We start from the raw sequence: 58,688 nt of genomic DNA, 5'->3' as shown, positions 1-58,688 counted from the left end.
AGAATGGAGGCCATGGGAGCACGAGAGAAAGAAGAAGGAAGGCTCAGAGAGGAAGAGATGAAGAAGAGGAGGAGGGCCCGCCGACTAACCTTCGAACTGACCTGCGGTCCAACCACGATAGCGGAAGAAGAGGAGGAAGATACGGACGGGGCAGACAGCCAGGCTGACTCAGGAGAGGACTATGAGTCAGTGGAAGACGAGGAGGTAGGACTGGGAGTCATGGAACAGCTCCTCGAAGAGCAAATTAAGAGAGAACTGCCACAGGGTCCGAAGGGAGCGGGCCCCTCAGTGTGTCTCGGCTGCGAAAGAACGTTCAAGGGAGAAAGGGGTGTGAAGGCCCACCAGCGACAGACAGAGGAATGTAGAGAGCGGGCCGGAATACTCCCAGTGATGATTCCACCCAGTGTGCTCGCCACAGGACTGTTTGGAATCAGCAGGGTAAAGAAAGGAGTGGAGAAAGGCCTGGACGAGATCAGAAAAGGAGTGCGAAAGGGGCTCAACGAGATTGAAGGGGGAGTCAAGAAAGGCCTAAAGGAAAACAAGAAGGAGCTGGAAAAACTGGAAAAGGAGGGAAAGAAAGAAAGAGAGAGGGCACGGAAAGGAAGAGAAAGAATGGAAGCCATCCCAGAGGAATCGGACGAGGAAGAAACGGTTGTGATGGCACCATTAATAACAAAAAACCGAACGGCCCACTACCAGCCATGGACCCACTCAGATGTGAATGGCCTCATTTCACGGCTCCCTGTCCTGCATGAGGGAGCGGGCAGATGGATAAGTCGGCTAGAGTCAGAGACTCAAGGCCGAAACCTGGCCGTGGGAGATATAAAATATCTGCTCGGCCTGATATTGGGAAAAGCGGACACAGAGGCTGTACTGGAGAGAGAAAACCTAGGGCGGTTGATGGATGCCAGCAGAGACGCCCTGTGTTTCGATAGCGTCCGGAACGACGTGTGGAAGGCCCTAAGGGCAGCTTACCCCAACCACTACAGCCCCTCAGCCGTCTGGATAGAGAAACTCAAAGACAGCGATAACCCCGCAGCCTTCGTGGAAAGGGCAGCGCAGGAATGGACGATAAGGATGGAACAAAGACCAGAAGACTCAGGTCCCCTCACCATGCAGTTCAGAAGAGCGGTTATGGACGCACTGCCAAAAGAAGTCAGGACGCAGCTGGAAAGCGACTGGCGCCTGGCAGCCATGCCAAAAGAAGAATTTAGACTGGCAGTGGTACACCACGTAACTCTGTACAGACAAGGGAAAGACAAGGAGGAGCAGCAGGAGAAGGAAGCGATAAGGAAGCTGACCCATGTGCAGCTCCAGGAGGCAAAGGGGGCAAAGAGGGCAGTTACCCAAGCTCCGGTAATGCCTGCTACAGCCCCTACCACACAGCCACCACCACCGATAGTACAGCAACCAGTAATGCAGCAACCTATGGTGCAACAACCAGTAATGATGCAGCCGCAACCCATGCAGCCCATGATGCAAACATGGCAACAAGCGCCATATGGACCCCCACAACAACAGCAACAGAGGCAACAATGGCACCAGCCAAGAGGCAGAGGAGGATTCCGCCAGGGAAGAGGTGGACAAGGCAGAGGAGGCTATGGAAGAGGACAATACCAAGGCCAGCAGAGCCAAGGAAACAGCATTCAATGTTGGGTGTGTGGAGGAACGGGACACATCTCCAGGGATTGCCCGACAAAGACCGGAGGCCAGAACAACCAAGGAGGACAGGCAAATCAAGGACAAATGCAAGGAGGGAACTATGCTCCCCAACAAGGGAGAGCCCCACAGCAAATGCAGGCACCCTCTGGCCCAGTCTCCCCTTACGGGGGAAACTGGAATTGACGAGGCCCAGAAAACCCAGGGGAGGGTCAGTTCCCCGCCCTGACAAGGGGAGCTGACGCAGAACCAATGCTGCAGGTTCTAATCGAGGGCATGGAAGTCAAATGTTTAGTGGATACAGGGGCAACGTATACTTGTCTTCACCCAAAAGATGCCCAACACCTCCCCAGATCTTCAGGAAAGTTTATGAAGACAGTGGGTTTCTCGGGAAAAACGCAGCTAATTCCAATGACGGCTCCAGTATCGATCCAAATAGAAGACAAGGAAATCAGGATACCAGTCTTAATAGCAGAGCACACGCCCGTCAACCTATTGGGACGGGACGCACTGTGCAACCTAAGACTCCAAATTGAGTGTTCCCCAACAGGAGTACAAATAACAGGGCTGGCAACCCAAATGGCCCTAAGGATAAGTGCCCCAACTCAAACTGAAACTCACCAGGTCTACTGGATTGGACAATTGGAGCCAAGCGTAGAGCGAGTAGTCTACAACGAATATGCTTTCCAAATAAACAGCCTTCATGCTCGGCTAAGGACGCCAAGATGCCCTTTTCATTGTACGATAAAATTCGACCAAACGCCAAGCAGGGAAAGAGAGGAAAGATGGAATAGGGACGTGAGCAAGTGGGGACGCGTCCCACTCGACATACACGCACTGGTGGTGGCCAAGGAAGGAGTGGCCGCTGAGGTGAAATTTGCGAAAGGATGGGATCTAGGCTTGATCTTCGACATGCCCGGAACAAGGCCGCACATTACTCTAAGAGTGGCCAGAGGTCACAGAGCAAGAGAGATGGGCCCAGTGATGCTCAAGGCCCTGTGCGTCAAGTGGAAGGACACAGGAAATGATCGACTCCAAACGGCTATCAGTAAAGGAGGAGAGCCAATGTTCAGGATAAAATTGGACAACCCGGTCACCGTGTGGGGAGTCCCACAGATAATCGAAATCATGGACACAGAACCGCAGGAGAGAGAGGAGATACCCTATGTTGAAGGATGTCCATATGGGAATCGATTTTGCCTCTACCGCCTGTTCCCAGGAGCGGGGCGCCGCTGCTGGGACAAAACAAGACATGTACCGTTCAGCAAAGAAGACGCGGAATGGAGCATGTACATGCGACATCTGTCATGGTGCCCAAAGAAAAGGGGAGCACAACCAGCAGTATATCTCCCGGAGGAAGTTTATGACATACCCTACGTCAAGGGATGCCCCTACGGCAACCCATACTGCATGTATGGCCTGCTGGGAGGAGCAGGATATCGATGCTGGGATAAGGAGAACCATGTGCCCATCAACAAGTCCGACCTAGAATGGGAGGAATATAAGAAGTACTACCTAGACGGCGAGGCGGACAAAAAGACAGGAAGGCCGGGACCGACCCCCTGGAAAATGATGATGCTGCAGGAGGTGACAGAAACAGACGCCGAACGGACGGAGAGAATATTGAGAAAAGTGCCGCCGGTGGTATGGTCGCAAGGAGATGGTGACATAGGGCTGGTCAGGTCAGCAAGCCCTGTGGAGTTCAGGCTGAAACCAGGAGCGACGCTGCCTTTCCAGCCGCAGTACCCCATTTCAGCAGAAGCAGCTGAAGGGATAAGAGGGACAATTGAAGACCTCCTGGGAGCAGGAGTCTTAGAGGAAGTCCCAAGTGCAAGGTGCAACACACCCATATTTCCCGTGCTGAAGGCAGATGGAGTGCGATGGAGAATGGTCCAGGACCTCAGACCCGTCAATGAACGCATTGAGGACTATCCGGCGGACGTCCCGCATGCTAACGTACTAATGACCAACATCCCGGCAAATGCAACAACGTTCTCCGCCATTGATCTGGTTCAAGCATTTTTCACAATACGGGTGGCCCCTGCAAGTAGGGAATTTTTTGCATTTAAGTATCAGGGCAAGACGTTCCAGTACACAAGGCTCCCACAAGGGTTTAAGCACTCACCGCACATCTTCAACCAAGCCCTCAAGGAGGACTTAAAGCACATCACGTGCCAAAGCACGATTCTGCAGTATGTTGACGACGTCTTGGTATGCTCACCGGACCAGGAAACGTGTGAAAGGGATACGGCCCACGTGCTGACCGTTCTGGCCGAAGGGGGGTACAAAGCATCAAGGAAAAAGCTACAATTTGCACAGCCCCAGGTGATCTACTTAGGCCGCCGGATCTCACATGGGCACAAGGGCATCGCCCCGGAACACATTGAGGCAATTGCCAAGGCACCGAAGCCAAACACGGTGAAGCAAATGATGTCGTTCATTGGACTCATAGGTTTCAGCAGCGACTGGGTGGACTGCTATGAACAAAAAATAGCCCCACTACGAGCCATGATCGTGCAGGCTGGAACCAGCCACCTGAGGAATCGCCTCACATGGACAGTGGATGGAAACGAGGCGTTTGAACGCATCAAAGGAGAGCTACAGCAAGCACCAGCACTTGCACTGCCGGATTACGGAAGACCCTTCTATCTGTACGTGTCGGTCAGGAAGGAAGCAGGAAAAGACGCATACATGACCGCAATCATGGCACAAACACAGTGCCATGGACGTGGCAAACAAGCAATTGCCTACTACAGCTCAAAGCTGGATGCGGTGGCCCAGGGCTACCCACCATGCTTCCAGGGTCTTGAAGCCGTATATTCGGCTTACGTCAAAGCCTCTAACATCACCATGGGATGGCCAGTGGTGATACACACCAGCCACGCAATAGCACAGTTGGTGGAACAAGGAAAATTCTGTGTGACGCCTCAGAGGCAGTTGAGGTACTACAATCTGTCACTCTGCCCAGATGTCACTATAAAGGCATGTGACACGGCAGGAAACCCGGCGGATCTCATCCCACTTGAATATGAGGGCGAGCCACATGACTGCGTGGCTGATTCAATCGCCTTCTCAAAACTGAGGGAAGACCTGCAGAGCGCGCCATTAGGACAGGGAATCACCTACTTTGTGGACGGCTCTAGCCATAACTATGACAACAAGACGCATGCAGGGTTTAGCGTAGTACAGATGACAGGTCCCGAGACGTTTGCGACAATTATGAGTGAGCCATGCACACAACCATGTTCAGCGCAACTAGCTGAATTAAAGGCGCTGACAGCAGCGTGCTCTCTAGCGGAGGGACAGGATGCAACCGTACACACGGACAGCGCCTATGCCCACAACGTCTGCCATGTGCATGGCGCTCAGTGGAAACAGAGGGTTCAAGAAATCGGATGGGAGCCCCATCCAGCATCTGGAGCAGATTCAGTTGTTGTTAGCAGCGATGATGCGTCCAAAGGCACTGGCAATATGCAAATGCAAGGCACATTGTAAGGGACAGGACTACATTACTCTAGGGAATGCACAGGCAGATGAGGCAGCAAAGGAAGCGGCGTTGGAGGCTAGAAGGTCAAATGCCGCCCCTAAATCTCCACAGGATAACGAACCACATAAAATACTGCTCAACAGGACGGGGCACAGCGTGCCCTGCCCTACAAAATGCCCCTACCCTTACAACACATGTATGTGGTGCTCCCAATGGTGCGATGACGACCACAAGCACCAGGTAGATCCCGTCTGTTGCGCGCTATGCCAGAGGGCCAGTTGCCCCGAGTGCGGGGACAAGCCCTGTGAGGCCAGGTACTCGCCAGGCGTAATTGATCGCTTTCTTACGGCAACCGACACAGTAATACAAGCCCCAGTGGTTCGAACCTTGCCTGACGGACGAACGCTTAGAATTGTGGATCCCATGCTCACGCTTAGCGCTATCAAAGACGCGCAGAGTGCGGCACCGCATGCCGAAACACTGCTGTGGGAGGAAAGGGGTGCGTCGAAAGGCAGAAATGGGGTGTGGAGGAGTCATGATGGGAGGGTGGTGGCCCCAAGTAGACTCCTTGATCTCCTCATTCATGATGCGCATGATGTGGATCATTGCGCAAGGGGGGAGGTCAAGCGGCAGATACTTGACAAGGGGTTCTGGGCCCCATACCTTCAAGATCGCATCAATTACGTGCTAAGAAATTGCCACACCTGTGCCACGCACAATTACAGAAACAACATAACAATAGGCATAGGACCACGGCCCCTGGGACACGTGCCACTCCCAGAGGGACCGTTCAAACACCTGGTAATGGACTACATCGACATGGGTCGAACGGTAAACGCGTACAAACACGTGCTGGTGATAATATGCCGCTACTCACGATGGGTAGAAGCCTGTCCAAGCCGAGGGCAGGACGAGAAAACGGTGATTCGATTCCTAGCAAGGGAAGTGATACCCAGGTTTGGGATCCCAGAAATAATCAGTAGCGACAATGGCCGAGCGTTTACGGCCAACACGTGGAAAAAGATTGCGCAGGCGCTGTGCATCAAGACTCGGTTTGGTTGTGTTTACCACCCGCAGTCTCAGGGGATGGTTGAAAGGGCGAACGGAACGCTGAAAAATAAGATAGCGAAGATCGTCCAAAGCGCACATGACGATCCAAATCTGCCAAACTTAAATTGGGTTGACGCGCTGCCAATCGCGCTGATGAAAATGCGTTGCGAAAAAAATCGAACCACGCATCTGACCCCGCATGAGATGGTGACGGGGCGGGCAATGCCCACACCACGGTTCAGAGGGGATCAGAGGCCTCCGCTGGAAATTCTAGAACAGGAAGTAAGCAGTTACATTAAACAGCTCTCTCAAGTTCACAGGGCAGTTTTCAACGAGCAGAAGAGAAGAGAAAGAGCTCGGGAGCGGAGGACTGAGCCCGGACCGATCCAAGTGGGAGACTGGGTATACCTGAGGGTGTTTAAGAGATCGTGTCTCGACCCCAGGGCAGAAGGGCCCTACCGAGTGACCCAGGCTACCCCCCGGGCGGTAAGAGTGCAAGGATCAGATTTGTGGTATCACCTTAACTCTTGTTACAGGGCGGTGCCACCAGAAGGAGCAAGAGGGCCAGAGGAAGTGGAAGACGATGACGGGGGCCAGGGCCCGCCAGGACCCCCACCAGACTCCCCCGGGGAGGATGATGGTGGTGGGGAACAAGGGGGAGGACCAGGTGCGCGTAGGAGTACGAGGCGGAGGATACTGCCGGCTCCTGCTGATGACCCTGGGCGGAATGTACCTAGGGTGCCTGTTGTTTTCCCTCCCCTATCTGTGCCTACAGGTGCTGGCAATGCTGGAGCCGAGCCAGGCTCGAGGATGGGAAGGCGACATCCACCTGAAGTGGGAGCCACTCCCGAATCCCAAGTATCCAGACCTGCCACCGCCTCGACCAGCGGTGATCCACCAGCTGACCCCACAGCCCACTCTCGGGCCGCGACCACACCCGACCTCACGGGGAGTGACGCCGAAGAAACGCCGAGGTCGGAAGAAGAAGCGCCGCCACCGCCACCACCACACCAGCAAGGGAACGACACCATCGACTTTGGGGACTTCTACGCCGACTGGGATTACCCGTACCCAGCCGACGCCCCCGCTGACGACCAGACTGGAGCACAGCCATCCGCCGCAGAGATTGCCGAGGCCCTCGACGCGCTCAGGCTACCCGCTGTCCTTACGCCTCCCCCCCGGACACCTCCTCGACAGGGCTCGCAACTTCCTGCGGAGCCTGTGGAAAGGCCGACGGACTCAGGGCACACCACGGGCGGTCCCCACTTCGGGGACAGCCACCCAGGGACCAGCCAAGAGACAAGACGAGTACTCCAAGGGATCGGCCTGGACGACTCCCTCGATGCCCACTGGACGGGGGGCTTCGAGGAGGCCATTGATTGGCCTCTCCGGAGATTCCCAGAGGACGACGAAAGTGACGAAGGGGGTACGGACTGCCGCCCCCAATAACGATCTGCGAAGGGACGAAGAGGAGCTGCTCGACGACAGTGCCCTAGACACGAACAACATTCTGTACATAGGGGGATCAGGAGATGAGATGCCCACCCCAGAGTCAGAAGCATCGGGAAGTAACGAGTACATCCCGGTGCTGGACAATGCAACGACTCAAAGCAAGAATGAGAGCAAAGATGTAAATAGTACAGGCACGCTTCTAGAAAACCTGTCAAAGAACCAGACTGATGGGACTCAGGCCAAAGGGAGAAGAAAAAGATCAACAAGCGCTCTGGAGGCGTGGGAGGACAATTCATGGATGCAATGGGCCAAGTACACAGCAAAGACAGTAAAGCCAGAAGGAGGGTGCTATGTGTGCTCAGCAGTGAGACCAAAGCTGGCCATACTACCAGCACCAGGAACTGGAGAAGAGGATGCGGTATATCGAGCGTCGGGAAGGCAGTACAAAGAAGACAAGCTGTCTCCCTTTGCATGTCTTGAGCAATTAGGAAATGAGAAGTTACGTAAGTGGTGGACTGGTATAGGCCCCTTATATGCAGAGCGAATAAAAGGAAAGGAAGCACACAAGAGCCAAGAAAATGAGGCAAGATGTAGAAAAGACTACCCAGGCATGGGAGCCAGGGTAGCAAGGAAAACCCACCGCGTTTATGACATACCGGAAGACGTAGAGTTTGAATGCTTTGAAGTACCCCCCACGGAAAAAACAGTCAAGGGAGGCACGACGGATGTAGGAGCGTTTGAAGGACGCTGCGCAGCAAAGTGGGTCCACGAATCCAACAGCCTCTCGTTTCGCCTGGAAGAGAGAAGCGAAAACGGGAAAAGGATTGGAGTCGAAGCAAACAGCACGATGCTAAGGGTAAACTGGATGAACGAACGGGATGTTCCGCTGGCAGACTTATGGTGGGCCTGTGGAAGACGATGGGGGCTGCGAAACACCCTTCCGAAATACTGGAAGGGAAAGTGTGCAAGGGTCACCCTGGCCCAGCAAACCTACATAGTCCCCTGGTCAGAATGCAACTCAACATTGAACTCGACCGGCCCAGGGCGCAACCAGCAGACACCCGTAGAAGGGAACCTGAGGAGAAGTCGGAGGGACGCCGACGATGGAGTATATATGGACGTATTCGGACAGCCCCACAACGTCCCGAGACAGTTCAAAGCACGGGACGAGGTGCTCGCCGGATTTGAAGCCGCCATCCCCGTCTACGGAGCATCCATAGGCGTCGCCAAGAATGTTCAATGGATCAACTACATCCACTACAACGCCCTACGGTTCATGAACGCCACTATGGATGCGTTCAACGCATTTGATAGGAGGCTGAACGCCACCACAAAAATGGCAATGGAAACCAGGATAGCAGTGGACTGGATACTGGCAAAGGAAGGTGGAGTGTGCGCAATCGTCGGAACAGACTCGTGCTGTACGTACGTCCCAGGTGAAGACGAGAACATGGATGACTTCACAAACGCGATGAACAGGCTTAAGGCCGTCAATAAGGAGGCCCACGAGAACTCTGGATTGGCACCGACATTTGCTGGAATCCCGGATATCTTTGCCCCCGTAACCCAGTGGCTAACGGACACCTTTGGGTCATGGGGGGGTAAGATTGTAGCATTTCTGGGAAAGTTATTGTTTGGAGCAGCCTTAGTGGTAGGAATGTTTTGCTGTATTACTCAATGTTGCGGTAAGGTTTGCTCCAAAGTGGTCGCTAGACAACTAGTGGTCCAAAATGTAAGGATGCCCTGGGACGAGGAGGATGCGAGTGAAAGGATCCTTTTAGTACAAACTAGTGTGGGACGAATAATGGAAAGCGAATTCAACGAGGGTTATGTAATGGAGAGCGACTTCGTCGCCCGGATGCAGGAGCAGGAGCGGAAGCAGGGGCAGGAGTTTCCTCCCCCGGAGTTTCCTCTCCCGGATATATACGAGTAGGGGGGGGGTCCTGCGAGTCACCCACCTCTACACACACACTGACGCACACTCACATACACAACACTGACAGGTAATTCACAAGGCACGTGACTGCACGCCCAGGTGACAGAGTCAAGGGATACTAGAGTCAAGGGGTATTATGGGCTGTGACCTGATACGAATAGGTCGCCTTAAGTGATCTTGATTCAATTTCATCTTAGTGCTTCGCTATACATAGACGGTAACTTAAGTTTTATGGAGGTGTAGCCCTCCACTGCAAGGCCATCCAAACCTGGATAGATGTAACCAAAGCTTGCTACTAGAAGTAATCACCTCACCCCAAGTTACCGCACGCCGGACCTGGCCCGCCTAGTGGTGTGGCAGGTGTGTGGCGCGGTCAGCGCTCGAGGACGGGTACGACCCCATTGGCCAGCAGGGGCAACCTAAGGCAGAGCATGGCGGCCCGTCCCCTCGGTGTAGCGCGCCTGCGGCCGGCGTGCTCACCCATTCTCGCGCTAGTGTGAATGCCCGGAGGACTCCGGAGGAGAAAGGGGATGACGATGCGAGTAACAAAGGGGGGTGTAGAGTGACGCCTAAAGGCCAGAAAAGGGCCATATATATCACTTACTACTAGAGGAGCCATTAGGGGATGGGCAAGTGACGAATAGGATCATGAAGTTGTTATGTAACTCCGATTTGGCACCAATGGCCGTTGCATGAAATTTCTTTATGCTCAAAGCGACTAGCACATTAGCCGCTTTGGGGACAAATCCGTCTCGGGTCCTAGCCATATGTTCGTAACAAGGAATTGGTCGTTCACTTGCTCCAGACGCCCGGGGCTCTTGATTATTTACTCGCATACATAAGGTCTGCAGGACCCATGCGCCCGAGAAGGGTATAGATGAGTGACGGATCAGGCCGCACCAATGCCCTGCATTGAGTGCCATGAAGCACGGGGTTTTACCTGACCTCGTGTACTTAAGGTGACTGGTTGACATATATGAGGTTTCAGGCCACTTTTGGGACATATCCGTTTCGGGTTCCAGCCATTTGTGTTATTCCATAAATGGGGAGATTTCACAGCGCGTTCTTGAAAAAACGAGCAATTGGTCTTTCTGTCACTTGATCTGGGCGTTCAGGGCTTGCTTACCGATGTTATTTACTCTCATAAAGGCAATGATGCCAACACATTTACTAGTTATAAGGTTTAAGATTTTACGTCCGCATTAAGGTTTGTAGTGGTAGACACCATCCCCCTGTGACTCGCTCGTGTGCACATAGCCTGAGGTGTCATGACAATATACAGGGTTATGACACACTCCTCTGTTTAAATGATGCTTATGCTGCATAGTGAGGCTAATTTAGCCTCAAAGGGGGGAATATGTGGTGATATTATCTAGACATAATAATAATAATGCTTGTGTGTGTGTACTGGTCTATTAAGGAGACCTTCCATTTACTATGAGAACATTGTTTGTGCAACCGTCATGCAACATTTACTGGACGTCATGAGACTGGACGGTCAAAGGCTAAGAGTGGAAGTAAACAAGACAGGGCCTGGGAGAGAAAGGTGCTTACCAGAAGGGCATAAATAGAAGGGGCTAGCAGAAGAGGAGAAGCAGGGACTTCCAAGAGAGGGGAAGTGAAACCAAAGTTGAAGTGACACATAGAACCAAATCAAAACGTACCCTGCCTGGCAACAGATTACACATAGAACCTGGACACATGTATTCTGCCTAGCAACACACATTTTTTAATGTTTATATGAGGAGGAGTTTCCACCAATATCTCGAGTCCCAAAACGCTCTGATTGGCTAAAAGGGGCCTGGTGACGTTCCTGGGGATAGGAACGCCTCTCAGGCCCCCGAGAGTATAAAGGAGAGAGCTCAGGCACATTCAGATCAGATCTCATCGGGGTAGCAGCTGCCACTCACCACTCTATTGCCTGACGGTCCAGTCCTGACGCTGTTTGGATTGTATTATCACTGCAATACGGTGAATAAAGGATCAACAGTCTCCAGCTTCTCTCGTCTTGGTGTTCTCCTTCGGGTCTTTGACATCAGAGTGCTAGTTGGATTGGAGGTTTTTGGAAGTGGATGATTTCCACGACAGTAACACTGTAGGTCCTACACCTCTCTTCCTAAAATAAATGTTAGGCTCTGTTTTAAGCTACTGCACCAGGATTGTGTAGGCTAACCGGCTACAACACTAGTTTTACAAGCGCACACACTAAATGGATAGCTAGGGTTAAAATGCGGACTGCGCCTTAAAATTGGCGACTTTTTATCTATCAGCACAATGATACAGTAGGCTATTTCCACTAAATATTCAGCTCAATATTATGTGCAAGACATTTACTAAGTATGCCAAAGCTTTGATATCTTAGCACCGTCACCATAACGTTACATTTTCTCATGGTGAGATGGCTTCCTGAAATATGTTTGAGACAAGGGGCGCAAGGTTGCGACTCCAATTGCGACCGTCTCGGGTCCTAGCCATATGTTCGTAACAAGGAATTGGTCGTTCACTTGCTCCAGACGCCCGGGGCTCTTGATTATTTACTCGCATACATAAGGTCTGCAGGACCCATGCGCCCGAGAAGGGTATAGATGAGTGACGGATCAGGCCGCACCAATGCCCTGCATTGAGTGCCATGAAGCACGGGGTTTTACCTGACCTCGTGTACTTAAGGTGACTGGTTGACATATATGAGGTTTCAGGCCACTTTTGGGACATATCCGTTTCGGGTTCCAGCCATTTGTGTTATTCCATAAATGGGGAGATTTCACAGCGCGTTCTTGAAAAAACGAGCAATTGGTCTTTCTGTCACTTGATCTGGGCGTTCAGGGCTTGCTTACCGATGTTATTTACTCTCATAAAGGCAATGATGCCAACACATTTACTAGTTATAAGGTTTAAGATTTTACGTCCGCATTAAGGTTTGTAGTGGTAGACACCATCCCCCTGTGACTCGCTCGTGTGCACATAGCCTGAGGTGTCATGACAATATACAGGGTTATGACACACTCCTCTGTTTAAATGATGCTTATGCTGCATAGTGAGGCTAATTTAGCCTCAAAGGGGGGAATATGTGGTGATATTATCTAGACATAATAATAATAATGCTTGTGTGTGTGTACTGGTCTATTAAGGAGACCTTCCATTTACTATGAGAACATTGTTTGTGCAACCGTCATGCAACATTTACTGGACGTCATGAGACTGGACGGTCAAAGGCTAAGAGTGGAAGTAAACAAGACAGGGCCTGGGAGAGAAAGGTGCTTACCAGAAGGGCATAAATAGAAGGGGCTAGCAGAAGAGGAGAAGCAGGGACTTCCAAGAGAGGGGAAGTGAAACCAAAGTTGAAGTGACACATAGAACCAAATCAAAACGTACCCTGCCTGGCAACAGATTACACATAGAACCTGGACACATGTATTCTGCCTAGCAACACACATTTTTTAATGTTTATATGAGGAGGAGTTTCCACCAATATCTCGAGTCCCAAAACGCTCTGATTGGCTAAAAGGGGCCTGGTGACGTTCCTGGGGATAGGAACGCCTCTCAGGCCCCCGAGAGTATAAAGGAGAGAGCTCAGGCACATTCAGATCAGATCTCATCGGGGTAGCAGCTGCCACTCACCACTCTATTGCCTGACGGTCCAGTCCTGACGCTGTTTGGATTGTATTATCACTGCAATACGGTGAATAAAGGATCAACAGTCTCCAGCTTCTCTCGTCTTGGTGTTCTCCTTCGGGTCTTTGACATCAGAGTGCTAGTTGGATTGGAGGTTTTTGGAAGTGGATGATTTCCACGACAGTAACACTGTAGGTCCTACACCTCTCTTCCTAAAATAAATGTTAGGCTCTGTTTTAAGCTACTGCACCAGGATTGTGTAGGCTAACCGGCTACAACACTAGTTTTACAAGCGCACACACTAAATGGATAGCTAGGGTTAAAATGCGGACTGCGCCTTAAAATTGGCGACTTTTTATCTATCAGCACAATGATACAGTAGGCTATTTCCACTAAATATTCAGCTCAATATTATGTGCAAGACATTTACTAAGTATGCCAAAGCTTTGATATCTTAGCACCGTCACCATAACGTTACATTTTCTCATGGTGAGATGGCTTCCTGAAATATGTTTGAGACAAGGGGCGCAAGGTTCACGGAGGTGAACAGCTGGACAAACGCGAAATGACAAGGTGTTAACTAAACAATGTAGTAGGCCTAAGGTAGACAGGCTTTGTGGTTAAAATTATGAAAACCTGTAAGATTAGGCTAGTCTGTCACAGCTAACTTCAAGCACAGCTTACACGTGCTGAAATTAAAATTCAATATCAGCATCACACAATTCATTATCGGAAAATCCTGACAGCGAACCCAATGCAAAGCTAAAACACCATCCTTCAGTAAAGAAAAAAAAAAGAAGAAAAAAAACTTCATACATGATATCTTTTTAAATCAATTTGTTGACCTTTACCGTTTCATGGCTTCTGCTGAGAAACTAGTTTGCCACACACACTGAACTTGAATCAAGCATTCTTCAGAACGCAGCTGATCAACCCGTCCCGTCTCCTTTCACTTTCAATTAAATCCACTAGTAAATGGAATACACTACTTGCGGCGTGATATTTGGAAAGATGTGAAGCACAGAACCCGTCGTTATTGTCAGCGGCCTGTTATAACAATGGCTTGTGTTATACAGAAATATAGCCTACCTCTGACCGACAGACCCCCCCCCAAAAAAAAAAACTCATCGGATCTATCAATTGTGCGAAGTCAAAAAAAAAAAACGGAATTCCTTTTAAAAACAGAAGAATCACACCCCTGATAACGGCACATTTTTATGTTTTGTCGAAGACTGATTTTTGCAAGGCCAAACTCGCTAGCTAGCTAGCTGCTGAACTTTTTTGTTAGTAACAGTAGCTAACGTTGTTGTTTCCTTAGTTGACCCGGCAGGGCTGGACCGTAACGGACGCGAGAAGGGGACCTGTGAACGGTCAATTACGACATGGTAAGGATTTATTTATTTTGCTTAAGAGAACAGTCGGACAGCTTGCACCACTGTCTGTCTTACGTGAGAGGCTGTTATAACGTAAATGGCGGAAACAGTCGCCTTAGTTGCTAAACCTAACTTTTCCCTAGCTAACAAGCAGTAACGTTAGTGTTGTTTGAAACTGTTCTTTTCTGTCACGTTTGGTCATGTGTTGTGATGTTATCTGTCACTGTATGAAACTGAGTCTTTCTGGATGTGAGTGAACGTGTTAGATAGAGTTTGACTGTCTGTCAAACATTTTCATTGAAAAGACATGACTATGACCACTGAATATTATGCTAAACATGCTATAGATTGAATATCACTGACTCTTTTGTAAGAGTGACAGTCCACATGTTGCATTTATCTATCTATAAAGCAAGAAGCATCTGTCTGTCTGTCTGTCTGTGGCACGCATATCTCGCCGACCGTTTGTCAGACTGATTTCAAACTTGGCAGGTGTCTTGCTATCGGCATGAGTAAGTGCAGTGCCAAATATGACGTTGTTTGAATAAGAAATGCAAAAGATATTGTTAAATATATTGGTAAAAGAAGCACATTGGCTTTCGCCGCTAGCCACTCCCCCTCCCACACCACTGTACTGTAAGCTACCAGTGAGGATAGAAGCAGGGCTTTGAAAGAACTGGATCAGTGTAGGTTACACGGGTAAAAACATGTCTGACCTCAACAATAAAGTGAACTCCGCGGATTTTGCAACAACACGCCAAGACACACAGGTATGCAGTGGCTCTTCAAAATGACGTAAAAAATTATGTGCTATAAACGAATGATGTGCAATAAATCGAATAGCCCAGGCTACTTTGGACTGTCTTTAAACTTTGAATAAGCAAACAACAATTCCAACGGCAAGGTCCTAAATTGAAACGAGCGATAATGATCCCGAATTAAAGAACGTCTTAGAATGCCACACATGCAACGTATAACCAGCGACAAGCAACGAGTGGCAGACAGAGTGTGATGCTATATGAATAGCCCAGGGCCCACTTCCCCGATAACGACGGAGACACGCTCTTAAGAGGGTTTTCTACGATTCATCTTACGATCGTTCGTTTGGTTTTTCCGACTGTTTCCCGAATATGCTCGTAGCGTGAACGCGCGTGCACTGCTCTTAAGATGCTCTTAAGGGGAGCTGTCCACGTTAATAGTTCTGAAATATCCTCTGATTTGACGGTGATGTCAGGTGACTGCACGTCACAGCTATAGGCCTACCATTTAAACTTCGGATCTACACATTAATTCACATCAATACGAAAATAGAAACACTTTGACATCTGCATGTAAGCATCCCAAGTAGGTTATATACCACACAGCGACATAAATAATTGTAATTATTTTAAGATTAGATTGTTGCACCATGCAATAATTTTTCGCGGTGTCAAGAACACGTTTGAAGATAAGAAAGAAGTCGAGTAAGAAAGAGAGGAAATGTGTAGGCTTAGATTTTGATGCAGTAGGCCACATGTTGCTTTCTCTGCTTTTTACCTCATAGGCCTAATAAAATATAGCCTTCACTTAGCAAAGATAATGTCAAACTATTCTGGCAACGTCTCGTTTAATAACTTGATTGCATTTTTGTCCGCTTTTCATCACATTATTATGACCATTAAATGTAGGCTATTTTGCACGCTAAAATCTGATTCATCACAGGTAAACACAATAAAGAATGGGAACGTAAATTGGATTATGTATTCTAAGTTGTAATTCCTCTGTATGTGCTGTTGGTGACCTCAGTGAGAAGTACTGTTAAGACGCTCTTAGCCGGTAACGAGTACTCTGGAGCACTCGTAGATTTACGAGTGTTTTCACGACGCTCTTAAGCTACGATGGTTTCGGGAAACAGTCGGCAAATCTTAAGACGTTCGTAAGAGGGACTTTACAACGCTCTTAGGCTTAAGATGCTTTCGGGGAACTGGGCCCAGGCTACTTTGGACTGTCTTTAGACTTTGAATATGCAAACGACAGTTCCAACCGCAAGGTCCTAAATTGAAACAAGCGATGATGGTCCCGAATTAAAGAACGTCTCAGAATGCCACACTTTGCATGTGCATAAAAAAAAATGTTTGCATAACCAGCAACAAGCAATGAGTGGCAGACAGAGTGTGATGCCACTTAAAGGCCACCAGAAACTGTCTTTGAGTCACACCGTTGCAAATTCCATATGATGCATCATTCCACAAAATGGTTTGTTTTCTCTATCATCAAGTTATTCAATAGGCTAAGCATATAGCCTTGATTCAAAACAGCTGTTAGGATTATGTTATTTTGATTTGTAAAAAATGTCACATGTAGCCATGCTTAAATTCTGCTTACTTCACATGTATTATATTATTATATTGTAGGCCTATTCATTATTGAATGCTTACCTGGAATTATGTTTTTCCCTATTCTATTTTCAAACCAGGCCTACCTGCAGGCATGTAATTGGGCTACAGGAATACCGTGTTTGAACGGGCACTGCACTAGTTACTTGTAAAATTATTCTTTTTCCCTCCAGTGGTCAAGATGTTGAAGGAACATGGAAGGACAAATTCTCAGATTCAGACTTTATCAATGCAGGTAGGTGATGTACCTGTGTGCTGTCTGATGTCATTAAAGGTGATGTACCTGTGTGCTGTCTGATGTCATTAAAGGGCAAATAATAATTGAATAACGTGTTGAATGTTGTGCTTCAGTGATGCAGAAGTTTCTCATACCAGAAGATAAAGTGCTAATAGTAGAGCGGCTACAGGAAAAATCGTGCAAATTATGATACAAGCGTGGAATTCGGCAGGTATGTGCTCAAGACCAATAAAATCAAATCTACCTGATTGGCCATTTTTAATGGCGGCCATTTTCCAAAATGGCCACCATGAAAAACTCTAAAAATTGATTTGTTGTACAGAATTGACGAAGGAAATTATGATACAGCCATGAAATTTGGCAGGTATGTGCTTAAGACCAACACACTGTAACAAGATTCTGTGATTTTCACAGCATCACTGCTGTTTTTGAGAAAAATGTGTACTGTATTTGTGAATACAGTATGTTGCTGTGGTTTCGCTATGAATTATGGTCAAAAATGGTCAAACTACAGTAATAAAAATTTGCTGCAAATCATAGCACAGTAATAAATCTGACTCCTCCCTCACTTGTCAGCTTTTTGAAAATTTTGAAAAAACATGGCAGAAAATCAGTTGGGGTTTTCTGTTATCTTTTTGCACATAAATACAAAGTTAAGCTCCCAGATAGCAAGGTGACATTGATATTATGTTGATTTTCCATCCAAATCATCATTTTGAAAAGATATTGAAAAGTCATGGATTTATGGTTTACTAAGAAATGTTGACGTGGTGATTGAAACGTGACGTTTGAACTGTACGGCGGGAGATCATTTTTGAGCAACAGTTCAGTCAGAGTCTGACCAACGGTGTTCAGCAGCTCCACCTTAATGGTAAGCAAGCATTTATTTATGTACCGTTAATGTTTCATTGTGAAATTGTACTACATTAAATTCGGGCATGTGTACAGTCTAACTTACAAACTCATCCATGCTTGTTGGATCAACTAAGTAAGTAACGTTAGGCTAGCTATCATAGTTGCTGTGACGGTGGCATTAACGTTAGCTAATGTTTTATGTTACGTTAACGTTATGGCAGTCTCATTTATATTAGGCCTACCTTGGTTCTCAGTAAGTTACAGTTTATTATATTCATATCATTTATATAAAACATTCGCTAGTAGTGCTAGGCCTAGTATGTTACTGTCACAATGTTAGGCTGAAGATGATGTGCTGCTGGTTAACGTTAACGTGGAGGTTTAGCTGCTACCAGCTAACTTATGTAACGTTAACTCCTCATAAGTTAACTTTAAGTCACATCTGACTATCATTAACCGTTGTTCGGACGAACAGCGCGTATGGCTGTTGCTGCAAGCAAACATCATCAATGAGCTCACCCAGCTGGCTAATGTTAAATATACCTTGCGAAACTGAGTTATGCTAACACCATCTTCAGCCTGGCATTTTGACAGTAAACTCAAAAAACATACAGTATATATATAAATGATTATTCTAAAGTTTCACTTGTAAGTAGCCTTCAGTTTCAGTTGAAAATTGTTATCTAACACTGTTTAGCTTTTTTTCTTCTATTTCTGCTAGGTGCTGCTTCACTCTGCTACTGGTGGTGGATCAGGCTGACGGCAACCATTGGTCTAACGTTAGGATGCAGCACATGAGAATTTCTAAACGGAAAAAAGTGAATAAATGTACTTGCTTTTCAAACTAATAACAAGTTGTCAATGGTTATTTATGCAAGTTTGTGTAGCCTAAACCATACCTAGGCCTAGCCAAATTTATCCTGGCTGTAGATAAAGCAGGATATGAATTTCCCAAATTACTGTATATAATATTACAGCACTGGTAGTACTACTGTACTGTACATTTACAGTATCAGGCATAGGTACTGTGATTTCATATACAGTAGGTGTACTGTAGAGTGAAATACAGCAACTTGCTGGCAGCAAATAACCAAAATAACCAGTAAATTTTTTACAGTGCACAATACATTCTAACTGATTTTCCAGTTTAAATGATGGCCATTTTCCAAGATGGCCGCCAAAAAATACCATAGAAATGGATTTGTTGCACAGAATTGATCAAGCAAGTTATTATACAAGTGTAGGATGAGGCTTTAGCATGCTTGCTGCTCTTAGACGTGGATGACAGAGGGAACTACGATGCACTGGTAGGGGCTCTCCAACGACGGTTCGGGAACTTTACAGGAGCAGAGCTCCTCCGCAATGAACTAAATAACAAATACAGAAGACATGGCGAACCGCTATGACAACTAGCCAACGACATTGAGAGCCTTACCCGCAGAGCATATAGCAGCATTCCCCCGGCGGTACAGAGCGAGTTAGCCCGCGACCGGTTCATGCAAGCCCTCTCACCACCTGAACTGCGTGTGGAGGTGCAGCTGACACACCCACGGTCCCTGCACGAGGCGTTGGAGAGGGCGTCAGAGAGAGAGACGGCCCGCGCCTACATCACAAGGCCCACACAGGAACACGACGGCCCCCAGGTCAGAGCAACAGCAGAGGTTCCGCAAACACCAACATGGGCAGCGGAGCTGACGGAGCTAGTGCGGGCAGCCTCCCTGGGCACTCAACGGCGCCCGGACCGCACTACTAGACTGTGCTGGGGCTGTGGGAAACCCGGTCACCTGGTACGCTCATGCCCAAAAGCACCCAGGCACCAGGGAAACGACCCCGGGTCCGCATAGAGGGTGTAATGTGGACTACGAACCACAAGCCCCCACATACACCCTCAGGCGCAGCTGGCCCGAGGGCGGTTGCGGTAGTGGGCCGGACTTCATTTGGGGACCTCTGCCACATTCCAGTCACTGTGGAGGGAGTAACGTGTGTGGCGCTGGTTGACACCGGCTCTACAGTGACATTAGTGCGGCCCGATGTGCTCCCCAGGCGAACTGTGTTGGAGCCAACAGCAGTCCACCTGCAGACGGTGACGGGGGAATTGTCACCCATGAAAGGCAAAGGGACACGGTGTGGGTGGCGTCAGTCCAGGACCCCTGCATTCTCGGACTGGACTTTTTGAAGAACACGGGCTGTCGGCTGGATCTTGCAGAGGCCACCCTGTGCTTTCCGGGGGAACGGCCTGTCAACATGGCTCCACCCTCCCTGGGCTTCAACCCTACAACACCCCAGGTAACCAGCAAACACCACTGAAGCCAACAATGACCCTGTTGTAGGGACCGGTAGGCCCACTCGTCGAGACCCCTGTAGCCCCCCACCCCCCCACTTACAGCTGAGCAGAGACATGTTACATCCACCGCTGCTCGGAACACACCAGCCGCCTCCCCCACTACCCCCCTCACCTCACCTAGCCGCCTCACCTGCGCCACAGCCTGCACACACTATACAGACCCATAAGAGCCGGGCACCTGAACCATTGGCAGCCCAGCTCCCCCAAACGGAGGAGGGAAGTGTCGTGTCGGCAGTACGGGGTGTATGGCGACGGAACTGTTCTCATCTAAACCCCCAACAGGGTGAAGAACTGTGGCAACTATTGTCTCATTTCAAGGACATTTTTGCATTCAAAGAAGGTGACGTGGGGCGCACACACCTAATACAGCACGACATAGATACGGGTGACAGCCCGCCTATCAAGTTACGCCCACGTCGCCTCCCACTCGCACGCCAGGAAGCAGCAGACAAGGTGTTATGGGAGATGCAGCAGACGGGCATTGTGGAGCCGTCTGACAGCCCGTGGGCCGCCCCTGTCGTCATGGTCCCAAAGAAGAACGGTCAGTGGAGGTTCTGTGTGGACTACAGATGGCTCAATGGGGTGACAAAGAAGGACTCCTACCCCCTGCCACGGGTGGACGAGGCTCTGGACCAGGTAGTGGGTTCGGCCTGGTTCACGTCACTGGACCTGGGATCTGAATACTGGCAGGTGCCCCTCTCCCCCTCTGCCAAACCAAAGACTGCTTTCTGCACAAGACTTAGCCTCTTATTACAGGAGGTTCGTGAGGGGGTTCTCCTGTGTGGCTGCACCGCTGTTCAGGCTACTGCGCAAAGACCAAAGCTTTGTGTGGACCGGCGAGTGTCAAACAGCATTCACCTCGCTACAGAAGGCGCTGGGGGAGGCTCCCGTGTTGGCTCCGGCTGACCCCTCCCTCCCGTTCATCCTGGACTGTGACGCGAGTGGCCAGGGAGTGGGCGGGGTGTGGCCAGGGAGTGGGCGGGGTGTGGCCAGGGAGTGGGCGGGGTGTGGCCAGGGAGAGGCCAGGGAGTGGGCGGGGTGCTGGCACAGCTAAGCCCAGAGGGAGAGAGAGTGCTGCAAAGCGCAGGAAACTGGAATCCATGCATTTCCACTGAATTATTTTTGGAATCTGATCCCTTATCATACCTGTTCATTCTTACTCGTTGCTCGACTTATCGTGACTAAATTCAAGATGGCTGCAAACGCTAAACTTCGTGAAGATACTGTCTGTATAAATCGTCTTGTAAGTAAACTACCAGTGCTTTTTCAAAGTTCTCAATGTCTCGTTTTAAATGTCAGGGCCCTCGGAAGTCTACCAATGAAGTGTGGAGATACATTGAGCCTCGTAAATGGGTGTAAAACAGTGATTTATTTGCATGGCTAGCCCGATGCCGAAGCACCACTATTGAAAAAGCTGTTGGTAGCATCGGCTAACTAGCGCCAGATTTTGGAGTGCAGGGGACAAGCCGAGATGGGCTATGAGACATACGTTCACACTCGGTATCATGTTTCAATACACTTTAGGTCAATATCACACCGGAATTCTCCTTTAACATTCACTACATTTCTGTTTCCTTCTATGATGAAGTCATTGGAAATTCAATCAAGCAAAAAGGCCCATAACTGAGATTCAGTGTTTCACAAATTAACTATGTACAAAGACTACAAACCCTGGAAGGGCTAAATTAATCTTAGAAATCTCACTGAGGGACAATAGAAGAGAGCGTAGTTGGTAACTGTAACAAGGCAAAGAACTCGGATGCCAAGAAGAACAATATGGCAGTAAGTATCTCAGCATGGAAAAATAACAGTCCATTTCACAGCAAATGTGAGCAATTTTTCAATTGTGTTTCTAAGAAAACACCATCAACATTTCACCCTTTGGAATGAATTGAGTCACTGTAACTGTGCTCTACATCTACTATTCACATGTGCAACCACATAGTGCTGTGCACAAAAGCCCCAAACGGAAGCACTTGCATCTACTGTATGGGTGCAACCTTTGCTCACGTCCGGTTGCTGGAGCCCAGAAAGCCTCTGCACACTCAGGGGACCAGTCCTGAGGGCAGAGCTGCACACTCAGGGGACCAGTCCTGAGGGCAGAGCTGCACGCTCAGGGGACCAGTCCTGAGGGCAGAGCTTCCTCCTCTGCACGCTCAGGGGACCAGTCCTGAGGGCAGAGCTTCCTCCTCTGCACGCTCAGGGGACCAGTCCTGAGGGCAGAGCTTCCTCCTCTGCACGCTCAGGGGACCAGTCCTGAGGGCAGAGCTTCCTCCTCTGCACACTCAGGGGACCAGTCCTGAGGGCAGAGCTTCCTCCTCTCTGCACACTCTGGGGACCAGTCCTGAGGGCAGAGCTTCCTCCTCTGCACAGGTCAACTCACACCTTTACCCCTGCGTGGTCGCTTAGACCCACCTGTAAGTGCAAAAAGTGGCCTCGCAATCACAGAACAGTTTTCAATGAAATGCTGGTAGTGAACCACCATGCCTAAAAAGGAGCGGATCTTGCTTGCAGATGGCGTGACGCCATCAGCCTCCATCAAATCTGACTGTGAAACATTCACAATAGCCTCAACCTTATCTAGATTACTAGCCACGGCATCCTGAGAAATTATATGCCCTAAAAACTTAACAGATCTCCTAAGAAAATTGCACTTAGCAGGCGACAGCTTCAAGTTGTGCAATTTCAGCCGTTCAAACACCATGCGTAAGTATGCCAGACAGACAGAGAGCATCATCCTCATAAATGTAGCTGGGCTATTGCAAAGGCCCTGAGGGAGCCGGTTATATTCATGCAACCCTAATGCTGATGAAAAGGCTGTATATTTCTTGTCATCTTCATGTAACGGCACATTGTAATAACCGGACGTGAGATCCATGGTGGAGAAAAACACATTGCCACCTAAAGCTGCAAGGACATCAGCCTGGTGGGGGAGTGGGTGGGCGTCTTTCACAGTGCGTGCATTAAGCCACCTAAAGTCAGTGCATATCCGCAGGTCTCCGTTCTTCTTCCACACCAGCACCAGTGGAGAAGCGTACTCACTACTAGACTTTCTACTAATTTCCTTCTCCTCCATCTCATCCAAAGTCTCTTTCAACCTCTGGGAGTGGGCCGGGGACAATCTGCGATTTGGCAATCTGAATGGACGGTCATTAGTCAACCTAAACATGTGGCAGAACCCATGCGCCTCACCACAGTCAAGATGGTGACGAGAAAAGACAGACTCATTTTATTAGGTCAACTAACTTATCCTTCCAATAAGAGGAGACCTGACAACTGTCAATGGGTATAGCACCCAGTCCAAGACCCTGCAGAGAAGAGTCACCATTAGCAACACTGCTGCCAAGATCAATCTTGACAGATAAGCTGCCATGAGAACCACCTGCACTCACTTTAGCTGCATGCTGCGAAACAAGTCCTGATCAAAATCCTCCAGTGCAACGCATGGATATACATCAGCTACCTTTGCATTTTTGCGTAAGGTTACTGCAGCTGACGTGGGATTAAAAACCTTGACTGGAAGCCACCCATCTCCCCACATAGGAGAGACAACACGCCCTACTAGCATCTGCCTATTAATACAGCGCAAAGTGCTGGGCTCCACAGCAACCGTCACGTCCAGAGCAAAAAAAGCGAATTCATGACAAAGCTTCTTCAATGACCTTGGCTACTTGGTAGCTGAGGTTGTTTCTGGTGTACACGCATCTTTTGTTTAACAGCAACATCGAGAAAACCATGAATTGCCGTTATTAGCATATTAGTGTCATTGTATTATTAGCATGTCATAACCATTTTATTTGTTTGGGGGGGGTGGGGGGTGGCATCACGCAACGCCCTCCAAGAACTGGCATTATTAGCATGTTATCACCATGCTATTTGTGTGTCATAAGTGGCTTATTTGTCATTGTGGAACATTTTTAATATCTGTATCACTTCATCATCTATGGAAACATATTTAAGGAGTGAACAATTATTTACACCACATTTGCAATTTGCACATTTGAAATTTGCAAATTTCTTGCGTCTTTTTGAACGCCATCTTGGAAAATGGCCAGCATTTTAAATGGCAAATCAAGTGGATTTGATTGTATTGGTCTTGATCACATCCATGCCAAATTTCATGCGTCCATCATAATTTGCTTTGACAATTCTGTGCAATAAATCAATTTCTAGGGTCTTTTTTTGGCAGCCATCTTGGAAAATGGCAACCATTTCAAGTGGCCAATCAGGTAGATTTCATTGTATTGCTCTTGAGCACATACATGTTGAGTTTCGTGCTTGTAACATAATTTGCTAGGTCAATTCTATGCTATAAAACAATTTCTGAAGTCTTTTTTGGCGGCCATCTTGGAAAATGGCCACCATTTCAAGTGGCCAATCAGGTAGATTTGATTGTATTGGTCATAAGAACATACCTACCAAGTTTCATGCTTGTATCACAATTTGCACGATTCTTGCCAAATTGGCCTTGTAGCCGCTCTACTATAAAAGTCGCAGATGAACAGGGCGGATGAGGATGTCTTTCCAGAACTTGCAACCGAAGCAATGTGTTTTGCCATCTCTACTGATGATGGTAAGGGGATTGAACATTTCCTAGTTTGTTTTTTGCAGAAACGGTTTTAAAGATTTGTTAATGTTTGTCAGAAAAAAATGTCAGCTGCTTGCAGATGACATCCTGAGCAATCAAAAAATGTATGTTAACTCTCCTCTATCATGTGCATTTCAGTCATCCTACTTGCAGAATCATCCAAGAACATAGCTGACTGCTCACACCCAACAGAATTTGCAGACTACTCCAACCTGATAGAATTTGTGACACTCGCACCTTGTGGTAGGCAGGCTTATAGTGAATGTTTATTATGAAATACAAAATGGCTCTCTCATCTAATAGGTCAAGTTGTGATTTAAGTAAACTAAACCTTGGTGTTCTTTGGTGTCAAGAGATCTTTTGGAATGAAAACGTGCTAGTTCTTGATCTTTCTTGGCACCCGACTGTATATGGCAGTTTTGTGTTTGTTAATTTATGATTGTGTGTGCCCTGTAACCTAATGTTGTTATTTGTGGTCCTCAGATTTTACACTACTGCAGCTACAGTAGATGGTGAAGGGTCTTCCTGCCCAAGTCTTACAGATACGTTGTCCCTCTCAAGCAGTCTAAGCAGTCCTCAAAGTGATGCTGGATCTCAAATGACTTGGACATGGACATCACCCGCGCAAAAAAATTAATCTTATAACTTCCATACTTTGTTGTGTTGGCCTTTCTTTGTTCTTGTTAGCCTTTCTTCAAAATTAATGTCTTAATTTTGTCGTTAATTGTTGTTTTGTATTTTAAGTGAAAACATCCCTAGAAAGATACTGGTTCTAGAAATGGATAGATTAAGACATTTCAAATCTTTTAATGCTCAAATGTCCTATGGGTGTGATTGTATGTTGTGTCAGAGGGTTGTATTTTTTAATGTATCAACATTGCTGACTTAATATAAGCTATATGGAATTCACTCTTGTTCTTATGTACATGTTTATGTACTTAAATTACAACTTTAAAGTCTACCTCATGTTAATACATTACTGCATCACAGAAAAGTTCTTTGTTATCTTGTCAGCAATGCTTTTATACAATGTTTGCACTTTCTGCATACAGAGATGTGGTGCTGACATGATTTTTTAAAATATATAACTGCTTGTCAATTAAGCAGTTTGTTTTAAATATGAAATTGGGTCCACACTAATCACAATATGTTTGGTTGGTTGGCTGTAACATGTTTAAACAGTTTGTCATTCAAAATGTCAAACATGAATTTAAAATAAAAATGTGTGGTAATGAATGTTGTCTGTAGTCATTTTCACCTAAAATATTCTTTGTGTTTTTAATTAAATAATGAATTAATTATAAATAAATAAATAAGTTAATATTAACTCCAAAAAGTGTTAAATAAAACACATTTTTAAGTGTTAACTGTTAACACCATGAAAGAGTTCACATTAAAATTAACTCCAGGTGAGAGTTGTATTTTACCCCCCTTTGGATTAGTATTTTAACTCCCACAAGTGTCCCACAGTTTTAATTCCAGAAAAGAGTTTCAAAATCAACTCCCGGAAAAGAGTTACTTTAACTTTTCCCTGGAGTACAGTCGATGGTCTCACATGTACACTCAAATGTAGTTGATATAAACTCCCAGAGAGTTTATTCCAAAGGCCAGAATTTGCTGTGTACAGTACTTTAAACTTTCAAAGTTTCTTTCTTCTTTCCTTTGATTCATAAATTACTTTAGTTAAAAACAGATTTCTCGGACCTCTTCTTTTGATGTAAAGGTCAACAAGGGACAGGGACAAACCGGTTTCACTGGCTGACCAAAAGAGACCGTACTCTCTTCACAATGTCCAGCTTTTCCAAAACCCACTCCAAACATTTGCATTGGCCAACTATGGACAACACTATCTTCTCATCTCAGGCCATGTTTGTCATGCTTGTTTTGTTATTCAAATACATTGGGCAAAGGTGGCAATAATGTGAAAGCACAATAGCACAATGTCCCTGTATACTCACTCAGAGAGGCCTGGAGGCCCAGTCCAAAAAGGGAAACAGGGAATGTGAACAGCGAAGGGATGTGGCGTCGATGCTGGGGTCGATGGGTGATGTGCCCCAAGTTGGCCTGACTCCTATTTTTAGTGAGGAAGTCCAGGGTTACTTAAAACATGTTGCTGCACTAATCTAAAATCTTCAGTAGTCTGTACCCATCTCATCCGCATCTTATAACCTGCATGTCAGGTCATCGTAGTTGTCACCATGACCATGTTATTAGCAGCACTGTGGGGAGGGGCTGTGGGTAGTGCAAGAGAGGATCTGCAATTGCACAGTCGAGGCTGCTGCAAGGCCCTCAAACAACTTATACACACAGTAATATCTACAGTATACCCTTTTTTAAGCTCACATTAATCGATATGTTACTGGCAGGAATTCTCTGGATTCTCTCGATTACCACTAGCCTGGGAACACCCAGACCTTCACAAGTGTACAAGTGGGAAGTGTACAAGTGGGAGTGGGTCTGGAAAAGGTTCACTGACTTACGACTTCCAGCAGGGGCGTAATTAGCAGTGAAATTAAACTCTAATTGGTGCATTAAACTCTTACCCTATTGTTTCAAAAGTGTAGCAATCTTGTAAACGAAGGTTTTACATGCAGTTTTTTATTCAAATCCAAAGAAATACGTGTACGTGCCGGATTAGCGATTGTATTTGTGTGCCGAGGTTTTAGGGACATTGGAAATGAGCTTCAATGGCCTCTTGGCCAGACGGACCTTCAGAGCAAATCCCAAATTTGCCGAATGGTCATATGGGTATTCCTAGGCTGGAATACTACTCCACTACTGCTCCATCCTCTGGAGTCTGTGTGAATGCATCAGGTCTGGGACACACTGGAAGGGAACTAAAGCGAGGGGTACAGGGGGCCATGCAAAGGGCTAGGGCCACATACAAAAAGGATGCATATAGAAGAGTGTTTTTTTCTATTTTGAATGTCTAGGCATCCAGGGATACGCGCCATTACCTTAATTATAGTCCACTGATTATATGCCACTGAGTTTCATGATCAGCCTCTGTGGGATGATTGGGTTGAACGCTGAGCTGAAGTCAATGACCAGCAATACATAATATTCTCATTGTCTATGTGAGACATTTGTTTTGTCATTCGGCAAACTGGACTGGGTTTAAGTGAGCTGGAGGGCTTGGCCTTGATATGTGACAGGGCGGGACTATTCCAAACACTTAATCATGACAATGATGATGTGTGTGAGTGCAATGGGACGATAGTCATTTAGGCAGGTCACTGTCTGCTTATTGGGAATTGGGATGATGGTGGTGGACTTCAAACACAGCGTGACAGTCTTAGACTCTTGGCTGCTGCAACCTTTTACAAAAAAGATTTACTTGCCAGTCATCTTGGCAAGAATCCTTGCTCAAGAAGTTTATCTTCTGCTCTTCTCAGCATACAGCAATTTCTCCTACAGAGCTGCTCACATTATCGATCGGCTGAACTGAACTCTCTACTCTATAGAACTCTATGCTTCCTCTGCTGGCGCATAGGTTATCAGAAACTGTATCAAAATAAAAGTCCTTGCACCTTGTCAGTGCTAGTACATTAGTTTAGTTCAGACTCATTTACTCTGAATACAGGCAGCAACAGTTTGTTACACTCTCACTACTTCAATCTGTAAGGCTGTGCTGATTCTGAGTTAACCATGACATATGCATTGCCACAGGGCGAGACTCCACCAAGTCCTATGTGGAGGTTACTGAAGTGAAGAACTGGGCAGATGCTCAGAGATACTACAAAGAGAAACACACAGACCTGGCCAGTCTGAGGAATCAGGTAGAGCATGACCAGATAGAGAAAATTAGAACATATACATATATATGGGTCTGGATCGCCTGTTCAGAGATACCTGGGAGTGGTCAGATGGCTGCAGCTCCACATTCTGCCACTGGGAAACTGGAGAACCCAGTTATGGCGGTGGTGTGGATGGGCTGTGCACTGCAATTACACCCAGTTGTCAGTGGAATGATGAAAAATGTAGCCATCATCTGAACTTCATCTGCTATGAAGGCGAGTCTTTTTTCACTTGATTCTTTTTGACGCTTAGTGGTGTTACCATCTCCTTTGTTTTTGTTGTCCCCTTACTGTACAGTAGTACTATCTCTCAATGGTGTTTTGATTTCTTACTTGAGTTCCTATCTGTTAGTGATACCGTCTCTCTGTGGATGGTCCATCTGCTCACCCTACACATTTAGCTACTGAAGATAAAAAGAGTAGCTCAGAATGACTTAAAAACTGAACACATGCACCTTGCTTACCCCTATTTTACTTCCAGAGAAACTAGTTCTGGTCCATGAGAATAAGACCTGGAAAGAGGTGCTGCAGTACTGCCGAGAGCACCATGTGGACCTGGTGTCTACGACGTCCGAGTGGGTCCAGCACTGGGTGAGCGAGCTGGTTAACGGAGCCTCCACTGCTCACGTGTGGCTGGGCCTGCTCCACTCCTACGGCCTGGGCTGGTTCTGGGTCTGTGGAGAGACCGTCTGCTACAGCAACTGGACCCAAGGGCATGAACAAGTGGAGTCCTTCAAATACAGAGTGGGGGCAGTGGAGTCTGGAGGGGCATGTGGGTCAGCAACTTGACTGAGACCGACCAACTCAACTTCATCTTCACCACTGAAGGTGAGTCCATCTCTGCTCAATATGGACATGAATGTGTGTGTGTGTGTCTGTGGGTAGTTGGATGGTGGTGTTTGTGGTTGGGGGGGGGGGGGGCAGGTCTTCTGATTAAAAAAAATAAGATTATTAATGGAAGAAAACATTAGAAAACATTAATGGAGGAAATAGGTATATTACAAAGTTGGTTTAACTTCAGTTTAAGTGTGTGTGTGTGTGTGTGTGCGTGTGTTGTGTGTATGCATGTTTGTGTGTGTGTGTGTTTGTATGCATGTTTGTATGTGTGTGTGCGTGTGTGTGTGTTTGTATGCATGTATGTGTTTGTGTGTGTGTGTGTGTGTGTGTGTGTGCGTGCATGCATGTATGTATACAGAGCAGTAGGACTGGATCACCAGCTCAACGTTAACAACCCCAATTCAAAAAAGTTGGGACATGTGTAAAATGCAAATAAAAACAGTATGTGATCATTTGAAAATCTCATAAACCAATATTTAGCTGCAAAAAGGACATAGACAACATATCAAATGTGACCCGATCTGACAAAATCAGTCACAAGTCGCACATTCTAATTTTGAGATACAGGCCGATTACTTCAAAAATCACTGCAAATATTGATTTTTCTTTTTTGGTGTTATATGAAAGAAGAGGCATTCAAAATGAAAGTTTCATAGTCAAGACAAAAATGTAAAGTTACAAAAAATATTATTCCAGGTGGCAAAAACTACCTGTAGACCTACTTGCCTGTAACCTGTAACTTCAAACGCATTTTTTTCAGTTTTTTAATTGGAAAAAGATAGTGGGAGGCCATTATTCAAATTGACCTGGTCCCAATCCAAAGGACTTCAGGACATATGAACGGAAATGTACTTTCCTTCGTACGCAGTGTGGACGGCCATGACAGCATTGGCAGCCAGGTAATAGAGTGAACTGTCTCATCTTCCTCATCTGTCTACAACATGTAATAATTATCTGACAGTCTCTGGGGACGTTATGGCAGTCCACACTGCACTACGAAGGGAAGTACATTTCCGATGTCCTGATAAGTCCTTTGGATTGGAGGTGTACAGCAGGGCGTGAACACACATAGATGCCCATATATTGGCATTACCACCACAAAGACGTCTTGAAATGTGTTTGTACTCCAAAACCACCTCCAGTGCATCTTAAAGTAAAAGAGTGTATTCACACACACACATTCTGCAGCACATGGGCTTTTGTTTCTTTTGATTTCAAACTCGACCTTCACATGTTCTGTACAGATGTCATTTTAAAGCATGTAGACTTGACAAGAATGCATACAGTCTTTGTGTTTATCACTGTGTGCTGTGGTCTGTCCATCTATTGAGTTAAGTGTATTCGGTGCAGTATTTTTCCCCCTCAAGGTCCAATGGGATGTCACATGAATGGCATCTCAATCAAACTGCATCTTCAGAACCTTTACTAATGCAGAGCTCAAAACAATCATTGAGTTAGCTCAAGTTTAGTACCATAGCCCATACATCCCTGCTATAAAAACAGCCTGACCAGCTTAAGGTGGTTTGCTCGTTAACCGTTGACCAGCTTGTTAACCAGCTTGTTTGGCCACCCTAAAATGGTTGATCAGCTAGACCAGCAAAACTCTTCTGAAAACACTTTAAACTGGTTTACCCAGTTTACAATGATCACCAGCAATACCATCTTACACCAGCTGTATCCCACATGATAGGCTGGTCACACTAGCATGACCAGCTTCCTCAGATGGTCATTCTAGCATGTCCACATATTGGCCCAACCAGCTACACCAGCAAGAGCTGGAAGAAAACCAACAAAGACCAGGTAAAACTAGCTATCAGCATAAGCTGGTTTCTAGCTGTTTTTTTTCAGCAGGGATCCCACTTTTAATTCACTGAAGGTGCACACACTTCTGGGTTCACTTTTGCATTGGCAGAGAAACTTTACAGGTTAGCAGACCGTGCTAAACAGTCTATGTTGTGTATTATCCACTCAACTCTGTGATTGAACCTGTCTCAAAAAACAGTTGGACCTTTTCAAACTGAATTAGAAAACATTAAAACATGTTGATCAATAATTTGAGGATGTCCCTTTATTGTAGATTACCACAGTTCTATTTGTGGGTTGATTTCCCATGTACATTTTCACATAAAAAACATTTTATGTTGCATGTTTGTGTTTATAGTTCTTAGAAGACACTTTAAACATCAAAATTAAGAGTTTAAAGTAGTATAGCCTACATTAAAACAAAAAATACCAATCTTTAGTAATAGAATAAATATAATTTAACAGAAGACTAATCATAAACAAATACAAACATATTATATGCAAACCGTGACAAAGGATAGATAGTTGAGGGGCAGCCGTGGCCTACTGGTTAGGACTTCGGGCCGGTTCAATCCCTGACCCAGTAGGAAAAATGTGGGCGGGGGAAGTGGTCGAGCACTGCTCTCCACATCCACGGCTGAAGTGCCCTTGAGCAAGGCACCCAACCCCTCACTGCTCCCCGAGCGCCGCTGTAGCAGGCAGCTCACTGCTCCAGATTAGTGTGTACACTGTGTGCTGTGTGTTTCACTAATTCACAGATAAATGGGATAAATGCAGAGACTAAATTTTCCTCACAGGATCAAAAGAGCATATATACTTATATAAGGTAAACAGACGAGTGTTTAGACTATCACAAGAAGGACGAGCGTTAGGTAAATCATTCCACCAACAAGAAATCACAGAGGAAAAGAGTTGTGATTGTGACCTCACAGTGTTGATGGAGGGCAGATACAGCAGGTGCTCATCAGAGGACTGCAGTGGACGAGATGGGACAAGGAGCATGATCATGACAGGAGAACAGGAAGGTGCATATCCAGTAAGTGTCCTATAGGCAAGAGTGAGGGCTACAGCGCTACACTCTGGGGGCATGAACCTGGGAGGTCAGGAACATGCCCCCAGCCCAGAGTATAGCGCTGTAGCTTCCATTTTTTTTCCGTAGCGACAGTACTTGGTGACCTCAAGAAACGCAGGATTTCCCCTTTCAATTCTGCTAGCTATAGGAGGCCAATAAAGAGTCATTAACAAAGGAATTACATAATCTGCTTTGACTGATTAAAGACCAGACATCCCACTGCACTCTCTCTCTGTATTGTCACCAAAATGCATGAACCATCGAATGCACACAGCGAGACATGATGGTGCCTTTGCATGATGGTGCCTTTGCATATTAATTCCAACTCCATGTGTATTTGTCACAGTTTGAAACAGTAATAACATACTTATTTGAACCCTGATAAAACCAATTACAAACCTTTCAGATTTAATAGGCCCCAGGGGAGGGACAGAGTCTAAGTTAATATCAGCATCCCATCATCCTCTATCATCATCTAATTTGGACCAGGTTATTATCTCAGATAAGACAGCACATATCACAAAACACGTCGAGGGCTGCAATAGATATGGCCCTCGTGCTCAACTGCATAGGTATGTGTTCTCGCCAAAGTGCTATATATGCTAATACTAGACGCAAATTAAAAAAAAAACATTTGTATTAATTTTCTTTATGGTTATGTTTGAGATTAAAGTGAAGTGAAAATAAACTACACATGCTCACTGATGCTGAAATATTATAATACTTCACAGACAGTCATGCGAACCGAGATTTTCTTGATATTATTTCTGAAATTAGAAACAGCTAATGCAATTGGGTCCCCATGAAATTGTGAATGATGTTTGGATGTGGACATCAGGACAGTGGGTGATACAAGTCCCTCAGGTCATTAGGCACAACAAGGCCATCTGGGAAGAGTAATCAGGGAAGTACTTGTAGTAGCCAGGCATTGCTTGGGATTTATAACATATGAAATTAGCTCAAGATTTGCCATGAAAGATCAGTTCATTAAAAATGCATTACATGTGTAAAGGATCAGTTGATGCTAAATGTAAAAGCTGAAAGTCATTAATCTCGACCCCTGCTTCTTCTGTCCGAGAGTAGCCGTGTTAAAACCCTTCCAATGAGCACTGCGCATAAGCAAGCCATGCATATATGTCACGGGAACAGCCGAAGGGGAACACAAGGGGCAATGAATCAAATCTCAAATCCCAACTTCTGGTCAGCATTCCCTCTCTAATTAACAAATGGCAACAAGCCTTTGTTCCAAAACAAGGTATATCACATGGTTGCAGTTGGGCACGTATCACATGGTTGCATCACTATTCCCTGAATGTCACCGGCATCAAGGCCATGATCCCAAATCATGCTCATTATCATTCAAATGGCCTGTCAAATGAAAGGAAACAGTCGTTTGTCATTGCATTCTCTCTTCTTTTAATCATTTATCTCTCTTTTCCTTTGTGATTCATTAAAGGCACTCGTCTGTCGCGCGTGTGGGCCCCCCTGGTTGAATCTGCTCAAATCAGCGTGTTGGATTACACTCGAGAGGGGGCAGGGACAGGTACCTGATGCTTCAGCATCTGCGGGGAACGGCACTGATGCGTAGACGCCATTAGCTAGGTAATGAGCCTGGGTTCTCCGGCAGGCTCGGGCCCTGAAAAGAGGAGTTTCAAGAGGAGGAGGAGGCATTTGGAAAGAGGACGAAGAAGAGGCGGAAGGCCAACAGCGTTGGGTGCTGCCAGGAAGCCCTGGTCCGGCGAGGTTTTCTGAGCCTGTTCTGACTGGCAGCTGCCGGCGCGGCGTGGAGCCGCGGGTCCGACCCACGGAGAGGTGGGGGCAAGCCGTTATGCAAATGAGCCGGCCCCCGCTTACCCCCCGATTAAAAAGCCAACTGATTGCTCTCTGAGAACGCTCCAGTGTGGCAGAGACAGCTGTTTTACCCCTCTCTCCCACCCCCCACCCCCACACACACATCACACACACACACACACACGCACACACACACCCGCCAACCTTTCCCTCCACCCCCTACACACCCACATCTGTTGTGCCCACTCTAACTGGCCTTCCATTGCCTTTCTGGCCCTAATGCCCTCTCTCTGGCATGCCTGACTGACCCCCATCTGCCTCCTTCATTCTCCATTCCACTGTGTGATTTGGCAGCCGTGCAGGTCTGAAGGCTGTCTCTGAAGGGGTTAACTCGCTCACACATTCCAGCTTTGGCTAATGAGAATGTTTTCTCTCTTTTCGTTTTTGTTCTCTTGGGATAAAATTATTTCACCAATGTGTCGCTTTTCTAAAGGCCTGTGTCTTTAATGATGTCTAATTAGGTGTCATTTCAACCTGCTTCATCAATGCAGTATTAATAGACAATGTGCTGCTTTTCACAATCAAATTGCATATTCAAAATGCCACTCTGTGCAGATTAATGTTTATATACACAATTTTGGATTGGACACAAACTATCCAATCATAATGAATGGAGGTTTAATTTGATACCCTTGACACATTCCAGTTAGACAAATTGACATGAAACATATCTGCCAGCTATAGTTGTCCACTGTCATTCTACTCAAGTCTGCCATAATTCCATTCCCTTGAACATGAAACATGAAAACATGGCGATACTCAACATCCTTGATGTTATTCTGCTTACTTTTATAAAGCTGATATTACAATGTTTGAGCCAAGGTGTTTTTCAAAAAGTGGATCTATGAACCCCCGTAGAATATGTGTAGCATGAAATTGAAGGCTGGAATTCTGATATCTGTGTTTCTGCTCGGAACTGGAGTTTGGTCTCAGCAACTTCTCCTCCTCCTCATCAAACACTTGTACACACACACACACACACACACACTGTTTGGTCTCAGCAACTCCTCCTCGTCAAGCCGAGCTACTTGTTCAAACAAGCACAGAAACTAACAGTAATGCAGACTTATATTCAAAGGCACTGAAAGCATAGCTGCATGAGACATTTCCCTCAGCCTCATGAATACAAGTGTGGGTTGTTGTGTGAATGTAAACAGACAGAAAGAAAGAAAGAAAGCTAAGGAAGGAGAGAGAGTGAAAGTAAACACATTGCTGATCCTTGGAGCCAATTGATTGTTTTTTGTCAAGCTAGAAACTGATGAATAACCATGTAGCATTCTCCTGCTTGGTTTCATAACGTTCTCTGATTTAATGAACTCGTTATCTGCCCCTTGTCACATCTATAATTTCTGCTCAGATGGTTTTGTAACTCCTTCTTACTCTGATAACTCATGTTTCTCTTAGTCTAATATTTTTTTTTATTCAGTGCCAAACAACTGAAAAATGACTTGGTAAAAATATTGTTTGTTGTTTTAATGCTAATTCCATTCTCTTCCCAGATGGATATACCACCATACCTGCCCCCGAATGTGAATTATTTCTCACCGTAAGCTATAAACAACAATAATTTCAGAGAGTGTAACCTTAAAGGCAATCTTCAAGGATCATAAAATGTCTTCACTAAGTGACGGGACTTTTCTTTGAGTCTGTAAACCTTATTAAATAATACACAGAGGTTGAGCTATTTATTTCCCCTGGGCTGCTTTTCAGCCGTAAATGGAGTCCTCAGGTTGGGCTTGTCCTTAATACATCACATTTTGACAAGGCAAACTACTAATGTGTGAGTTGCTGTCAGAAGATAATGAAATGCAAACAATACAGATGGCGCCATAAACACTGACAGATAGTTTGTAGTCTAGATGAGATGGTGCAAGGTTCAGGGACAGGTTGATGACAGCTGCCATTCACTTCTCTGGCTGAAATGTCAGGTATGTTCTCCCAATACAACTTGGTGTGGCTGGATCAGATTTGATTTGGGGTAAAGTTGTACGAAGTAAACACACACACACACACACACACACACATTCTAACACTGGTATCTTACTTGACTTACCTGTGTTTACAGAATAAGCATGTAGAGAATAATGCATGTAGAGAATATATCGATAGTAATCCTCTATATGAAACAATGGAAACTATTTTACTACTCAACATTATGAAAACATATAGTCTATTTCACAGACTGGGTGACATGTTGTTTACATTTCATTACAAAATGAATAAAAAGTAAACATGTCTTTACTGTAATTCAATTAGTGGAATGACATTGAGGAGAGTGTCAGTGCATGCCGTTACAGAAGTCTTCCTTATCATGCTAACAGCGTGAGTAAGTGGATTGTTCGACACAGGGTCTGGCTAGTACTTTGCAGATGTTTTAGCCACAATGATGTTAAATATGAATTAACAATATAAAAAAAAACATCAAACAGTAAATACAAAAATATATTTAAAAAAGATATATATTTTAGAAAATACCTGCATTTGTATAAATGGTTAAACGTTTTACACAGTACTGTGTGCACATACACAAACATGTAGGTTCCTATGCATTCCATTGTGTACATTTTTATTATTTTTTGTGGGCTGACCTTGGAATATGTGTTCTCAGTATGGCATGGCTAAACCCATCAACCTACTCACATAGATAACCATCAGGTGCACAACATAATGTACATAAATGTTGAGTGTAATTGTCATAAATCCAAATGCAGTTTGGACATTTGAGTTTGACTTGCATGTGAATCTGAGTAAGTGATGATCCTTCCATCTGAACATTGAAAGAGTGTGTGTTTGCTGCTGAACCCCTGGTGGGAGATGTACAGTTTGGATCATGTACAGTACAGTATGGATCATGGACAAATAAATGGGCAAAATAGTGGTATTTGCAGCATGTGTCACTTGTAGGACCAGCAGAGTTCAAATCATGTGGCCTGTCCGTGGTAATGAACCAACGAGATGGAAAATCATTATAACCCAAGTCCTAATTATGCTCACTCAAGCAAATTTGATGGCTTCAGCTCAACCATCTCCATCTGGAGAGAGAGAGAGAGAGAGAGAGAGAATAAGTCCCATCAAATCAGGGAGGATGATCTGGTATTGTTTGGTGATATCATTAAACACTACACAAAGCAATAGATACATGAGCTTTTGTAGGTTTGGTAGTCTCAGGTATCAGATCATTTTTGCTCTGTTTAACCCTTGCTCTGTTTAACCCTTAACAACATAATTATTTATTTTGTCTACAAACAATGGCTCAAACTCTATTTATAGACAAAATAACTAATTATGAATCGGATATAATGGGAAAATAAGTCCCGACAGGGTAAACAGGACTCCAATGCGAAATGTACCTCTGAACATTGGAAAGGCCTGTTCATGTTAAAGGAACTTTCTGTCACATTCTGAAGAGCCGTAAAATAAGTGGACCTTTAATAGGCAGAATTGGGTCTCTGCCAGTAGCGATGCCATGAATGCCTGATATTGCTCTATGTAACTTGTTCCGGACAGAACATGAACCCTTTCATCAGTTCTCCAGCACTGAGGACCCCCTTTGCTCTAAATTTGTACTCAGTGTGTGAGGAAAAGTCGGAATACTACATGGTCTTACTTTTATGGAAGAGGGGACTTTTAATCAGAGAGGACCACCGAATATGGCCTGCGCAGACACAGAGACATCAAAAACGAAGCATATGCACACTACTGCTGTTGTGAGCCCAGTTTTGACATAAACAAACTTATGTCAGCAACCCAGTAGCTTCAAGTAAAGCATCAGCAAAAAAAGTCCTACAATTCTTTCAGGTTTGTATTTAATTAATGGTAAACATAGCATTTCTGATATTATTTAAAAATAACCATTTTATGGCAGTAGATTTTTTACAATGTATGTATCTCACTTCTAAATGTTCGGAATGGCCCCTCATGCCATAGTCCACTTGCCTAAAAAAAACATTTGATTATGTGTTCAGCTCTCTGAGGTCTAATACTGAGATGTTATAGCACCTTTCTTGATGAATGTATAAGAGACTTGAAGTGGCCTCATGTGGACTTTCAAACCTATTGTCACTATGCTATGTCTTTCTTTCCCCTTCACTGACTAAAAGCACCTGAAAGATCAATGTGACATTTACAGTGAAAACCCACTCAAGTAGAGGGCTGTTGGGTCTGAGACGTTGACTAGATGAATTACCGTCCCCTATTTGATTGCTCTTCTCTGGGGTGTGCACAGAATTTTTAGTGCCCATTGAAGTGTCACTTTATGATTAAAATCAATCATAGAGTTCTGCATTATTAGAATCCCAATTGTCTCTTTAAACTTCAGTAATGAAATTCAAACAGAGATAGGTGTGCTTATTTCATTAAATGTTAAATCAGTGATAGGTAAACAGATGCGTTTTTTGTTGGGTGAATCACAACATAATTAGAAAAGTGTCCTCATCACTGCACATTACGTTTTCATTAAGAAGAGTAGAAATGTGCCTATACATAGAGCGCCCCGATTACTCTGTGTCACCAAATGCACCCTGTCTGGTTGAAACAATTTCACACTTAGAGTCCAATACATATTACAGACACAGGCACACACGCACACACACACACACACACACACTTAGCTGTAGAAGGCCATATTGCTATGCCATTAACACTGAGTGAGTATGGGGATATTTTGCCTGTGCACAATGCTGAATTGGATTTGCTGTCTTCATTATTACAGTATTTCCCATATGCTTCAAACTGTCACTTTTTGAAGACTTCCTTATTGTCTGTTTGCATGCATGTGGGATTGTATGGTGATTATGTGTGTGTGTGTGATTGTGTTGCGTCTCTTTAGCTTTGTGTGCTTGTGTGCTTGTTTATCATCCACATTGTTTACTTCCATCCATTCATCTCGATGAACTGCTTCTGTCAAATAGTAAAGAAAAAATACATTTGATTATATTATTGATGTGACAATATATTACAGTTAGCTTGCAGGACATCTCTGTGGATTCATTCTAGCTTATTGATTTTTGTATGAGCGTATATGGCTTGGAAATGATGTTTGGGATGCAGGGATGGCATGTGCAATGAACAGATGAAACCACCAAAAGTCTTTATCTAGGTGATAGCAAGTACAACATTCCTTAAAGCACAATTGTGATGTGATCTGGGAAAACCCTTCCAATGTATGATTCTGATACCATCCTAGCAACATCCAAGATTATGGGAGTTTCATATCCAGGATATTGCTAGGGGATAGTGTCCAGAATGTTGCTAGGATGGTATCACAATCTTAAGGTGGAATTTCACCAGAGAGGGTTGAAACAGAGCAAAAATCTAAGAATTTTAAGCGCACCATATGCAGGGTTTTCCTAGATCGCATCAGAATTTATTTACTGATGATATATGTCAAGAACTGTAATATAGCAAAGGTCTGTGTACAATATTGACAGTGCTGTGTATAAAATCCAGACTAAAACTGTAAAACCACATGTTTGCATGTGTACTTGTATAAATATGTCTTTGTATCTGTGTGTGCATGTATACATGTGAGTTATATGTGCATATGTGTCTCTGTGTGTACTGTATATAACTGTGTGTGTGTTTGTATGGTGTGTTCAAGGTGACTGACAGGTTGTCCTACTGTATGTTTGCGGGGGTAAGTGAACCCTTGGCAAACCCTCAGCAGGAAGAATCCTTCCGGAATAACTGGATTCCATGGTTTTAGCTTCTTAAACGTTCTGCACGCCTCAACATTGGTTCCGGTATGTGAACTTTGCTGACCTCTAGAAAACACATAATGACTGAGTTGGCCCCCTCGGAAAAACCTGTGCGAAACTTTACCCTACACATTTTAAGTGACCGAAGCGCTGGCCTGGGGCCAGCTGAAATGGCTACACTGTGCTTTTAAAAGGGGATGATGGTGCACTGAGTGACTCAAGGTCAGAGGATGACTTTACCCTTTTGGCCAGGATCCAAACAGCGGCAGTTTTTTTTTAAAAAAGAACAATAACAAAAAAACAGTTGCATTAAGTTTGGAAGCTTCTTTGCTCTCAGTCTTATTACTGTGATTTGTTGTACTATTATGCATGTTTGTTGCTACAGTTGTGGCTTCTCTGTGCACAATAAGAATAACAACATTCCAAACTACTATTTGATTCGCAGCTAAGGCAAAGAAAACTGATTATAAAAGAAACAGTGTTTACCAAGAAATATCTCATCTGACTTCTGGACCATAACATTCGACAAATAGGGAAGACTGACATGGAAAAATGGCTGCCATGACATCCCTGGTCTGTTCTGCAAAGCATCACTGTCACCTACATATAGTTCCAGCTCTGGAAGCTATACCAGGAAGGGTAAATCAGTGTGAGTCATGCAGAGTGGTAAAACAGCTTTACTTTATCATAGCACACATTTAAGCAACATTTTCTTCTGGACATACCCCCCATGGTTGAATGCTTAGTGTAGGAGCTGCTTTTTTGATGAATTATGGCATTCACTCATAACACTGTTGACCCTCTGTTGTAGCAGTCTGTCTTTTTCAATAAAATGCATTTAATAGATATCCGTTCCACACTGTTGGGCTTGCACAGTAGAATTTGAATATTAGAGCTTCTCTCTCTCTCTCTCTGTGTGTGTGTGTGTGTGTGTGTGTGTGTGTGTGTGTGTGTGTGTGTGCTTTTCCATGATTAGAGCAGAGTACACACTGACACCTTGTGGTCACTGGGCAAAACACCACCCTGCATTTCTCAGCCCATTGTAACCATAGAAACAAGACATGCATCGTCAATTTATCATTGTCTTACATTTTAAATAACATTTAAAAAAAAGAAAGAAATCTCTACACAGATCAATAGATACATCTAGAAATGAAGCGTCAGTCATGGGCTAGTTAAGCTTTCAAAGGGCCACTCATAATGCAATGGTAAGTGCAACAGTCGTGGATTGGATTTTACTGACAAAAGAAATAACTTAAAGGAGAAATCCTGCGAGTTTTCACATAGATGTTTCTCGAGCTCACCGAGTATTGGTATTGTCTGTATGAAGAAAAGTAAAACAAATCAAATAATCACAAAAGAGTAGATCCACCGCACTTCTGCAGCATTACATCTGGTGCATCAGACAAAGAGCGGACCGTGTAGATATACTAAAAGTACAAATTCGGAGCAGCACAGATGTAGTATTAGCTATGGCAAGGACTCCCTTTTGTGCACCTTAATTAAAGTTTATAGCTAATTCTACATCTGTGCTGCTCCGAATTTTTACTTTTAGTAAATAAAATAATCAGTTTTACATGCAGCCAGGCAGCTACAGCACTACACCCTGGGGGCATGTACATGGGGGCTCACGCTAGGTAAAACTGATTTTTTTTTTTCCATACCGACAGTACTCAGTGACCTCGAGAAACAGAGATCCATGTGAAAACTCGCTGGATTTCTCCTTTAACTCATATAAACTTTTGGATTTTGAGAGTCAATTTCTGGATGATGGAGTGATAGAAGGAGGTGGTCATAAGGTTGACTTATTTAACCATGACAGTGTGCATTACACAAAGCATCTGAATATAAAACCAAATTACATATTACGTTATTCTTATGTGATGCTTACAAACATATCAAGTACAGGACCTCACTGTGATATCTGAGCAGATAGTCTTTTTATGAGTGCAGGAATGTATCAGCATGTCACGATACATACAGTGGGCAGTGCTTCGACTTGGCCAGCTTCACTCAGTGATTTCAAATGATAAGGGATTGAATTACATCACATGGACGTGTCTCTGAGGGCTGTAGTGTTGAGCTTTCTACTAAAAGTGCATTTAGCACACTTTAAGTGGATTTGCAATCAGGAGCACTTAATGAGAATAAATGAGTCACTCTCTTTGGCCACTAATGAAGACTCAGTCGGCTGTCTCCCAAAGCATGTCGGTCAAATGTGTGTGTATATCCATATTTCCCAGAGTTCCTTTCATGTTTCTTAAAAAATCATTGCGCAATGTGAAGGAGGCATGAAACATCCCTGTCGGTGTTTAGAAATTGTCCTTGCAAAAGGACACTGTCCTTATTTGGATTCATCGTGGTCATGCTCTATGCTCGTGTGCCAGTGCACATTTCAGGGTTGAGTGTTCCATAGCTGGTGGAAAACAACCAGCCTTGTTTACACACTGAATCACATGCAAGATAATTGACAAAGCACTGGAACTCGCTTTGCGTGCTCTTCTCATGCAATATGCATTGTTTTTACAAAGCTTTCACAAAAGCAGGGAAACATGAATTAAATGGAATTTTGAGTACCAAAATGAAAACATGTGTGTGTGTGTGCTGACTTATAAAATAAATCAAAATAGTTGGCTTACTAAATGGGGTCTACGTGCATGCCCCAGTGTTGTGGATCTCATACAGCACAGCCTTGTCAGAGATAAGTACTGCTTTGCTGGCGATAAACAGTGTGTCTGTGTTGGAAAAAAAGGGTTGGAGGCCTGATGTGCTGGCTCTCCCTGTTTTCCTCTTTGTCCCACTGTACTGTCACTCCCCCCATCGCTTGCCTTGTTGGGGGGTGCAGGACGTTTGAAAAGCCCAAAGCTACTGGACGTGCCTCGACAAACACTCTGGCATCTCTCCAATCCTATTTAAAAAGGTTTTGTTAAATCAGCGCTTGCATTGGTGAAACAGTAAGAGGCAATTCAACTATATCTTGGATCTCATCCACGTTTGCGAAAAGGGGTTAAATAACAATTGTTCAGTCTGGACAGCACGGAATGTGATACCTAATAATTTCAGGTGATGTGGAAGGGTATATGGTAACATCAGATGTCATCAACTGCAAGGACATATACAGACTCAAGGTCCATAGAAGAGCACACAAACCTACCCTACATAAAGAACAAACAAGCACAGACACACATTATTATAAAATCAATGATCAAATGTACAAGGGCTGACAAGACATAAGCTTGAAAGGTATTCTGGGTCTACACCAAGAATATGTATTTAAGTGGTAAATGATATTAAATCTACATTGTACTTTTGACTAATCGTCATCTTTTGTAATGTAGCCTATGGAAGTTCAACCACATAGGACACAAATGAGTTGGGATTCTTTCTTTAATTTTATTAACCAGTGTGTAGGTAGTAACCAAAAATAGTCTCTGGCATTCAACGCCTAAAATACGTTAGCATGAATTGGTAATGTTGAAGCTTTGTTCTCTCCAACTAAAATATGGCAGTGGGCTTATTTTCTAAAACCAAACAAACATACACACACACTTAGAAATGGATAACAACACTTAACATGTCTAATACCAAAATAAAAAAGTAGTTTCAAGATCTCACTCACATCTTTAGCAGTTAGAGCAAATTATAGTAGTTACAGCAAATGTGGACGAATTATCCTCAAACTTCATTAGCACCTATAGCACAAACATATCACGTTTCTAACAGCATATTAAACACTCACTTTGAGTTATAACTACTGTGTGGAAAAGCTATTTACCAGGAAATATTCTGAATATCGGTACACAACAGCTTAACTTGCTTCCTCTCATAGCCTCCTCAGGGAAAAACGGGCGGTTCCAACTCACACAGGACTAATGAAATAGGTTAACTACAACTCGTCTTGAGCAAGGTGCCTAACCCCTCACTGCTCTCCGAGTATACGCTAATCAAATAATTTAAATTCTAAACCCACTAAATACCACTCTCTTCCTGGTCTGAAATATCGATTTATAGGCAAAAACCTATGAGCCTGAATTTAAATGCTCATTTAAAAGAAAAGTGGTCAGACGGATTTAGAGGGTTTTGCATCTGAACTCTTCATATATATTGCATTCAACTACAAATAGTAAACAACCATTTTTTAAGGTTAAGTATATGGCAATGTGGACCTCTGAACTCAATAGAAAACAATAAAAGAAAACAAATGACAAATCTCACAATATAAAAGATGAACCATAAATGTAGTGATTTAATCCCTTCTTTTTACCACCTGGTTACTGTAAGATCACTGAGACCAGTTCACCTGACTGCATTAGATAACGCAAGGAACCAAAAGGGAACCAGTCCTTGCTGCCTGTGGCATAGATGAAAAAGGACTCTTGAATGCCCTACATGGCTGGTTAATTAACCTGAAGTTCCGGTCATTTGCTAGAACAGAATCCAATGGCATCATCCCATTCCAAGACGAGCCTGACCCTGCCCAGTTACCTGTGGGCCCACTGGTGTCAATGAGGTTGACATTTACAATGTACCGAGTACTGTCGGTTTGAACAAAAAAATCTAAAACAATCGGGTTTCGAGTTGCTACAGCCAACAGCTAAAGAAGCAAGGCAGCTACAGGCTACACTCTGGGGACATGTTCATGAGCCTCCATTGCAGCCAGAGCTAATTGAATCCCTCTGATATTCCTCTCAAACCACAAGCGCATGAGACATTTTAAATATGTACTGCCTTTATTGACAAGTCACATAACAGCTACATGTATCTTAATGATTTAGTTATGTTTGTCATGTATTAGCCTATAATCAAACACTTTATTTAAGCAAGCTTTAGGCTTTAGTCTGTAATTGGACGTGTCAGTTTCTGACCATACATCATCAACACCTAGGAGACATTTCAGAAGAAAGGACACCCTTCCCTAAGGTCGGCTCACACCATCAGTGAGTTAGGGAACACAGCAGACTGAATATGCCATTGTGTGTTGTTCATTCACAATCTGAGATCCAGCACAAAGGCGACAAGGTGTGTCACATAATAGTCACAGAATAAAGTAACCGCACCTAGCAATACAACAATAAAACTGAATTATGGAAAGATCTGCTGATGAACTTACTGTAGACCTGCCCCTTTTGTCCTTGATATATCAGGCTGGGAAAGTAATCCACTGTAGTGACAGTATATCACAGAAGCCTTGCATGTCTATATGCATAAATGTCAAAACCCATGTAAACAAGTGCATACGCATTTCAATACACATAAGCATTTCAATACACCTTAAAACAGTTGCATTCTTTTGGCACCATTTCCTGGGAGTAGTCGTCAAAAAAATCTCAGGTGCCAGGTAGACCCCTCTGGCAAATTGAGGTGTCATAATTGGGAACAAAATTGGTTGTTAGATCTTGAAAAAGACCATCTCACTCCCACATGAGATCCCAAAGTATACGCAAGGAAAAGTAGGGCAAAGTTAAAAAAAAGACATGTAGGTCACATGTGTGGAATTCTGTGTCGGTATTGCATGTTCAATCAAAGTACAACTAGACATTGTATAATCTTTTTTTTTTTACATCTACTATATACAGACAATTGTCAGTGCTTATAACACATTTTGAGATTCTAACAAGAGCATGTGATAAAGTAATATAACTCATTTGTATTTTCAGTTTATCTATATGAATGGCTGAATTTAACCCAAATGATCCTTACTAATGAGGATTTTAGTCTTTTAGCCTGCAATGCTTTCATTTTCCAAATGTAATTCCTGGAACCTAATTGCAAATACTCTCTCATAACCACATCTTACTGGCAATAAAGAGTGTTGATCTGAGAGATCACAGGGAATGAAGGGGGGTGGGTCTCAGGTCTCATTTCGTTTGAGGATCCTCTAAAGCTCAATGGCTGAAATCATTCACTGATTCAAAGTTAGTGCTTTAAAAAGATTGTCCATTGAAAAGAGAAAATCTTCAAACACAGGTAATGTCTGGCTTGTTCTTAGTCCAGATGTATAAGAAATTTGGTTTAATGGATATCAAGGCCTTCTATGAACTAATAGCCCCCCCCCCCCCCCCCGACACACACACACACACACACCACCACTTAGCCATGAACAGTACCTACATGTGGGTGGAAATCAAATGCATTGTGTACATTTCATATGAATTCCCTCCATGAGTGATCTGGGAGACACCGGAGACATCTACTGCCATCTACAGCGCTGGAAAGCCCCAGGCAGAGCAGAGCAGGATTGAAGATCTCATTTCAAGTCTTTACAAGGAAACGGCTTAATCTGTGGAACTGTGTGTGTGTGTGTGTGTGTGTGTGTATGTGTGTGTGTGTGTGTGTGAGATGAGAGTGGGGGGTTGAGGTGGTCTGTGGATTTACACACTTCAAAGGGGATATTTTCAAGAGGTTGTCCCGATCTCTAGATGATATCCTGCTTAACCTTCAGCGCTCGCTCTGAAACTCTATTTCTCCCTCTTTCCCTGATGGTGGAGATCATCAGTCTTCATGAGGAGGTTTGATCTCTAAAGATAGGGACCAACAGAATGGAAAGAGTACGACACACATGGCCATGGCACTAAAGCTACTCTTGAAGTAGGATCACATATCTATTTAGGTTCTAATTATTTAACTCTACAATCTATCTGGGGTTTGGATTAAGGTTTGAAGTAGAATTAGTAGTAGTAACCATGTAGTGACAGGTAAGTGTATACGATGTCTACTATATAATGGATGACTTTATTACTATGTGAGTACACTGTAATAAGGATAGTTAATTTAAATAGACACTAGGCAATGTGTCACTTTGTGAAATATTGTATAAATTAAAACTAGTTCTTAAGGGAGCGAGGCAATATCCAGGCCAAATATTTAATTAAGCTGTAAAATCCATGTAAGTGATTGATTCAAACAAGGAACATTATAAAGTAATTTGCTATTTGAAAAACAACTTTCATTTGTAAATTAAACACAAATGTTTTCATGGCTGGCACTGCAGCCTACAATGAGAAGCCACAAGTGCAATTCATTGATCAAACAGAAGGATTCACGAGAGTATTGGATCAGGTGATGGATTACTCATCTGCATTGTGAGCCAATCAATATATTGGTAACTGATAAAGACTCCCTTGTAGCAGAACCTGATTTGTTGGCCTTAGTTTTAATAGTTATTACCTGGAAGGGTGAGCTGAATGTGACTTCATTTTGACTTATCATTTCAAACTTAGAGAAATGGCTGCAGACAAATATTACTGCTGAGCATATCTTTTCTGGGGTTTTTCACCTTGCAAGAAACCTATTTTGCGACTGAACGCTTCACTGAGGACAAAATAGCCTAAGGACACGCTGAACAAAACGGAAAAAAATAGCCACCGCTGCAAAATGCAAGTTCATTGTTGCATTTGTGTGTTTATGTGTCTGACGTGGGTCAAAAGATCTTTTCTCATTAGTGGTTCCTCGCTGTTAATGTTTGCACGGGGGGAATCCTGGGAGACAACATTCTCCTTGACCGCCTTTTTTCTCCCTCTCGCCCCTGGGCATGGGCTTCTGTTTCCATTTGCTCTCTGACACATGCCCGTTCGCTCAACAGCCGTGTGATCGCTGCAGCGAGCCCATCCACAGGAGGCCCCAGCTGAGGCGCGCCACTGTGGCAGGGCCACGGGCATCATTCTCAAAGGCCACCAGCAGATGGCAGTGTTGATGCATATCAGCTTTGACACATCTCAAAGGAGCTGTAAAAGTGAAGGTATTATTTAGATACATGTCCAGGCACATATCCACATATGCATCCATAACTAGAGAGGCCTGGGTTTTGCTATCTCAATGTCTTCCTAAGTACAAAGACGACCCAATTTTTTCTCCAGGATAAGATAAGAGTGTAAGAGAAGATAAGAGTGTAAGAGAAGAGGAACATATGAGTGGGACACATGGGGCGATAGTATAATACTCCTTGAGAGTGTCATCTGCACTGCATGAGCATATAACATGTAAAAAGGGTGTTGAAAAAATCATTGTGTATCAAAAGAAGTGTTGGACCCTGTTGATCAACGTCAAAGCGAAATGGCACCTTATAACACTTTAAGATCTTGAAAAATGTTGTAATTTTAAGTGTGCCACTTCTTTGTCTCTCTCTCTCTCTCTCTCTCTCTCTTTCTCCTCGTCCTCTCATCTCTCGTTGTGTCTTATGGGACCAAGGCTGAATAGGATACCAAGCTCTGATGGAAGTCCCAGACTTACAAGAGTTTCCATCCGTCTCTGATGGATAGCCTACAGTTAAACAAGGTTCCCTGAAGGGGATGCAAAGCCCAGGGGTGAGTGAGAGCATGAGGAGGTGGAGTTGTTTTTCCTGGTGAGCTCCGTGTGGAGCATCACCTAGGGAGAGGATGCCGACTATGATGAGACGGATATGAGAATAGCAGCACCTACTGTTCCCGTTTTTATGGAAAGTGTTTGATGTTGTCAGTTTTGCAGGATATTATGCCTTTTTTAGCTTTCAGGTGTTAGTTGGTCCCAGAGAGCAATGAGTAAATATCTTGATATCTGACTAAAAAGAGACAAAACAAAAAATCCATCCCATTGAATTCTAAAAGGACGTTTCTCATTGTTTTGTTGTAACCAGGAGGAGAAGACAACGAGGCTATTTATAATCATCATTTTACATGTAAAATGGGTTAATGAAGAAAAGAGAGAATGAAACATTGTCCTTTTAGTTTAGATCCGCAACTCTTTGGAGATTGAATATCACAAAGTATAGAAAAAAATATTAAGTACAGCAAATTTGATATTTTAGGTGGCTAATTCAACCAGCTTAATCTAAAGACACTTGCATGTCTTTATGACTGTTAATTCAATAAATCCTTTCATTTAACACATATTTTCAGACATATTTTCAAAAAGTTTGTCCTTCTGTATAAGAAAGAAAATGATTTGTACTCTGGAGGTGACACACAAAGCCACCTGAGGTGTAACCTACTTCTATCTTGGGTTATTTAGTACCGAGGCTTCACAATTTCATTTTAATAGTGTGTGGAATACTGTGGTGCAACACTCAGATTCACACACTTACATTCTCTCTCTCTCTCTCTCTCTCACACACACACACACACAGGCAGGCCAGCTGTTTTAGGTGAGTGTGAGTAGCATCTGAATCAGCTGATTGAACTTATTTCCCCGCACACCTTCAGCTCTTGACATTCTCTGTGTCCCGCTCACCTATGTAATCATTCCCCTCCTCTTTCAATTCCATGTCTAGCAATGTATTGCTTCTTCCCTGTTTCCTCATTCTAACTCCTGTGAAAGACTTTGGCAAAGACACACCCTGATGCCCCCCCCCCCTCTACACACCTCCAGCTCAGTGTTTTTCACCCGTTTAAAGCTGCTAATGAAATGTATGGGGCAAGGAGACATCAGCAATTAATCTGAACAGATGTGTATCTAGGTGAGTGCCAACGTGGCGGTGTCTCGGGAGCGTCGGCGCTGCCACACCACGCCGGAGCAGTTTGGAACCCAGCTCCAGGCAGGAAGTTTGAGTGAGCGGCAGGGGCGGGCGGCGCAGCGCCCGGGTGTTGAGTGGCGCGTTCGCACCCCCTCCGCTGTCACCGTGTAGCCCCGACGTCGGACTCGTTAAAATTAATTAGCTGCCGCCGAAAGGTCCTCGCACTTCAAAAGCCATCACATCTGCCTCTGTCCTCAGACAGGCTATATGCTATACGCTTGCTGGCGTGGTAAATCCAGGATGACAGGGACACACCTTTGGGGGGTTGGGTTGAGTTTCAGCTCAGCTGCTCAGGTACAAGTCGGAGAGGGCGTATGGGGGATTCCGGGGCTGGAATCCGGGATTACCATCTGCCGAATGGCAAAAGAGATGCAAATGTTCCTTGGAGACGTACCCTCGTTAAACACGTGAGCTGCCCGCCAGTGAAAGGCCTCGAAGGGTGAGATGCAGGACATCTGCGAGCAACTTCACCAGGTATGCGTGAGAAGAGAATGTTTCACAGTAAGAAACAATAACATCACACACACACACACACACACACTCTCTCTCTCTCTCTCCCTCTCTCTCTCTCTCTTTCTCTCTCTCTCACACACACACTCTCTCTCTCTCTCTCTCTCTCTGGCGCACACACACACACACACACAATCACCCCAGGCCTCATATTCAGAGAGCATGAAAAAAAAACTGTTTGAAGGTTAGCAGGCCAGACTGCATCATATCAATTTCAGATCAGCACCAAGTCTGGATGGCTGTTTGGGTTCTTGGCGTCCCAAGAAAGGAGGCAGGATAGAGCTGGGATGAAAAGCCTATCAAACTGACCTCAACTTTATCTAAATAGAATCAGACAGCAGGTAGCATTTCAACCCTAAACTAGTTGTGCTACAGTACATGACACAACCAGAGCTCAGATGATTTCCCAATCATTTTTATTCTTATTTATGTATTTTTATTATTTTTTTGTATTTATTTATTTATTGTTGTATTTATTTATTTCTATGTGTGTTCTCCCCAGCATAACCCCCGGGGATCTCTGGGCTGTGGCCTCTCTGCAATCAAAGGTGATCTCCTGGCCAGGCATGCTTCAAAAGATGGATGGTCCCACGAGTGCGCCTGTCATGAAAGGTAAGATCAAAAACACAATGGCCCTGTCCAGGAGTCCGCCTCACCCCGCGCCACAGCGGGAGAATGGACGACTCATCTCGATATCTGAGTGTGTATGTGTGTGTGGGAGGGGCAGGGGAGTTGACAGGCTTCATTTGTCTGTCCAGCAAGAGCCAGTGTCACATCCTATCTCTTGGCCACTGCTTGCCTAAAAGGTTTCCATTCTGAGAAGAGGCCTGCCTGGAATGGTCTGTTTGTTTGTCAAGACTTGAATATGCTGTCTCAAATGAAATGAAAACAATAAATATGAACACATGAATGTACATAGCTATATGTCACATGAAATGAAGACAATAAATCTGCACTAGTTTCACTGGTGGCCCACACCTACAGTATGCCACCTCATATTTTGGCAAAGGTGTGATTCCACATTGTATGTTTGTTACAATATGCACCATGCTGAAGTGGGATCTCAAAGAGGTGCAACACATACAATTCCATACAAAATATACATTGAGTAAACAATTCTGGAGAAGTTAGTAACTAAATAATGTATAATATTACAGTGGCAGAAACAAAGAAGAGCTGTTTATTCAAACATATTTCTTTATTAGAAAGATATCAATCCAGGCAGGCCAAATACAGGGATACAAAGGGATACTAATAAAAACCCTTTATTGTAACTGGCTACTTCATTAAAAAGCCAACATGTTTTCCCCTAACCCAGAGGTCTTCATCAGGGCTTAGTATCCTTAGACCTCTGTATTGGCTTTTGAAGGTGGCCTCTTCACCAAATGTAATAGCAGTCAACCCTGAACAATACTGGGCTGTTCTTGTGCCTTTCGAACAAACAAAAATGCTTTGAATCAGAAAACAACTTTATCATGACTTCATAAGGAAGCTTTACGTAGCAAATGACTGACATTGTTTGTTAGTCCTCTGTTTCCCTGCCAGTAATCACATTTTTCTTTTTTTGGTGTAACAGAGCACAGCAGCTACTAACTTGGGGAGCAAAAAAAGACAGGAAAAAATAAAAGGAAAAAAAATTGCCACAAACAATCCTTAACTGAAAAGAGGTCAAGGAGGAGTGGAAAGGCCTGTTGTTGTGATTAATAAATATGCATGTGACTGGACCAGGGGGACTGTTTTCCGACACTTTGTTTCCTGACCCCGGCAAAAGGTGTTAATCCATTAAAAAGCCAGTCCTCATTGCTCAAAGGTGCATTGGGAACTCTCTCTCCCTCTCTCTCAAGGTCCAGGAAGGATGAGGAATTAGTGGATGCTAAGCTCCACAGACAGCTCATAGATATTAGGAAGTGAACTAAAAAAACACACCTGCCTCTGAGAGTTTACACAAACAGGCATTTTCACAAATAGAAACTTTGTTGTTACCTTCATAACTCCAGCTGTCTGTCTCTGTGTCACCTCCCTACAACCTTGTGGTGGTCCAGTGTGTGTGTGTGTGTGTGTGTGTGTGTGTGTGTGTGTGCATATGCATAGATATGTAGGCATGCATGTACAGTATGTCTCTCTCCTTCACTGTCAATATTTGTGTGTGTGAACACAAACACCACACACACACACACACACACACACACACACACACACTGGGTCATAAACTCTGAGTCATACTCGCAGTTCACTGGACTGTGTGGAAAGCTTCTTCTCTCGCAGTCAGAACTAACCAAGCAAGACAGGTTATGAAAAAGGTTATCGAAAACTGTCCACTGCAGTACAATTGCCTGTGCGGCATTCTATGTCACAATGGCCTAGAGAGAGAGAGACAGACAGGGAGAGAGAGAGAGAGAGAGGTGCACAAAGGTACACATATTGTTTCTCTCTGCACAAAACCTACCTGGCTCACCTTTGATTGGAGGAGTTTTGTGTGCTCGGAGACAGAAGGTGATTAAAAGCAGCCCTGACTCACTGAGGGGCCGATGTATGAAGACGGTGCAAAGTTTTTTTCTGTCTGCAGAAAGAAAATGCTGTGCCTTGCCATATTGTGTGGAATTTACTAAGCTTTCACTTACTGTAATCAGGTAAACAGCGCTCATCACCGCCCGTCACTGCCGTGATTTGTGGTGCCCCCAACTGAATGGTAGGATTCAATCACAAGCACAGTTGAATGGAATCAACTGATAACAACATTAAAAGGAATCAAAAGTTTAGCGATCATAAAATAATAAAATGCATGATAATAAGATGTCGACAAGCAGCGAGATAATGCAGAGCAGTAGTTCTACTCCCCTTTACTTTATAATAACTACACACTATTAAGCATGTATTAAGCATTTGTACACTATTACTAAATGCTTTGTTCCTCATTTGTAAATCATTGTTCCTACATTAATTGTCATCAGTAAAACCTTTTGTAAAGGCTTAACAAATGCTTAATAGTGTGTAGCTCCCACACCACCAGACTCACCAACAGCTTACACCAGGCTGTTAGGATGTTGAACTCTCTCCCCCCTCTCCCCCCTCCACCCTCAGCTACATAACATCCTGGACTTTGGACCCACAATGGCTGCCTTGCACTACTCCACTTGCACTACTCCACTTGTACACTTGCACACTTTGCAACTTGTTGTTGTTGTCCTGTTGTCCTGAAAACACTTCTGAACACACTTCTGCTGCTCTTACTTAACTTGCACCACTATGCCACTTGCATAGTTAGGTCAAACAGAACTACCTCAGCCATTTATTGGCCTGACTTTTGCACTATTATATTGACTGTCCACTGTATGCACAATTGCACAATTTCAACCCAAATTTTGCTGCTCTTATTTCTTCATTGTATGTACCTTCTTATTTACTTTTTATATTGTTTACTTGAATGTTATGTTTGTCTGTGGACCTAATTGGTAAAATATGTCTTGTCTCCACCGTGGGATAGTGGGAAATGTAATTTTGATCTCTTTGTATGTCTTGGCATGTGAAGAAATTGACAATAAAGCAGACTTTGACTTTTTTTTTTGAGTTGTTATAAAGTGTTACCCACTTTATCAAAACTGGTGTTCTGGTGTTCGGAATACTGATTCTGTTGTCTCTGAATTGAACCACATATAACTGCAAACTGGATTAGCCTACACCTGCTTTTAAAAATTTCATCGCAAAAGGTCTGTTTTTATACATATGGCAGAATACCTAATCGATCACTATTAACACTTCTGTTAACACTATATTTTTGTGCAATACTCCGACTTCTCCCTCAACCTTCCCATAAACGCGTACAGTGTGTGCTGTTAAGTTCACCATGCAGTGCTCCTGTGGCAGCACAACACGTTCATCGATGTGTGGTCTGTTCATGCATCCCGTGCCATGTTTTAAGGCGCACATAACATCTGAAACAGTACCGTAATTTCTCAGTGCATTGTGGAGTTTCTGTAAAGAGTTCTGTTTGGATCCCAACATTTTGGCTATATGTTTCAACTTAATTTTTTCTTTGTCCCAAAAGTTTCTTTTAAATTATCGCTGTATGGCTATATTTGTTTCATTTTTTTAATGTTGTCAAGCCATCTCTTTTTTAAATGAAGCTACATCATCGCTGAATACATACAGTATGTGAATTCAGACTTTTGTTTGATTTTGGATGCTACACGTGTGATCAATTTATTTATTTTTTTATTTAAATCTCTAGATAGGTGTGTAGGTTCATTTGAGGGATCACTCTCAGTCAGTGCACTTTAAGATTGCAGATGTTGGTTGAAATATCACATGTCGATAATAGCAGGCAATAGCAGTTATTGAAAGCTCTCATATAGAAAGAAGATAAATTAAAATGTGGCATGGCTTTGCTGTTGAAATCCACAGAGGTCAAAATGAACACCTAACCACAGCTAAACCTCTAGTCAGCAAAGTCTAACAAGCCAGAGCTTACAGAGTGTCCTTTACTAAGCAGTTCTTTCAAAAGCTTTTTTTCCAACAAATACTCCCACTACAGAGGTGTGAGTGAATGATTGTGTACTTTGATGTAAACTAGCCATTCATATCATTGTATGTTTGAGAGATTGGCTCACACAGTCACTTTTGAATTAAACAAAGCACGCTGCATTTTACTTGATACAGCAACCTTGAGTGCACAGAACCTTTATTGAAGCAACCCTGTCTCACAACTTTGATCTGGAAGGGCACCTATTGTGCACTCAATTGATGAAAGGTTACTTTGTGGCAGTCTAATTTAATTACAGCTTTTTGCCTTCTGGGAATTTGTCCGTCGTGTATGCTCTGGCGTGGGGCTTAAAGCTCGTCATTCAAGCCTATGTTTCAGAGCCCAAATACATAGACATTTTTTATCTAAGTTTTTTTATCAGTAGTTAAAAAAAGACATGCCCTTTTGCCATAGAAAGAGCGAGCAGGACAAATGAGGAAGGTTTTAGGTCTGTCAACATTGATCTTTCTCTCCTTTTTCCCCCACAGGAACAAATGCTTTGTCCTCCCCTACATGACTAGGCACCTACACACCCTCCTTCCTTCTCTCTCTCTCTCTCAGAGCTGCAGGCCACCCACGTGTCTGGACCGCATGGCTTGTGCCCTACATCCACCGTGTGTCACCTTTGCTGTCACATCTTGGGCCAGCATCACCTGGAGAGGGCATGTTCGCCCCGGTCAAGAACAATCCCCGACAACCTCGGGACCGTCCCGTCCCGTCCTGCCGAATTTCTGTCACTCCTGGAATTCCATTCACTTACTGGGCTGTCATGTCAGGGCGTGTGGGGCGGGTGGGGTATGGGGTGCGGGCAGGGAGGGGAGAGGAGGCATCGGGGAGTTTGGGCCTTAATATAAAAAACCCAAATCCCATTACATGCAGGCCTGGAGAAATGGCAGCAAAAGGCATTATATGGTCTTAGTGCCAGATGAGACATGAAGGATCCTTTGATAGAGGTCAGGGATGGCGTCCCACATTGCTATCCTCCACACCTCTCTCTCTCTCTCTCTCGCTCTCTTACTCTCTTTAGCTCTCTCTCTTCTGGCTCCTTTCATTGTTTCAGTCCCTTGCTCATATTTTGCCGCTGGCAAAGCATATCAAGCTGAGATCTCAGGCCCATGATGGGACAACCAGGATCATGGGGTGGGGGTAGGAGGGGGGGCTGTGGAGGGGTTGACTGACTTATCCGGCTGTGTCTCTTGTCTGCAGGGTAATACAGTATGCATGAGAACACCCTCCCTTAGCTGGGTAGGTTGCTGTATGTGTGTGTGTGTAAGTGTGTGTATGTGTAGGGGTGACGGGGACTAGTTGTAGCCCGTGGCTACACAGAGACGGCGGACCACCAGAAGCCACCACCAAACGAAGGTGGGCATAATTAGCCTGCTGCCCCTCTCTGAATGTGTTCTAATATAGACTCTCAGAGGCTACAGAGCCACCACTAACAGGATAGGGCTTTTTATGGAAGGAATATGAAGCAGTGATATTGGCCCCTCTGTCGCAGCAGGCATTCGGTGGTCCTGAATTTCAGGTGGAAAACCTGGTTAAATATGTATAATGTATTGATTATATTCATAAATGCTACAGTATGCATGCACTGACCTGGGGAGATGGGTTGGCCTCGAAAACAATAATCTACAGTATTACTGAATATCTTTAGGCTAAGTAAAGACAAACTAACAAAATGATAAAAAATTCAAGTGCAAAAATGATTTTTTATTTGAGTTTTTGGGCTCCTGGCTGCTATTCCAGCACTAGAAACAAGAGTTTCCATGTATACACCGAGTTAGTCAGCATAAATTATAGCCCACCAAGTGTGTCAGCATTATGGAAACAGCATTGTGGAAACATGACAAAACCTTGCAAAGTGCTCCAGTCTGCCTTGTTATAGCAAATATTAATTAGCAAAATGAAGCTTTAGCAGGGGACTGTGCCATCATGAAGAATGGAGATTGATGACCTATACGAGGAAAACATTGAAAAGAATCATAATTGTTGCTATAGGCTGATGCAAGGAGAATGATGGTCTCTCAATAACATTTCCCGTTCCGTATAATTAGATTTGAATTACACAAACAAAACAAATGAGACGGAGAACAATAGGCATACACCGGATGTCATTATTTTCTCACGTTGGGCTCTATCATGTCTAATCAAATGCATTTTATGAGTGATTATGTTCCTGCTGCGGCATCATTTTCCATTACATAGTCCCTACACAACTTATTTTCAGAAAATCTCTGGCTAGGCATATGATGTAGACTGCTGATAGATTTATGTACATTAAAATGAACTTGTGATTTATTTAATTCTAATTTGGAGAGAACGAAGTTTGTTTTCTTTTTTATGTTTGTTTGTGTGTGTGTGTGTGTGTGTGTGTGTGTGTGTGTGTGTGTGTCTGTGTGTGTGAAAGAGACAGAGAGAGAGAGAGAGAATATTCCATTACAGCACAGAAACAAACCCTATCCTCCTGACCTGCACTCAAGGTTTTTAAAACAGTATTTTGATGTTACAAAGAAACCAAAATAGACATTAAAAAGAAGCATGTTAGTGAAGCATAAGATAGGTTGTAAGACAAAATGTCCTCTATGTGACATGGGGGTTATTATGCAGGAGAGGTAATATGTAATATGCTCACCTAAATTGCAGGTGAGAGCAATTGCCTCCAGAACCCCAGAGTCCAGTGACCAGTAATAATTGAACAACACTAGGGGTCATTTAATATAATTTCTTACATGTACAAACCTTGACCTCCTTGACAAAGTAAAATATTATACGGCTATCCACTCTGCTCTGGCGTTTGATTGGGCGTAGGGTAATTGCTGGTTAGCTCAGAGACCACCAATCAATCGCTTATACTTAAGTCTTGAACGGCATTAGCCTTTAAACTCATTAACTGTAATCTCAGATTTCCAAGCAGGCCGTGCATATTCATTTCCCAAACTTTTATTTTGCGTATTCGAGATTTGGGCTCCTATCTTACTTTTAATTAATCCCATAAATCATTATTAATAACCTTTAAAGCTTCCCATCTGCAGACCCGTAATCACCACAGTCAATCTTTTGGTGGCAGTTTTGATTGCCAATCCATGCCCTCCTTTAATTGACCTTGTCCACCAACAGCAAGAGCGCACAGTTTTACATTTCTTCTCTCTCCCCATGTCTTCTTGTTTTGTTCTCTGTCTTTCTTTCCGGTTGCAGTCAATTTATTCCTGCTTCCCATAGAGAGTGTTGAGAGTTTGCTCAGCAGATCTAATTCAATCAGGCCTCTCGCTAAGGCAGTCAAAACTGCTGGAGTGCTTTGCTCAAGGACTGCATGTTTTTCTTCCTCTGAAAAAGAAAACAGAAAACATAATCTCTTGGGTGCGATCAGAAAGATACTGCAGTACACTGAGGGACAGCACTCTGTGTATGCAATGATTTGTTTCAGCTTTCTGATTTTCTTTTTTCCCTTTTGCCACCCATAGAGATGACCAAGTATGGCGTGCCTCTTAAAACACAGTGAGATATGGGTGGATCTGGCCATATCATTTGGATCTGGCCAGTGAGATATGGGTGGATCTGGCCATATCATTTGGGGATTAGAATGTTGGAGAGGAACACTCACAGAACAGTTATGGTATATATGTCAGCTTTATTAGTATGCCCCCACTGTCAGTCTTGTCACAGAGTCAAATTTGTCAGACCATTACTTTGAAGAATGGATCTGAGACACAGGAGAGAGAGAGAGAGAGAGAGAGAGAGAGAGAGAGAGAGAGAGAGAGAGAGAGAGAGAGAGAGAGAGAGAGAGAGAGCTTTGAGATGCTGCATTGCATACTGTAGGACAACTCGCTAAAACTGCCTTGCAGTCGGATTGCTGCAGTATATTCTGCTATCGGTCCAATCCCATTTCCATTAAATGGCTCCATAGATGTATTCTCTGCATTTGAGGGCACTCCAGTGTTATGCAGTGAGAGTGCCAGCCCTGTGTTGGCTGCTATCTCTGGACGGTATAATAATACTCTTCTGTAGGAATTCATAATACATAGATTATGGATTGCATAGTTATTCATAGCTGCATGCTGAGGATTATTATATAGACCATATTTTGTATGTTTAACATTTCCATTTACCTCTGGTTAAGCACAATCATCATCATATATGTTATATAAAT

The 58,688-nt window shown here is 44.3% G+C and overlaps 2 long non-coding RNA genes and 1 pseudogene across 2 annotated transcripts; all 3 read left to right on the top strand.

Moving 5' to 3' along the window:
* The first annotated feature begins 17,864 nt into the window (after window positions 1–17,864).
* Window positions 17,865–18,891, top strand: LOC121682178. The gene is made up of 2 exons (XR_006022456.1): window positions 17,865–18,053; window positions 18,759–18,891. It is a non-coding gene; the product is annotated as an uncharacterized LOC121682178 (long non-coding RNA).
* A 5,466-nt stretch (window positions 18,892–24,357) lies between these two features.
* On the top strand, window positions 24,358–26,205 carry LOC121682177. Its single transcript, XR_006022455.1, has 3 exons — window positions 24,358–24,954; window positions 25,108–25,212; window positions 25,453–26,205. It is a non-coding gene; the product is annotated as an uncharacterized LOC121682177 (long non-coding RNA).
* Window positions 26,206–26,347: 142 nt separating this feature from the next.
* On the top strand, window positions 26,348–49,623 carry LOC121682394 (annotated as a pseudogene).
* The last annotated feature ends 9,065 nt before the right edge of the window (window positions 49,624–58,688 follow it).

Source organism: Alosa sapidissima, chromosome 14 (genome assembly GCF_018492685.1).
Source record: "Alosa sapidissima isolate fAloSap1 chromosome 14, fAloSap1.pri, whole genome shotgun sequence".
Classification (NCBI taxonomy): Eukaryota; Metazoa; Chordata; class Actinopteri; order Clupeiformes; family Clupeidae; genus Alosa; species Alosa sapidissima.
This window is presented reverse-complemented; position numbering and strand designations above follow the sequence as displayed.